General features: G+C 35.3%; 2 protein-coding genes across 4 annotated transcripts in view; both read right to left on the reverse strand.

Moving 5' to 3' along the window:
- ASPM (assembly factor for spindle microtubules) overlaps window positions 1-12052 on the reverse strand; it is a 60927-nt gene extending 48875 nt beyond the window's left edge. The window contains exons 1-3 of one of the 3 annotated variants that reach the window (XM_034666974.1): window positions 11211-12052; window positions 9703-9846; window positions 5234-6716 (exon numbers count right to left, since the gene is read on the reverse strand). In XM_034666974.1, coding sequence (XP_034522865.1) covers window positions 5234-6716; window positions 9703-9846; window positions 11211-11504 — 1921 coding nt within the window. In that variant the 5' untranslated portion in view covers window positions 11505-12052. The remainder of the gene's footprint in view (window positions 1-5233; window positions 6717-9702; window positions 9847-11210) is intronic. The other 2 variants (XM_034666975.1, XM_034666976.1) reach the window with 2 other exon arrangements.
- Window positions 12053-13980: 1928 nt separating this feature from the next.
- Window positions 13981-60439, reverse strand: ZBTB41 (zinc finger and BTB domain containing 41). The gene is made up of 11 exons (XM_002919277.4): window positions 60291-60439; window positions 58405-59651; window positions 49722-49929; window positions 48935-49004; window positions 46497-46644; window positions 43824-43953; window positions 39590-39685; window positions 38120-38226; window positions 36374-36479; window positions 30783-30871; window positions 13981-20259 (listed from the first exon to the last, which is right to left on the reverse strand). The coding sequence occupies exons 2-11, from the start codon at window positions 59525-59527 to the stop codon at window positions 19604-19606; spliced, it is 2733 nt and encodes a 910-aa protein (XP_002919323.1). The 5' UTR covers window positions 59528-59651; window positions 60291-60439; the 3' UTR covers window positions 13981-19603.
- Between the last annotated feature and the right edge of the window lie 10388 nt (window positions 60440-70827).

Below are 70827 nucleotides of genomic sequence, written 5' to 3' on the forward strand. Positions count from 1 at the left end.
CACTCCCTGTTTTCAAACTACATTACAAAGCTATAGTAAAAAAAACAGTATGGTATTGACATAAAAACAGGCACACAGATCAGTGGAATAGAATAGAGAGTCCAGAAATAAATCCACACATACATGGTCAACTGATTTACATTCAAAGGAGGGAAGAATATACATTATACAGTCTCTTCAATAAATGGTGTTGGGAAAACTGAACAGCCACATGCAAAAGAATGAAACTCTACTACTGTGTTATATTATGCACAAAAATCAACTCAAAATGGACTAAAGACTTGAATGTGAGACCAGAAACCATAAAACTCTTAGGAAAAACCACAGGTGGTAAGCTCCTTGACTTGGTGATGAGTTTTGGATCTGACACCAAAAGCAAAGGCAACAAAAGCAAAAAGAAACAAGTGAGACTACATCAAACTACAAACTTCAGCACAGCAAAGAAAATCATCAGCCAAATCAAAGGTAACATAATGAATGGGAGAAAACTCTGATAGGGGGTTAATATCCAAAAAATAGAAAAAGAATTCAAACAACTCAATAGCAAAAAAGTCCCCCAAATAATTCAAATAAAAAAAATGGGCAAAAGATCTGAATAGACATGTCCCCAAAGAAGACGTACAGATGGCCACCAGACACATGAAAAGATGTTCAACATCACTCATCATCAAGGACATGCAAATCAAAACCACAATGAGCTATCATCTCACATCTGTTAGAATGTTTATAATCAAAAAGACAAGAAATAATAGTGTTGACAAGGATGAGGAGAAAAGGGAACCCTGGTGCACTGTTGGAAGGAATGTAAATTGGTACAGCCAATGGAAAACAGTACGGAGGCTCCTCAAAAAATTAAAACTAAAGCTACCATATCAGCAATTCCACTTCAGGATATTTTTATGAAGAAAACAGAAACACTAACTCAAAAAGATACATGTGCTCCCATGTTCACTGCAGTATCACTTACAACAATGAAGATATGGAAACAACCTAAGAGTCCCTTCAATGGGTGAGTGGATAAAGAAAATGCTAAATATATATGGAATATTATTCAGCTATAAAAATGGATGAAATCTTGCCACTTGTGACAACATGGAAAGACCTTGAGGGCATTATGCTAAGTGTAAGTCAGACAGAGAAAGACAAATACCATATGATCTCACTTGCATGTGAAATCTAAAACAAAAACAAAAGCCAAGTTCATAGATACAGAGAACAGATTTGTGATTGCCTAAGGAGGGGTGAGGAGGGTCAAAAGTATAAACTTCCAGTTATAAAATAAATAAGTCATGGGGATGTAATATACAGCATGGTGATTAGTTAATAATACTATATGGCCTATTTGAAAGTTGCTAAGAAAGTAAATCTTAAAAGTCCTCATCACAAGAAAAAAAAGTTGTGTAAATATGTATGAGGTTGGGGCGCCTGGGTGGCTCAGTCGTTAAGCGTCTGCCTTCTGCTCAGGGCGTGATCCCGGCGTTATGGGATCGAGCCCCACATCAGGCTCCTCTGCTATGAGCCTGCTTCTTCCTCTCCCACTCCCCCTGCTTGTGTTCCCTCTCTCTCTGGCTGTCTCTGTCAAATAAATAAATAAAATCTTTAAAAAAAAAAATATGTATGAGGTTAACAACACCAAAAAAAAAAGAAAAAAAAAAGGAAGATAAATGGATGGAATGACAAGACTAGCATGGCAAAGAATGTTGTGGAATGTAAGCTAGCTGGCTGGCAACATAGAGGTCAAACGACCTTAAACGGCAGAATAACAAGCCTGGAAATAATCTGATAATAGCAGAGAGTCACTGAAGTTCCTGAGCAAGGGAGTGGGAAAGCCAGATATTGGATACCACTCTTTGCCTCCATCTATCTTGGCACATCAGAAATTTGAGGCCAATGGATCCCAATCACTATCATCTTTGGTCGATGCCCAAAGTAAAACCCTTACATTTACCTGTTCTTTCTCTTAAACCATAACAGTATAGCAAAATATGGTAGAAAGAACATTTATTTTGTAGTAAGAGAGACTTGAGTTTAAATTATAACTCTACTTCTCTACTTTAGTAGTTTCTGTGACCTTGGCCAAGTTATTGGCCTTTTTGAGTCTGAGATGAGGGAGCTGGAGAAGGAAGTCATTCTATATAGATGGGAAAATAAACCTGAAATACCCTGAGGACAGAGCATGTTTGAAGATTCAAGGATAACAAAGAAGCCAGGGTGGTAGGAACAGAGTGAGCAAGGGGGAGAGAGAGGGAAGGGGGGGGGAGGAGATGGGTGGTAATACAGATCTTATAGGGCCTTGTACATCATTGTAAAAACTTTGGCTTTCAGTGAAATGGGAAGCCATTTGAGGGTACAGAACTGGAGAAGGTCAGAATCCAACTAATTTTTAAAGTATTACCCTGGTTACTATGTGGAAAACAGACTATAGAGAAACCAAAGATGAAAGCAAGATCTATTAGTAGGCTCTGCAATGACACAGACTAAATCAGGTGCCAATGGAAATGATAAGTGATCAGATTCTGTAATTAGAAGAAAGAGAAGATAGGATTTGTCAATGGACTGAATTTCCAAGATTTAGAGGTTGGGGTGATAAAGAGCACTCCACAAGGAAAACTGAGAAGCAACCAGGAAAGTAGGAAAAGAACCAGGAGAAAGTGGGGATGGCAGAATCAAGTGTTCCAAGAAGACAGAGGTTCAAAGTATCAAACAGTTTGCTCCTAGTTCAAGATGAAGATTCATACGTATTTATCAGATTTAATAGTGTGGATGTATTAATAACCTTGACAAGAAAAGTTTCAGTAAAGTAGTCAAAACCTGATTTAAATGGGTTCAAAAAATAAGAGACAAAGTAGAAACAGCTAATTCAAGCGACTTTCTAAATGAGTTTTTTACATTAAAAAACTACCTTTTAATTCAAGTATCATGTTTACACATAAAAGTATACATATCCCAGTAAACAATGACAAAGTGAATACTTGGTTTCTTTTAAGGACTCTAGCTCAAAAGAAAGCAGAAAATGGAGCAGCAGCTGAAGGAGGGATAAATGGTATTAATAAGTTTTTGTTTTTTAAGAGATGGAATAACAGCATATTTGTATCAGAAATGACTCAGTAGGGAGTAAAAAATCGAAGATATGGGAGAGAGAAGGCAATCGCTAAAGCAACATCCTTGGGTAGAAGGTCACAGGATCTGTTGTACCAGTGAAGAGCTCAGCCACATTGAGTGCATAGACACTTCATGCTTTAGTAGGTGGGAAGAAAGTAGTGGATGAAACACAAGTAAGGGTGGTAAATGTCGAGTGTGTTAAGGTTTTCGTCAATACTTCTACTGACTCAATGAAGTAGGAAGCAGATCATCAGCTTAGACAAGGTTCAGAGGACTATCTCTGGAGCCTAACTGCCTGGGGTAGAACCCTAGCTTTATCATTTACTACCTCTGCAATCTTAGGCAAATTATTCAACTTCTGGATGCACTGGTTTCCTCATTTTGAAAATGTATTGATAACAATTATTTTGTGTAACTGTTACAAGTATTAAAGGAGGTAAGAGTAAAACACTTACAACTGGGTCTGACAGAAGACATGCTCAGTAAATGTACCCACTATTCTCAATCATGGGAGAGGAGGAAACAAAAGTGTTAGATGTTTCAGGAGGAAAGAAGGGAGAGATGAGACAGTCTGTAGCAAAGTGATTAAAGTCAATAAATCCAAAAATAGCCAAACAGAGTTAAGGGCTTATTTGAGATTTGTGGTCATGAATTTAAAGACCAACCAGCAAGATTCTAGATAGAGTTTGATTGGGATTGGAATTTGCTAGACAAATATAATGAGCGGAAGAGAGATGAATGGAATGATTATGATGAGTCACAGAGTCCAAGCTGTATAAGTAGGGAAGTAAGGACATGTCAGAGTGAGGACTGCTGAAATCATGATGGATTAAAGAACTGTATGTGTAGGAAGGGGAGAAGTTGGGTTTCAAGAGAAAATGCTAAAATCATAGAGATGGTGGCTAGAGACAGAGATGTTTTTAGGATGAAGTATGTTGAACTAAAAGGCCAGGGTATCGGAAAGATCCTACAAGGATTTTGAAATGATAAAAAATAATGATGGTAGTTTTGGAGAAGCCAAATGAGCCCAATGTAAAAATCTTGAGAGTAATCTTTCATTATAACGAGGAGGAATATAGGTGGAAGAGAATGAAAAATGAACTTCAAGCTATTCTATTGCTGTTTGCTTTCTTTTCATTTGTTTTCAAGGAAAAAGAAGAAAAAATAGTCTAGAAGTAGATGTAAGAAGGAAGGTGGACCATCAAGAGGCCCAAGGTCAAAGGAATAGCAAAGAAAACAGACACAACTCGGAGCGCTGCAATGAAAACAGGGTTTTCAGGGGAGAGCCAGGTTTCAGCAAGGTAACAGAATGAGGGAATGTTTATAAAAGACAATGCTAATGAAGGACCATGAGTTCAGAGAGCACAGACACTTTAAAGGGCTGGAGAGATAGAGAAGATGGTTCAAATTAGGATATTCAAAGAGAAATGAGGTAATATATGAGAGAAAGGAGATGAGTGATACTTCCTGGGAGTTCTAGGATTCTTTCAAATTACCTGCTAAATAAGTAGTGTGCCTGCCTTGACCTTGACTGTCATGAGGTAATTTGGGTTAAAAGGACATTAGTCCTGTTTTGAGGCAGCCTTGATGGTAAGGCTGTGAGTAGTGGGGAAGGAACAACGATGTTTTTCCCGGAGGAATCCAGAGCTCTGGGGCCCTATCTTAATTCCTAATTAATGGCCAAGTAAAGGCTGAAGGAGAATAATGCCAGGAGGTGCAGAGGGTATGCAAAGGCCTCTTCTGCATTTTCTCAGATGGTATGATGGGGGATAGGCACATCACTGGATCCTCTAGTCAGGGCCTGGACTAAGGTGAGGCAAGTAAAGTACTTCCCCTGGGTATAAAAATTGAGGGGGTGCCAAATAACTCTGTAATCAAGATAAGAATTTTAATGCAGTTTTTTAAAAATTGAAATTAATGCACAAAGATAATGCACAAAATATCAAAGTTTCAATAAGAACAAGATGAAAACTATTTTAGAATTCGGCCCCATCTTCTACTAAGCAAACTGGTAAATGAAAAGTGCAACTTAATTCAAGCTAATCAATAGAAAATTTACTAAAATAAAAGAAACAGCAAATATGCAACCTATAGGCATACTTTCATTAAAGATTTTATAAACGAGACTCACCAGTTTTCTTCTTCAGGTTTAATTTCTCTCTGTTCATGTGTTTTGAGATGGGTATTACCACTTTTTTTGTTTTTTTAACAGTTGATGTTTTAGATTCCACAGGAGAAAAATGGATTCTTTTGATTTCTTGTACCTCTGTATGTTCTGTAACTGTAATTCTAACATTTGCATCGTCCCTGGTTCCCTCACTCTTTCTTTTACGGGCAACTAAAGTGGTCTTTGAGGGAGGAGTTATTACATTTTTATAACTCTTAGATTTATTGAATACTGGATCTATAACTGGAAGACAAGATTGAAAACCATCTTTCTCTTTTCGATTATCTGTTACTTTTTCAAATTCGCCTGCTACACTGTTGAGACATCTTTTTGCCTTTGGTTTATTAGTCTCCTTTTGGTTTTCTCTGGTACAGGTGGGTTTCCTTTTGGTAACAGTAGCAGAAAGTATAGGGCGTCGTGTAAGTTTATCGTGGCTGTAACTAGGAATATCTTGAATTGCAGAAAATTTAGGTTGATTTGTTGTAGAACTATAACAATTTGACTTCACTTCTAAAGCTTTGGGTTCTTCAAAAATAGCTTTGGGAGATACTGAACCCCGACATTCAGGAATACAAGGTAAAACTCCATTTGTTCTCTGATCTTGAGGAGACTGTGAGAACTGAGAATTTTTATTTGATGATGGTGGTAATCTACATGTTTGCTGGGATATACATATATATGCCATATTATCTTTTACAAATTGATTTGGGGATAGAATTGGATTAATTGACTCTGATTCTAGATCCTGATTTAGTCCATAATTATCATTTATGAAAGAATCAGGACTTAAGATTGCCCGGTAATTTTCATGTACTGTTTTTGATTCCAAATGCACAGGACTTGAATTATCTTTCATAAACGTATCTGATGAAAGACATGTCACTACCTCTAGTTCATTATTAGATGCATGGCTGTTTCTTACAAAGGAATCTGGGCTTAGAAAATTTCCTTGGCTTTGTGTAATGTTCAAAGTGGAAAAACAGGTTGGGGTAAGAATAAGTTTACTATTCTCTTCAGTTTGGCCATTAATATTATTTGTGGAGTTAAAGGAAGTTTCATTTACAACTTTCTCACTAAAATTAAAATCTTCCGAAATGCTGGCACCTTCTGCTTTCAACAGTTCCCCGTTTTCACATGCATGAAGAGATGTGTATGTTGTAGATCGACGTACAGAAAGAGGCAAGGAAGTCTCACCATGGCATTCCTTGAAAATGGGACTAATAGGTGATATCGGTATTTTATTTTCTTCAAGGATTAAAGAGTTGTTTTCTGTTGGAGAACAGCCTTCATTCATAGCCAAATTTTCACAAGCTTGTAATGGGTTCCTAACTCTGTCAACTTTTTGTGAAACACAAAATGTTTTGTTAACATTTTGAATACAGGAAATCCTCTTATTACTTGTAGAGGCTGACATTTTCTTCTTATTAATCGTATCCCAAAGACTCCTCTGCAAAAAATAAGCAAAACATACAGGTTAAGTTGATAGCTACTGAATATTACCTTTAAATTAGCAATATTATGTATGTTACCTCAAGACTTATCAAAATAATCTTTCAGAGGAGATAAGATGACAGAGTAGGAAGGGGACCCTATTCTTGCCTCGTCTCTCAAGCACAGCTAGATAAGCAATCATTCTGAACACCCAAAAAATTATTCTGAGGACTGAGAAACAAACTGCATAACTGGAAGGAGAAAAGAGGTCACACAGTGGAAGGTAGGAGGTGTAGAGACATGATCTGGGGGAGAAAAGAATCACAAGTGCTGTGAAGGAGAGGGAGTGGTGGTTGAGTATTCACAGATCAATCAACGTAATACACCACATTAATAAAAGAAAGGATCGAAACCATACGATCCTCTCATAGATGCAGGTAAAGCATTTGACAAAGTACAGCATCCATTCTTGATAAAAACCCTCAACAAAGGAGGTATAGATAGAGCATATCTCAACATCATTAAGGCCATATATGAAAGACGCACAGCTAATATCATCTTCAAAGGGGAAAACAGAGCTTTTCCTCTGCAGTCCCAAGACAGGGACCCAAGACAGGGATGCCCACTCTCACCACTGTTACTTAACATAGTACTAGAAGTCCTAGCCTCAGCAGTCAGACAACAAAAGGAAATAAAAGGCATTCAAATCAGCAAGGAAGAAGTCTTTCACTATTTGCAGATGATATGATACTACATGTAGAAAACATGAAAGACTCCTCCAAAAAATTGCTAGAACTGATACACAAATTCAGTAAAGTTGCAGGATATGAAGTCAACATACGGAAATCTATTGCATTTCTATACACTGATGAAGAAAGAGCAGAAAGGGAAATCAAGGACTCGATTCCATTTACAACTGCACCCAAAACCATAAGGTATCTAGGAGTAAACCTAATCAAAGAGGCAAAAGATCTGTATTCTGAAAACTATAGAACACTTATGAAAGAAATTGAAAATGACACAAAGAAATGGAAAAATATTCCACGCTCATGGGTTGGAAGAACAAATTTTCTTAAAATGTTTATATTACCCAAAGCAATCTACATGTTTAATGCAATCCCTATCAAAATACCACTGGCATTTTTCACAGAGCTAGAACAAACAATCCTAATATGTGTATGAAACCACAAAAGACCTGAATAGCCAAAGCAATCTTGAAAAAGAAAAGCAAAGCTGGAAGCATCACAATTCCAGATCTTTTTTTTTTTTTTTAAAGATTTTATTTATTTGACAGAGAGAGAACGCAAGCACAAGCAGGCAGAGTAGCAGGCAGAGGGAGAGGGAGAAGCAGGCTCCCTGCTGAGCAAGGAGCCCAACGCAGGGCTTGATCCCAGGACCCTGGGATCATGACCTGAGCCGAAGGCAGTGGCTTAACCAACTGAGCCACCCAGGTGCCCCGACAATTCCAGATTTCAAGTTATATTACAAAGCTGTAGTCATCAAGACAGTATGGTACTGGCACAAAACCAGACACATAGATCAGTAGAACAGAACAGAAAACCCAGAAATGGACCCACAACTATATGGTCAACTAATCTTCAACAAAGAAGGGAAGACTATCCAATGGAAAAAAGTCTCTTCAACAAATGGTGTTGGGAAAATTGGACAGGCACATGCAGAAGAATGAACCTGGACCACTTTCTTATACCATACACAAAAATAAATTCAAAATGGATGAAAGATCTAAATGTGAGACAGTAAACATCAAAATCCTAAAGGAAAAAATAGGCAGAAACATCTTTGACATCAGCTGTAGCAACTTCTTACTAGACAGGTCTCTGAAGGCAAGAGAAAGAAAAGCAAAAATGAACTATTGGGATGTCATCAAGATAAAAAGCTTCTGCACAGTGAAGGAAACAATCAATGAAAGTAAAAAGGTAACCTAAGGAATGGGAGAAGATACTTGTAAATAACATATCTGATAAAGGGTTAGTATTCAAAATCTATAAAGAGCTTATCAAACTCAACACCCGAAGAAAAAAAATCAATTAGGAGATGGGCAGAAGACAACAACAGACATAACAGACATTTATTTCTCCAAAGAAGGTATCTAGATGACTAAAAGACATGAAAAGATGCTCAACATGACTCATCATCAGGGAAATATAAGTCAAAACCACGATGAAATAGCACCTCACACCTGTCAGAATGGATAAAATTAGCACAGAAAAAACACATGATGGCAAGGGTGCAGAGAAAGGGGAGCCTTCTTACACTGTTGGTGGGAATGCAAACTGGTGCAGCCACTCTGGAAAACAGTATGGAGGTTCCTCAAAAAGTTAAAAATAGAACTACCTTCAGACCAGCAATTGTACTATTGGGTATTTACCCAAAGGACACAAAAATACTGATTCAAAAAGGCACGTGCACCTCAAAATTTATAGCAGCATTATCAACAATAGTCAAATTATGGGAAGAGACCAAATGTCCATTGACTGATGAAGGGATAAAGAAGATGGATACATATACACAATGGAATATTACTCAGTCCTCAAAAAGAATATCTTGCCATTTGCAATGAGGTGGATGGAGCTACAGTGTATTATGCTAAGGGAAATATGTCAATGACAGAAAGACAAATACCTATGATTTCACTCATATGTGGAATTTAAGAAACAAACAGATGAACATGGGGGAAGGGGAAAAAAAGAGGGACAAGAGACTTAACTAGAGAGAACAAATTGAGGGTTGCTGGAGAGAATGTGGGTGAGGGATGGGCTAAATGGGTGCTAGGTATTAAAGAAAGCACTTGTGATGGGCACTGGGTATTATATGTAAATGATGAATCATTGAATTCTACTCCTGAAACCAATATTACACTATATGTTAACTAACTAGAATTTAAATAAAAATCTGAAACAAAAAAACACAAAAGACTTCTCAAAATTTTTACATGTTCTTATTTTCTTAGAGTAAATCAAAGAATGATTAAAACTTATTACCTTTTTCTTTTTCTGCTCTTCTGCATTTCCTAGTAATATAGCTTGGTGTTTCAGAACATCATTTACAAGAAATGTCACAATCTCTCTTACTCGGCCTTCTTTTAATGGTGTCCAGTTAACAGAAATAACAATTTTTTCTTTAGGCTATAATCAAAGAATACATTTTGAATGAGTATAAAAGTCGTGATGCATAATAATCAAAACATTATGTACAGTTTAGAATACAGCAGATGACTAATAATTGTTAGTCACCTATGTTCTACACCCTAATAACATTTAACAAGTCAAATATATTTTCCTACCCGATCTAATTTCATTATAAGGAAAAAAGCCGCTATTAATAAGGTTCAACAAGAAAATAAAATTATAATAAAATCTTAATTGCATCCACAGCCTGGCAGGAATTCATCAAATGCAAAACCCTGACAATGACAAAACAAACTCTGTGTCCATCGTTTTTCAGGGGAAAAAAGACAAGTTTTGTTGCAAAGTAGAAACCATAAAACATCATAAACAGCTAGTTTAAAATAAATAACACTTTTAAAAAAGTGAACTTTTACTCTATAATAAACAGCAAATTCTAAAAAAGAAAAATCAAAAAACCATAAAACAACTCTAGTCCACATAACAAAAAGAAATAAAAAGTATTACACAGATGGAAAAAAAACTATCTTCCCATAGAACGAAAAGCAGGCATTCATAACGTAGAGGGGAGGGACAGGTTCTTAAGTGTACCTGAACCACTGCTGGCACACAAGTCAATGGACCTCAGATTAGGGCCTCTTCTCACACCTTATAAAGCAGTTGTATAGACAACTAATCAGACTTCCTCAGCTAATGGTTTATTTTCACACTTTCAGAGATTCTCAATGGGAAGGCCACAGCAGTCAAAATAAGTACATAAATTCTTTAGTTTTTGGTAAGAGGGATGGAAACATTACTGTGGCCAATGCAATGCAGAAAAGCTACCCAGGTTGTTCTTGAAACAACAGTTGTAAAATTAAATTTGATTCACCATTAAAACTACACTGTAGCAAAGGGGCAAAAAAGGATCAAAATATTAAAGCATGTGCATCACATGCTTGTTTTTTTGCTGTAGACATATTCAGCCAAAATAAAGCTCACTATTTCACTGCATAAGTTGTTACCCTGACTCTATTTGGAGTCAGTTTCCCTGATACATATGGAAACTAAAACGCATATTAAGATGACTGACAGTAAAAGCTGCTCTAACCAAGTTACTCCCGGCAATCCTAAAAATAGATAGATTAAAATGCTTCTGAAGATGCACCGTGCACGCGTAGTGATACTCTGTCACCGCCCAAATTAGCGCCGACCCTACCCATCTATAGAGCATGTGGAATAAGGACTAGCCCAGAGTCAGTGAAAGGAGGTAAGGGGTCCTTCGTTTGTGGGTTTCTTTTTCAAGTAGCACCCCTGCAACCAAAACGGGCACAGGAGAGCCGGGAGCTGGAGCGCGGCCCCGGCACGCCCCGCCCACCACCTACCTGCAGCTCGAACCAGCGCAGCGAGACACTAAAGCCCTGCTCGGCGGCTGGGAAGTGGGAGATCTTCACTTCAGCGATCTCGTCGTTAGGGTTGTCCAGGACCAGAGGCAGCGTCCGCGAGTCTCCCAAGCGCACATCTCCGAAGCAGAGGAAAGGCGACCTGCAGAAGTGGCTGAGAGACAGGACCGGCGGGGAAGCTGCGGCATCCTCGGCCGCGGTGCTCCGCAGCCCCGCCGGCGGCCTCCGCTCGGTGGGGCTCACCTCCCAGCTTTGCCCCACACGCCGGGTCGCCATGGCAGCTTCGAGACGCCGCCCGGAGATTCTGGCGCAGCTCCCACAAGGCTGCTGCGGAGCGGGGACCCCGGCCGCAGCCGCTCGGAGGCGGCTGTGGAGGTCTTACAGCAAATTCGCCCCCCTTTCGTTTCCAGTCGCCGACACGCCAGAAAAAAAAAAGAAGCAAACGCCACAAATTCGCAAACTCCAAAGGGGAGCAAAACAAGTGTGGCCCTAACTTCGGTTTAAACTTCTCGCCTCCACCAATGGGCGCGCCCGGGCACCGCCCACTTCCTCACAAGGCCAATCAATGCGCAGCAGCCTCCGGCCAATGAGAAGACAGCGCCTTCTTTAAACGATTACATGGGCCGCCACTCGATCTGCGTGAAGGAGGCGAAAACCTTGGTGGAGTCTTGGCGACACCCCGAAACCCGTGGTTTAGACTCGAAATTCGCTTTTTTATTTGTAAACAGGTTGGGTTAAAGGGGAGAGAGTTAACAGCATTTCCACAGTAAACGTAGCAATCATTGCGGGTGACCGAGACGTTAGGTAAAACCGTTAAGTAGGCAAAACTTAATTCAAACCATTCCTCTCAGCTAATATACCCCACTCAGAATTATAGTCATTAGCTTTCCTTTTGCGGTTTCCTGGGGGAGAGAATGAAGAAAATTAAATTTATCGTTGTGTGAATCTGCTTATTTCTGTGCCTGTCTATACAAGTTCTCAGTAATTTCACATGCTGGTTCTTACCTCAGGATTCTGGGAGCAAAACTAGATAAAGAAAACTGAGATTCCCAAGAATTCATAAGTAATGGTTTTGACAGCCAGTGCCCTTGACAACTTCTTCGTTTTTAATTGTAGGTATCTAATAATAATGATTATGGCTTGCATGTTAGTATTACTATATACAAAGGTTTGTATAAAGTCCTTTACACATTTACTTCAACTTTCACTTCAGTTGAAATAGCTACTATTATTTGTATTTTACAGATGAACAATACAGAGCACACAAGACAGCAAGTTGCAAAGCTAGGATATGTACACAGGCAGTTTGCAGTCTTGCTCTTATCCACAATACCATACTGCCTCTAAAGATAGTAAGAAACTGAAATATAATGTATGGACGTGTGTATGGGTACACAAAGTACACAGAAAGCAAAGTCTGAGTAGAAAAATGAGAAAGGGGAGATATTAAATTATATTCACTGACACCCACCATAACCTGAAGTTGAATCCTGTTAAACAATTTTTAAACAAAATTGTTTATTATGGTTTTTTGTGGGGGCGGGGGGGGGCTTTAGGATTGATCACAATAAGAACACTACTAGTTTTTTTAAGCAAAAAAATGTTAATATGAGTAACAATGATTTTCAAGTACACTTAATTTATATTACTTCATATCGTTAATGTTATTCATCAATTAACATTGCAAATATAAGCCCTCTTACAGCTTAAGTCACTGAAATGTTTTGTTCAACTCTTTTAACATGGTGATGGCACATTTTGTGTATATGTTTTCCCTTCATAGTTTTTCATGAAGAAATGCTATTAACTCACATTTTTTTTTTTTTTTAAGAAGCACAAGAACTGTCCTGGCTATTTTTTATTTGCCCCTCCTCTTCCATCCCCCACTCTTTTCCAGACTGTTCTTTGCTGTGGGATTCTGATCTACATTCTGTAATATGCTACATTAATAGCTTTTTTACTCTGTGGCTTCTGTTTTGCTTCAAAGAGGGAGGTCACTAAGGGAGAGGAGGGAGGTGAGGGTACTTACTTCCTCCCCTCTCCCACCTTGGGCTGACTACATCTCAACATTAAAAGCGACACATAGCTGAATAGGTGCCCTCTCCACATGGGTCTTTCCCCTCATCCCTTTGGATCTAGGGGTGGAAGTACCATAGTTGTTAATAGTTCCAGGATATCGCATTATTGCTTGTTTCCCTACATCCCAGTCACATCTTTGCAAATGCAGGTGACCTTAGAACATGGGTTTGAACTGCACTGGTCTACTTACAGGACTTTTTACAGTACTGTAAATGTATTTTCTTCTTATGATTTTCTTAATATTTTATTTTATCTAGCTTACTATATTGTTTAGGAATGTAGTATAAAATACATGTAACATACAAAATATGTGTTATGTCATTGGTAAGGCTTTTGGTCAACCATAGGCTATTAGTAGTTAACTTTTTCGAGGAGTTAAAAGTTATGCACATTTTCAACTACAGGAGGGGTCAGTTTCCCCAACACCCACATTATTCAAGAGTCAACTGTATTTCGCAGCCTCTCTCTCAAACTACACCTTGGGAAAACTGGCGAATTCTTTATGACCATTTCATAAAGGAAGGAAAAGCCTGGTTTATGGATGGAACTGTATGGTAAGCCAGAGGTTCCATTTGTTTATGGTCTTTGCATTCAATTTTTAAGGAGGCATGCAGAGTATGTTCTGCATTCCCATGCTGTTAAAATGTGTTCAATAAAACCTAGATATGCTTTATTAGGACCAAAGAACTTTATATTTATTTTAAATATCAAAATAACACAAAGAACTAGTTCAATATACAATACACTTCCTAGTCTTCACAGAGAACTGAATTTTTCTATAAAGACATTTGTACTTATGAAACATGAGACAGCTAAAATATCTATGTAACTCACAAGATACTTCACACACAGTTGACAAAATAACAAATTTTGATATTTTAGATTTTTCTTTGTAATTGCTTTTAAGTATCCTTTAATGATTAAAAACAAAACTTATGATTTGAGACTGAAGGCTAAGTTCAAAAGCATTTCCACTTTAATGTACATCATAAATCCCCTTAATTAGAACACTAACTACACAACATGGAGCAGCTAAATGCCCACCTCTGTATTCATTCTTTTTGGCAGCCACACTCATCTACTGTAATACAGTTGTATCTATAAGGATAGGAAAATTCCAATTGTTGGAAGAAATAAAAATTTTGTAATTACACCACAGTACTGTCCAACTTTAACGCAAGCAGGAATACCAAGCAAAGAGGCAAAATAACAATGAGAAGTATACATGCTCTTCATTCAAGAAATGTTTTAGAATCTCCAACAATAATGCAAGCACTGAAATTACTTTTTTACTTATTAAAAAAGATATGCCCATATTTGTATGACCTCCATTCTTTGAATATAATTCTTATTTTCTCTTTGTATGAATGGCTGCAGAGGCTAAATTGTCTTGGGATTCTTCAATAGTCATAGATTTAAAATCAATACATAGCAAGTTGAATGAAACATTAGAATAAACAAAACATAGTCACTCTCTCTACCAAGACCTTTCTCTCATCTTCCACACAACCTAATCCTCTAACTTCTATCTTATTAATGCTACTTCCAAAGAGAAGAGCAAAATGCATGCTAATATTCTAGGATAAAAGTATCTTTAGGTTGAAATAACATTAGAGGAAACAAAGGGGTGATCCCCCAAAAGAACAGAGACTTTACCAAGAGGGGGATGTGCAAAAGAAAGGGGAGGATCTACGGAAGAATTGCCTATAGTTCCTAGAAATTATTTAGAAAATCATTCTCACATTATCCATTATTCACCCTAATCACAAGTAACATTTATCATAATACTATTTAAAGTTTTAAGAAGTGCTACTTGTTCCTTATTAAAGAATACATTTTTAGTCATTTCAAATTTGGCACTGAATCTTAGAATAATCCAAATATGACTTTAAAAGTCCTAATTTTTCCTGAGTTCATCAACTCAAATTGTATGTTGGTTGAGATGTTGCTGCTCCTAATGAGAAACTCATCTCAAACCATCACCTCTAGTTCCGTTTTAGGCAAACTGAAATGAGAAGCCATTCAATGGAGAGCTGTGTAGTTGTGGGAACTGATTACTTTTAAAAAGGGAGGGGAAGGTGAGTGGGAGGAGGAGACAGAGAGGCAGACACACTACTCATTTTATTTTATTTGTCAGATTCCTCTAATAAGCATCTAGAGACAGGCCCTGGAGTGGCTTCACAGTAACTATAAAGGCCACAAAAGAGATTTTAAAAAACCAAATGTTCACACTAGTACTTAGTGCCATTTTCCTAAATAATCATAAAGTAATCTAAAAAAAGTGTTGCCTGACCAGCAGGCAGCACAAACATAAAACCCATAACAACAACAACAAAATCAAAATCATTTATTAACCAGTACAATCTAGCCAGCAGAATCAATTTTAAGCAACTACAACACAGTGAAAAGGCACAAAGCATTCAATTCAGAAAAGACTGGGTATAAAAAGGACACTGTCAAAGACCTAATGCTCTAAATCTGACTTTTCATCAATGATATGTTAAAATGATCTGGTAGGAAGAGAACTCAAACTTATAAACACACCAGTTTGTGTTTCTGTTTGCAATTGAAGAGTGAAAAGCAATGAATGATATTTAATTACTTATTAGCCCTTAACAGTTTATAGTCACTCTGCAAAGATGTCTTGACACTTTTAAAGTTGACAGAATATTATTAGTGTACCTATTTCATGACCTACAATCACTTAAAAGGAAGTCATTTAATAAAGCACCAGTTTAAAACCCTATTTATGCTACTCCTTTTCTCCCAGCAATAAATGACTAAATTACTTAAAAGTATGCAAAGATCATTCATTACCTTTACAGTTGTTGGTTAAATCTTGCTGGCATGAAGAACAAACCCTAATCTTAAATGGTATCTTAGGCTGCAAAAAATAGGTGGGGTTTCTTATAAAAATAACTTCAACTTGTCTTAAAAAAAAATTCTAAGGCAAAATTATTTTAATAGTGTAGTGTAAAAAATAAGCTTATTATTTAGCATTTAATAGTGTCCACTTAAAGGTAACATTCAATTAATTAAACTGAGGAAAACTGAGTATTCTTACTTGTAATTGGTGTGTCAGTATGACTATTCCCAGAGTATTTTCTTCTGCTTTTATTTTTATACATATAAACACAAACATTTAATCTTAGTATTCAAACTAATGATTTTTTTAAAAATCCATAATCCTAGGACTTCAACTGTGCTTCTTTGGACAAATATTTATTCAAACAACAAAGAATTTTAATTCTTTTAAACTATTTTAATACCTACTAAAAATCTTTGGTGCATTTAAGTAAAAACTGATTAGGTTAACAAATTTCTACACTTGATAAATTATTCAATTTACATATTAAGTGCTAACTGCTATCAGCTAAAAAATTAATTTAAAACAATAAATTATGTTCATAAAATAAAAAATTCTGAATGAGGCTAAACTTAGTTGCAAGATTCAAAATTTTAAGTATAGTTACAAAATTAATGGATTTTAGAGTTAATGGAACATTTTTCCAAATACTCCAAATTAAATATTACAAAAGGTTAACTGAAAAGAGTAGGCCTCATTACATATTTTTTGTGCCAACTTCAACGACTTATATACATTCAGTTTGCCCAAATCCATGAGGTTTTCACAATTTTAAAATTTCCTATATTCTAATTTTGGAAATTAGAGGCAGCAGATTTGTGTGTGTTTGTCCACCCGCTGAGATAATTTCTTCATAAGAATTAGACTAATTCCCAGACTGTTTAAGATTACATGAGAAAATGTCGTGCCTGGCACATAGTAAGCATTTATTAATGCTAGCTTTCTTTCCCTATTAGTAGCTCTGACATTTATTAATGATGTGAGCTTAACTGAGTCCTTTATCTTAACCTCAGATTCTTCATCTCTAAAATGGGATATAGCATGTCCTTTCTCTTTCAGAGCTGGTTATGAGGTTAAATGAGATAATTGAGAGCATTTTATGAAAGAGTAAACCAGTATTCAAGTTTATCTACAATAACAACTAAATATAATTCTATTTCACTTTATATAAGAGATGTATTCCAGAAAAGTTTTATACTGTAAACCAATTCCTACAATCAAATTATATATGTAAAGCACTAGGAAATTATTATTAATAGAATCTTAAAGTAAATACCTTCAAAAAGCAAAGCATTCTTTTCAATGTGAAAATGCAACACCCTCTTTCTTTCTTGCTACCAAGCATATAATATACCATACACAGACACATACATACCATCTGACATAAATAAGTCCAAACTTTCCTATGATGGTTTCTATGTAAGGCAGGGCATACTTTTAGGTATTATTTCATCTCATTGTAGTAAGTTTTTAGTTAAAAGTCTTGCTGGTCTTTATGATAAAAATCATAAAGGTCTATATTTTTAAAAGTCAATTTGAAAGACTAACAGACTAACAGTACCTCATATAGTCAAGTTCAATCATGTAAGTACCCCAGATATAACATTTCCACACAAAAGTAAGAACCTTTTAAAAAGAAGAATACATTAATTATATCTATTGGTCCTAGATTAATTACAACCAAACATTGATAACTGAGGCAAAACTCAGGTTGGTTTTGTTACTTATATGAGCTACTTTGGTTAACTGCCTCAATCTCAACATTTTTTTTTTCTTTTGTTTTATTTCCACTAGTATGGTGAATGTTCCTGTAAAGTACCTTCATTTCTTAAGTGCTTCAGCAAACAAGTTTCCCGTTATTAAGTGGTTAAATTTTATTCATTAAAACTTCATTTTTTTATTTGTGATTTTTTTTCACAAGGGCTGGGCCAGACTTTAGAGTTTACACAAAAAAAAGTGCTTAAAGCAATTAGGAGTGTAAACAAAACTGAACTAGAAAACTCTTAAAATTGCTATTTTCCAGTAGTTTACATAAAAATGACATGCTAATAATAAAATCAACCCTGCCTATTCTAATTCTTCAAGCAGCTCTACTAGGAAACATTATCCTAGCTTAAGTTTAAATTGACTTGAAAATATGGAAAGTGCACATCTTTAAAGGTATTTTATAATTCTGACTTTTTCCTCGATTAATTTTTATCTGTGAGGTTTTTGCTCTAACTGCTATTTCCTTTCACCAAGTCCTCAAGTCTTATCTCCTACAAAAATAAAAATCAAGGATATTACAGACATTAGGCTTATGTGAAAACCAAAAAAAGGTCTAGATTACATGTAAATCTGTATACAAGTAGTGGTTCCCTTTAATTAAAGTAAACATTAAGTTTAGTTAGACATGAATTTTTATAATTTGTTTGGCACCTTCCCTAACAATTATACATGAAATATCTAGGTTCTGTTTCCCACAATTTTGTTAGCCAAAGTAAATGAGACTAAAAGTAGCTTGTTAATTAAATTTCATTGATAGTTATAATTGCCCCTCCTTTAGTGAGATGAAAATACATGCTACGATGTATTGCTGATGTTTCTGAAATGACAAAACATAAAAGATGAACATACCTTCGAAGCTATCTAGTTAAAACTGTCATAATTTGCCTTTAATACCTTTTCGACTTATATAATTTAATGCCTACACATTAAAAATTTGCATTTCTTATTCATAATAATTGAACCATAGCCAAAAACCAATCATTTGGTTAATTATTTCAATTCTAGGTTTCATTTAACAAGCTAATCTACGTTAAGTTAGCTTTTTGGCTTTGAGTTTGTCAAAAGACCAAAGGATTAATAATAACCTGAAATTAGGGCCACATTAAAAAAAAACAACACAGAAATATCCAAGACTTCCCTATAAATTTAAATTCCTAATTTCAGTTTTTTAAAATGTGGAAGAAACAATAATGAATTTTAAGTTAGGATAAGGAAGAGTTGCAATTATTAGTGTACTCTTATATTCTTTCTTAAAGGCTACATGGTCCTTAAGCTTGTTTAGAAGATGGTGAAGGGAGGAAAAAGGATTGAAACTAAAGAAGAATAAAAACGTCCATGGATAATTAAGAACAAAACCAAAAACAAAACCATAAAGTCAACAGCTAGTAATTTTGAAAAGTCTGAGAAACCATTAAAAATTAGCACTAAGTCATCTTTAAAAATCATAAAAATGTTCATTTCAAATATTATACCTCAAAATGTGTCCAAATATTCATATGTTCAGTAAACAGAGATACATATTTTTCTTGATTTGAAATGGTTCTGAGGACTGGAGAAACTAGAGAAAATGAAAAAATAGCAGCCTTACTAATTTAAAAGCCATCAGTCTAGGCTACCATTAGCACATAACCATCAAAAAAGTCTGTGGAATGTTTAGATTTACTCATGAATGATGCTCATTATTAGAAATACTTTGTACAGCAGTAGCATTATCAAGGCCTAGTAATGTTCCAAGATAAGACTGTTCTCTAGGATCTAGCATTTGTTCAGGTCGTACTGGATGAACTATATTTGCAGGTTGAGGAGTGAGAGTATACTTTTCCAGAAAAGCTAAATCAGCTGCTCGGGGATAATCAGTTGCTTGTGGCTGTGGTGACAAGATCTCATGAGAAGATGGTGGGAGTGTGGTTGTATGACGCACCAGATCATTCTGAGTGTCAGGCATCTGAACTGGAACCAATGTTACTGGAACACATACTTCAGCAGACACATTCTGTAACATAGTCTTTGCTTCTGACTGATAAACTTTGGGCTGGTCCATATATTGTTTTGTTTCTGTCTGAAAGATTTTATCATCAGATGAATATTCTACTGGCAAAGATACAAGTTTTTCCTCAGAAGTACTGAGAGGGTCGTCAGGAGATTTTATGCCATGAACATGGTCAATGTGGTATTTCAGCTTGTCTTTCCGCTTAAATGTTGCATTACAGTGCTGACAGTTGAAAGGTCGGGCATCAGAATGAATAACCAGGTGTTTTGTTAAGGTTTTCTTAATTCTAAAAGATTGACTGCAAATTTGACACTTGTATGGTTTTTCACCTGTATGAACAAAAATGAAATTAAGTGTAAAATGCATTCGCTTGATAAGACAATGATTTAAAGTAACAAATTTTCCACACGAATACTCACAAGAACTTAATAACAGCAGTGATATTATATGTTATCACAATAAAGGGAATGGGCTCAAACATTAAAAAGATCCGGGTTTGAATTCTAGCTGTACCACTTACCAGCCAAATCTGGAGCAAGACAGTTTCTGAGCATTGTTTCTTCACCAGTAATATGGAATAACAATAGTACCTACCTCAGAGTTGGTAAATGCATTGAATGAAAAAATGAGTAGTGTTTAGATCTGTACCTGGCATAAGTATTTAATGGACCCACTATTATTATTGTTTTCTTTTATTCCTACTATAGCCCCTAAAAAAGTTGTAAAACCAAAACATCTGATTTCTTCCCACACTAGAAGGGTAAAAAGTAAAAGAGCAACTCTGATTAACCGAGTTCTTAGAATCAGACTAAATACTAGTGATACTTATGTCTAGCCTGAGGTCAACATAGGAAGCTGGACTAGTTTTCACTTCTTCCTGAGTCAGGTTTCCATATTGTAGTTTTGGGTTTTGGTTTTTTTTTTTTTTTTTTAATATGAAACATTATAAATTCCTAGGTTAGCCAGTGTTGTAGGCAGAATAATGGCCTCCCAAAGATGTATGTGTCCTAGGGAGGTATGTTATTTTCCATGGCAAAAGGGACTATGTAGATCTGATTAAAGATCCTGAAATGGGAAAATTAACTGGATTATCCAGGTGGGCCCAATTTAAACACACGAGTCTTCAAAACTGGCTGCTAACTGAAGAAGAATGGGTCAGAGAGATGCAACAAGAAGAGAATTCGACCCCTGCATTGCTGGCTTTCAAAATGGAAAAAGGCCAGGACCAAGAAATATGGTGGCCTCCAGAAGGTAGGAAAGACTCTCAGCTTACAGTAAATAATAAAACTAGAACTTACAGCTCAAAAAATCAGTTCCACGAATAAGACAGTTGAGAAGGAAACCGATTCTTTCTTAGAACTGCCAGAAAGAAACGCAGCCCTACCAACATCTAGATTTTAGCCCATGGCAGATTTCTCACCAACAGAGCTATAAGATCATACACAATTATACTGTTTAAGCCACTAAGGTTGTGGTAATATGTTACAGCAGCAATACAAAACAAATAAATCCAGACATACAACTGTACAACAGACACAAAGGCACATATTTTTAAAGCTAAATGAAAAGATTTTATATTAATTGCTATATGGGTTTGTTGATAGCACTGTTTTCTTCATCTTTCCATTTAAAACAAAGCTAATTCTCCTAGAAAATTAAGAGAATTGCATCTTCAAGTTGAGCCACTAATATCAAACAATTATTTGTTAAATATTATTGCTTAATTGTTATTTTGTAGACCACTAGAACTTTCAAATCTCAGTGACAGAAAATTTATACAGACTGGAATGCTGGTTTTTGATACGATTAGATTTCTACTCGTTTCTGGACTAATATCATTACTGATGTCACTAAAGAAGAAGTAAGACATGAAGTAATATAATATATAAAGGGTTAAAATTCCTGAAAAGATAGTATTTGCAACTGTGTACAGAACACACTGCATCCAACATTTGATTTCACCTGAAATACCTAGAATCAAGGACAATATGAAAAAGGTTATGAAAGACTATTCTGAAAAACAAAATTACACTTCCAAAATGCAAGAACTATAAAGTTCTTTCTATAATTCCTGGCATCAAAACCAGTCACACCAGCTTTAAATGATTCTTTTTAAAATAAAAACCCTAGCACAGCATTATTAACACCACCGACAAGCACAGATTTTACTTTTAAAGATAAAAGTTTTGGTTTTAAGTGTTCTCCTTTGGCACAGTACTAGCCATGATAGTTTCTTAACTACATTCATTAAAAAGCTTTTATAAAGAACTTCAAGTCATAGTCAATCAGTTCCAGTGTTCCATGAATACTTTTAAGAATATAGTGAAAAGGGTCAACAACTATGAACTTAACAAAAAGAGGAATACATATTAAAGAAACATACTTTCTTTTTTTTAAGTTCACATTGCTTTTTTTTTTTTTTTAAGATTTTATTTATTTGACAGAGAGACAGCCAGCAAGGGAGGGAACACAGGAAGGGGATTGGGAGAGGAAGAAGTAGGCTTCCAGCAAAGAAGCCTGATGTGGGGTTCGATCCCAGGACTCTGGGATCATGCCCTGAGCCAAAGGCAGATGCCCAACGACTGAGCCACCCGGGCGCCCCAAAGAAACATATTTTCTACAGCAAGTCTTTCTTTAGCAAAATTACCATTTCACAATAATTCATACAAATTGGATGCATCTCAAGATCATAAATCAGAAACCTAAGGAAACAAAGGAAAGGTCTCTTGCAAGATATACAGAAAGGAGTCTATTTTTTAAGAGTAGAAGTAGATAAAACAATTCTCAAAGAAATGTAATCTACTTCTCAGCTAAAATCATAGAAATTTATGAGTTTTTAGAATTAAAAACTGTTGGGGCACCTGGGTGCTACAGTCAGTTAAGCATCCAATTCTTGATTTCTGCTCAGGTCATCATCTCAGTCATGAGATCGTGTCCCTCATCAGGCTCCATGCTCAACGTAGAGTCTGGTTGAGATACTCTCTTCCTCTCGCCCTTTGCCCCTCCCGACTCATGCTCTCTCTAAATGAGCAAATAAAATAACATCTTTAGAATTAAAAAATGTCTTCCAGTGGATCAGTTATGTTTAGATATTAAAAATTAGTATATGAAAATATAACTTGAGAACTTTAACTCAGACTTGATAGAGTAGTTTATGTCACAATATATCTCTTGCTGGTGAAGGGGAAAAGATAATAAGATTTTTAAAAACTCAATCTACTCTTTAGAGGCACTGTAATACAAACAAGGCAGCCAGGATATAAGAGGCCAAGATTCTGGAGACACAGGAAGATATGGAGGTGTTTTCTTTTCTCAGTGTACTTTCAGATTTAATGTATGGGGAAACAGAGGCCAAGTGGCAGCTGAGGGCTTGATGATATTCCACTGGAATGGAAAGATCAAAGCTGGAGTTTGGAACTACCAAGGATTTAAGGGGTCAAGAGCCTGCCTAAGATTCACTCTCTCCATCTCCCTCTGCCCCTCCCACCAGCACTTACGTGCTTTCTTGCTCTCTAAAAAAACCCAAAAACCAAAAAACAACCCCCCCAAAAAACAGAAACAGCATTACATAATTTGGAATCCCAGAAAAAGGAGAGAGTACAGAGCAAAGGCAAAATCTGAAAGAAAAAATGGCTGAGAATCTTCTTAAACAATAGAAAGACATCTCAAGTCACAGATGCAGTAAGTTCTACAAACATCACAAAATAGAAAAAAACCCTAAAGCCAAAAAGCACATCTGGACACACTATAATACAACTACTAAAAATCAAAGATTGAAAAATCTTAAAGAGCAACCAATTAAAAAGAGACATTTCCTTTAAATGAGCAACAATAAGAATAATAACAATATACTTTTCAACAAAAACGAAAGAAGTTCAAAGAGGAAAAAAATGACATATTTACAATGTTGAATGAAAATTAATTACTAATGCAAATTCTATAGTCAAGAAAAATATTCTTCATAAAGAAAAATAAAAACATTTTCAGATAATCAAAACCTAAGAGAACTTTATCCTGCAGATATGCACCAAAGGAGTCCTTCATGCAGAAGGAAAAAATTCCAGGTGGAAGAATGCAAATACAGGAAGCAGTAAACAGTAAAGGGCAAATATATGGTTAAAAACAAATAATATGGGTTATTTAAAACAAACCAAAAACTAATGTCTTCTGTGGTTTAAAGTATATGTAGAAGTAAAATATATACCATGAATAAAGGGTAAGAAATAAGGGTATTGTAAGGTCTTTGCGGTTGTCTATAATTTGATAAAGAACTAACTTAAGATAGACTCTAATAATTTATGAATACACATAGCGATCTTTAGGGTGACTACTAAAGAACAATGCAAGAACATATAACTGACAAGCTAACTGAGGGGAAAATGTGTAATAAAAATTCTTCACGATTACAAGGAAGTGAAGACAAGAGAAAGAAATCATCAAGGAACAGATGGGACCAATAGCATGATGACGGATTTAAGCCCAAATAAATACCATGTAAAATTTTAATGACTAAACATCCCAATTAAAAGAGATTATCATAATAGATAATAAATGATGCTTCAAAGACCCACATCTTAAATACAGGTCCCCAGAAGGATTGAAAGGAAAAACAGAAAAAATATACCACTGACATCAGTAACATAAAAATACTTAGAAAACCCCCAAATATTTAGGATTTAAGCAATACAATTCAAAATAAGCCATTAATGAGAGAATAAACCAGAAAAGACATTAGAAAATATCATAACTGAACTATAATGGAAACATGAACCATAAAACAAAATGTGGAATCTAACTTGAGCAGTATTTGGAGGGCAACTTAGAACTTGAAAATACATACAAGAAAAAAATAAGAAAAAAAAGAAATGCTAAAATTTAATAAGTTAGGCATGGATATAAAAAATCTAGGGAAAAACAGAAATTAAACCCGAACAAAATTTAAAAAAAAAAGAGCAGAAATGAAATAAAAAAACATGTATAAAGAAGGGAAAAATCAACAAATTCCTAGAGTCACTGAAAAGATACATAATATGATAACTTGAATTCTGACGGTAAATTTCATATTTTAGAGTTCTTTAAAAAATAAAAAATCTGACAGCTCTGTAACTATTAAAGAATCTTTCATTGAAGTGTTTCTCCAAAGAAAATAAGTTCAAAGGGATTTATCAGTGAATTCCTCCAAATATTAATAAGGAAATAATGCCAACTTTATATAAGCCCCTCCGTTTCATTTAAAAAGATGTTATTATTTCCGAAATCATTTTTTGAGGCCAGCAGAGTCATAATAACAAAACCTGTCTGAGACATTACAAGGAGGGGGGGAAGGAATATGTCTAATCAAGATAGACCAAAAAAAAAAAAAAAGATACAAAATACAAATTAAATTCAACTATTTGGTAACTGGATAATAAATGACCAATCTGTGTTTATTTCAGGAATGCAAGATCTACATTTAAAAATGTAATTTATCTCTTTAATAAAGGAAAAAGATATGATCACCACAATAAATGCAGGGAAAAAATCTGTTAAAATTCAACACCTATTCATGACACTCTAAATAAATTAGGAATGGATGGTAATTTATCCGATAAACAGTATCTACAAAATATATAGCAAACAGACTTTTTAAAAAGATTTTATTTATTTATTTGAGAGGGGAGAGAGAGAACATGAGAGAGGGCGCTTGAGCAGGGGAGGAGGGGCAGAGGGAGAGGGACAAGCAGACTCCCCACTGAGCAGGGAGCCTGACATGGGGCTTGATCCCAGGGCCCCGGGACTATATGACCTGAGCCGAAGGCAGATGCTTAACCAATTGAGCCACCCAAGAGCCCCAGAAAACATCATACTTAATTATGAAACATTGAAAGCTTTTCTTTCGAGATTAAGAATAAGACAAGGATGTCCACTACTCAGTATTTCTATTCATGTACCACTGGTGATGTTAACCAAAGCAATAAGGCCAAGAGGGAAAGAAAAGGATTTAGAAAGGGATAAATTAAATTGTCACTATTCACAGATGGCCAGTTTGTATGTCTGGAAAATCCAAAAAGAGCTAAACTATAAAAATTAGTAAGAGAACTTAGCAAAGTCATTGGATAAAAAGTTAATATACAAACTCAACTGCATTTCTATACATCAGAGACAAATACAAATAAAAATAGTTTATAATTTTGTACAAAAACATCAAGCATCTAAGTATAAATGATCTAATGAAAATGTGTGAGATATCTGCACTAAAAAGCTATAATATCTTTTTTTCTTAAGTAGGCTCCGTGCCCAACAGCAAGCTTGAACTCATGACCCTGAGATCAAGAGTCACATGCTCTACCAAATGAGTCAGGTACTCATTACCCAAAAACTGTAACATCTTTGAAAAACATTTAAAAGAACTTAAGTTAATGTAGGCATTGTTCCATGTATGATGATTCAATATTATAATCAACTGAGGAAAAATTGACTATATATTCAATGATATTCAAATAAAATTCCCAGCATGTGTTTGTGTTTGGAAATTAATAAGATGTTTCAAAATTTGTATAAAAACATAAAGGAACAAGAATAATAAACACACCAAAAAAGAACAAAGTTGGATAATTTACAGTACCAGATATCAAAAGCCACAGTAATTTACATATATAGCAATGGTGCAAGGATATACAAATAATACAAAACTGAGCAAAGCCTAAAAACAAACCACACATACCTGATCATTTAACTTAAAACAAATAGCCAACGAAATGCAGAAGGATGGTCTCTCCAATAAATGGTGCTAGGGTAACTAGATAGCTACATGTAAAAAGCAAAAAGCAAAAAAGAACTTTGACCTTTACCTAATAATGAACAAAAAAGTAAATTACAGAAGGCTTATAATCTAAATATGTAAGTTAAAATAGCTCTTCGAGAAGGTAAGAGAAAAAAATATTAACAACCTTGGAATGGGCAAAAATTTCTTAAAAGAGGACAGAGTAAGAAATTAGAAAAAAAAAAAAAACACCAAACCACCAGTACATGACTTCTATAAAATTCAAAAATTTCAGTCATTGAAAGATACCATTACTAAAGTGAAGAGGAAAGCCATGGAGTAGAATGAATCTGCAATTTAGATACCCAACAATGGACTCATATCCAGAATACGGATGGAACTCCTATAAATCAGTTAGAAAAAGAAAGACAACCCAGTTTAAGAAAATCAGCAGAAGAATGAATCAGGTATTCCAAGAGAAAGGATATTCAAATGAATATATACGAAGGTGCTCAATATCATTACTTTCATGGAGATGCAAATCAAAGCCACTTTGAGACAGTGCTACATATCCATCAGAATGGGTTAAAAAAAAAAGACAATATTGGGGTGCCTGGGTGGCGCAGTCGTTAAGCGTCTGCCTTTGGCTCAGGGCGTGATCCCAGCATTCTGGGATCAAGCCCCACATCAGGCTTCTCCACTAGGAGCCTGCTTCTTCCTCTCCCACTCCCCCTGCTTGTGTTCCCTCTCTTGCTGGCTGTCTCTCTCTCTCAAATAAATAAATAAAATCTTAATAAAAAAAAAAAAGACAGTATCAAGTGTTGGTGAAAACATGGAGCAACCAGGATTCTCATAAACCATATACTTACTGGTAGGAATGCAAACTGGCATAATTACCCTGGAAAACTGATCAGTAGTGTCTACTAAAGTAGAACATATGCATATCTTACCAGCCAACAGTCCCGTGGCCAGGCATATACACAAGAGAAATAAATGCACATATATAATGAAACATCATGAACAAGAATTTTCAGAGCAGCTTTATTCATTAGATCCAAGTAAATACAAACCAAGTGTCCATCAAAGTACAATGGATAAATAGTGGTATATTTCTATGAAAATTAAAAGAAACAAACCCATTTCCATGGATGAATCTCATAGGCATCATACTGAGTGAAATAAACCAGACCAAAAAAGAGTACATACTGTATGATTCCATTTATATGAAGTTCAAACAGGCAAAACTAATTAGTTCTGACAGAAGTCAAAATAATGATTATTTTGCAAGGTTATTAACTGGGAGGGACCAGAGAGGATATTTCTGCAATTCTGGTACTGGTAGTATGTTAATACTTTATATTAATCTAAGTGGTGTTTACAGAGATGTATTCATTTAAAAAATTCATTGAGCTGTTGTTAAGATTTGGGTACTTCATGTATAGCTTAAAAAATTCTACAAAGTCTAAAATCAGGCCCTAAGTTTATCGGCTTTAATGCCTGTTTTAAATAAATGCACTACATTTCAACAAGACTACTATGAGAACAGATGTAATCACTACTCTAGAGAATTACAACAAGCAAAACACATAATGGGTGAGAGTAAGCCATTTATAGAAGAAAATCCTGTATCTGTATTCCAACCAACTTCCCTAATTGTGCGGTTTGAAAACATAAGATAGGTTAGAGGTTAGTCATAGGTAAACATGATAAATTCATTCACTCAACAAATACTTACTAAGCACCTACTATTTGCAAGTCCTGGGCTAGGCACTGATCATATCTATTCATTTGAACCAATTAAGTATACTGACCTGGCCAAAACTGAAACCAATCCATTAATTATAGCTTGCCTAGAGACAGAATATATGAACAGAAAAGAGAAGGTCTATATGGAATCTAGTTAAGGGGATTCCAAAAAAAACGTGAATCCGTTTCTTGAAAAAAGCAGTACAGATAATGCACTAAGGATATCCGGGCTAGGGAAAAAGAATCTGGGGAGCAAAATTATTCTGGTCACAACAGAGGTACACTATTACAAGGGTAAACATGATTCAGTATCCTTCACCATTTCCTTGATAAACTATTCCATAAAATTACTACCTAACTTTACTCTATAACCATATTTAGCAATTTTTCTGGTTAATAAATTTAGAAACTCTGCTTCCTTGATTAGAGAAAAAGGATACCTTCGATAGTACACCATTCAGTCTCTAGAAGGTGAATAATAAGCTGACATTCTCGTGAATCTATCTCCAGTGGTTACTATGAAGAACAGGTCCTAAGAGTATTTATAACTCTCAGTGTACAGATATAAAAGTGAGTTTCTGGACCTATAAATCTCAGGAATGGACTTGGGAATATGGCAACCAGTTTGTGGAAGGGTCCCACTGTGAAGTCCTGTCTGGGTAGCTTGCTGGTTACTTTAGATTAGGAGTTGGCAAACTGTAGCCCAGAAGCCGAATACAGCCTCTTGCCTGTTTTTGTAAATAAAGTTTTATTGGAATGCAGTCATGTTAATTTGATTACACATTGTCTACAGTTGCTTTCATGCTACAGAAGCAGAGCTGAGTGACAGAGACTGTCTGGTCCACAAAGCTTTAAATGCTTATTATCTTGCTCTTTACCAAAGAAGTTTACTGACCCCTGCTTTACTTGATTTCTCCCTCTCATTTCATAACTGCCATAATCTTTGTCTTATTCTGTAATACAGCTCATTTCTGCAATTTTCAATGGGCAGAGTGACCCTCCCTAATTCCAACTAACTGAGATATTCAGAGATGGAAATTTCACATTGTCATTGGTCATTGACTACTTAGTATAAGTTAATGTTCTCAAAAACTTAATGCAATTATAAAGCAAGCCCTTATTAAGTTTCTCCTCTAGAATAATTCCTGCAGTTTTACAATTCTTAAATCATCAATGGTCTTGAATTAACTTTCTTAAGTTCATCATCTCTTTCAAACCAATAAGTTTATTAAGCTTATTATTAATAAATAATATGGAAGATAGCATTAATATGGTTTCTTCATTTTATATTCCTATTTATGTACCCTCAAATTATGACTTTTTCCTTTGGAGGGGGGTGTATTTTATTTTTAACAGCAGCACTGTATAAGTAATAAATTCTTTTTTTTTTTTTAAAGATTTTATTTATTTATTTGACAGAAATAGAGACAGCCAGCGAGAGAGGCAACACAAGCAGGGGGAGTGGGAGAGGAAGAAGCAGGCTCACTGCAGAGGAGCCTGATGTGGGGCTCGATCCCACAACGCCAGGATCACGCCCTGAGCCGAAGGCAGATGCTTTACCGCTGTGCCACCCAGGCGCCCCCATAAGTAATAAATTCTTTACTGTAATTCTTTGGTACTGAAATTGCCCAAATTCAGTTATTTTCCATTCTGATAGTTATGAAATCAATTATTTTTCTCTTCTAGAACAGCAGCTTGACAAATCCAAATAAATAAAAAATGAAACAGCCATAAATGCATAAATAAGTTTCTTTTTTAAAAAGAAAGAGAGGAAAGGTTTAAGAATTGTTAATTTCTATGGGAAGTCAAACAAGGACTATGACAACATATAAGAAAGAATCCAACACAGTCTATATGGTAGCATTACCAAAGGGGAAAAAAGAAAGGTTTGGAAAATGGTATCTTCTGGAAAGCAGCTGAAGCAAATCATTCTACTGTAACTACCTACAAATCACAACTCACTATGTGAAAAGGAAAGTATATAAGAGTAACTTGGTAAGCAAGACAATCAAATCCTATCTGATTTATTCTTTTAAAAGAGAAAAAAAAGGAATGTCTTCAGAGAGTTACACGGATATAGAGCAAACATAAACATCCAGAAAAGGGCAAAATTAGAGCTAAAAGTTGAGTAAATTTCCTATGGAGAAAAATTTGCCCAAATTTTACAAAATAATATTCAAAAATATTGAAGCTTATACAGAATTAAAGGGCAGAATATTACTCATTCATGACGTCAATATTAATAAAATAGGTAAAAATCATATGGAGAAAAGACAAGAAAATTTAACAAACAACAAAGTTTAAATGTCCATATTTTACTCCTGAATAACTGCACAAAGATATAAAGTACCCATTAACTTTTACCTGAATGTGTCCGAAAATGCATTTCCAGACTTGATTTGCCTTTAAAAATTTTCTTACAAACATCACATTGATGAAAGGTTGCTTTGTATCTAAGAGACATAAAAAGGATTGAGTTTTCAATATAACTTTAATAACAATGAAAATAGGTTACAACATTTACAAAAATTACATAATAATTCTCACATTAATAAAGCACAGAACTCCAAAAGAATGTGGAAATACTTTTTAAAAGTACCAACCTTACCTCTGGCTTTTCCTCCTCCAGTTACATTCAACAAACAAATCTACAAAAAGAGGTCTTTAGACTTTAAACTTTAAACCACTTAATTTTAAGATTTAAATCACTGGACTTCCGTATTATTATTATTTGCTATTAAAAATATCAAAGGAAAAATTATAGGGACAGAAACAGATCAATGATGGGTTGAAGAAAGAAAAAAGGAGTTGAACAAAGAGATCTGGTGGAAATTTAGGGGTGATGGAACTATTCTGTATCTTGACTGTGGTAATGTTTACATGACTACATGCATCTGTCAAAACTTGCAGAACTATACACTACAAACAATGAATTTCTCTGTACGTAGAGTATACCTTAATTAAATTTAAAAAATAGATTCTAGGGCTGAATGAAGAGAAACTGCAGCAATCTCAAAACGTGCCTTCATCAAAAAGGTGACATTGCTCTAATTGGTTCACTTAATAACACAAATAATAAATATTACAAACTTGAACTTAAATTTTAAACCTAAATTTTAAAAGAATGAGATACCAGTCCTTTATTTTTATTACAAATTAAAAGACATAAAGAGCTATAAAGTACTCAAAGTTACCTTATCAGGAAGTAGAGTACAGTACCTAAGAACATGTGTTTGTGATTTAAACAATCCTAGTCTCCAATTTCATTATGAGGATTAAGATATTTGTAAAATGATTAGCATTTAAGTGGTGGTTAGTAGGAAAGCCTAACCTCTCACCTTGGAAGTAATTTGTATCTGATGAGTACATGCCAAACAATTAACTCAAACATAGGCTACTAAACTGTTCTGTAAGACAGTTTGCTTTTAAGATACCTACTCAGTCTTACTGGAATGTTTGGCACATCGTTACCAATATTCAATAGCAATAGTATGCCTAAGGTTTCAAATGCCACTCACACTTTTCAAGTCATTCAACTCAACATTTACAAAGTGGCTACAAAAACCCTATGCAAGGCCCTGTCTTCCAGAAATTTACTTCTACCTGATGAAACAGACAGACGTTTAAAAAGATAATCTAGATTTAGTGACTTGGGAATGTCACTGATAAACTTAGCAAAAGACTTGTAACCAGGATACTTGGTTTGTCTTATTCTGTTCAGATCCATAGTAAATACAAATAGAGATACAAACAGGGTCACCATGGGCATCCAGAAAGACACAGGGGTGCTCAACTAGGGGCAATTTTTGCCCTGCATGTGGCATTTAGAAATGCCTGAAGACATTTCTGGTTTTCCCATCGGGGTGGGGGCAGGGGTAGGTAGGTGCTACTGCCATCTAGTGGATAGAAGCCAAGAGTACCAATAAATAAACATACCACAGAGCACAGGACTCTCCAACAAAGAATTATCTGGCCCAAAATGTCTATAGTGCTGTAAATCTTGGTCTATACTATGAACAGAGTGAAGTTTTAAACATACATATGCTCAAAACACTTTAAGTGCCTCACAGTGAACATAAGACAAAGATAAATTCTACAAAGACCTCAATGGGTCAGACCCTATGTATGTACCTCTCCCTTCTCACATGGATACTAGAGTGTAGATTTTCAGGATAGGAGTGATAAACAGCTCCAAATAAAGCTGAGATGCCCAATGTGAAAAGGATTTAAAAATGTCTATTGGAGTTGACAATAAGGAACTTATACTGGCAGCAATTCAGGTATAGTCAAGTCAGAGGTCGTATACCAACAGCTCGTTACAGTGAATGGAAAGTGGAGAAGGGGATATGGATACTGAAATAGAGTCAGCATTTTAAAATGTTTTAAAGTGATCTGAAACATTAGAAAATAATGGGTAGGAGGAGGGGTGCTAACCTTCATCACTCCACATTCCTTCCCTGGATAATCTGCTTTTATGTATTCACATATAAATCTTTATCCACAGGTCAGACTTCACTCCTGAGATTTAGACTTAGATTTGCCTATTACATTTTATGTTTGAGTTTCTATTAAGCATTTCAAAGTCAATACACACCAAACAATTCATCATCTCCCTCTATAAACTTAGTCCATCTTCTATATTCTCTCTCAGTGGCTGCTTTATCAACCACCCACTTGAAAAGAGGAATTCCTTAAAAACAGGAATTATCCATGACTAGTCCCATTCTCTCAAAAAACTAAGTACTTTTCAAATAAGTACCTTCTACTATTTATTACTAATGCTACTCCCTAGTTAGGCCCTCACCATCTTTTTCCTAAATTCTAACAGCTTTAAATTGGTTGATTTACTTGCCTCGATTTATCCACCACAAATCCAACCTCCCTACACCAGTAAGAGTGATCGACCCCAAAAGAAATCCAACTGTGTCACCCTCTTGTTTAAAATCGTCAATGGCTTTTTATCACATAGGAATAAGTACTGGTTCCATAAAATGATATGCAAGGCTTCATATTCTAGTTCCACCACTAGCCAGCCCTTGTAGAAAGTGGAACCTAAGGTTCTGGTTCCATAATTACCTAGGCCAGCAGATAGGCTCACAGGCTCTTGTGGCAGTGAGGGAATCCCAAAATTCTTTCATAAGGTTTACAAGGTCAAAGTTATTTTCAAAATAATACTGTAACATTATTTGCCTTTCTCATTGTGTTGACATTTACACTAATGTCATACACCAAAGACATGGCAGTTAAAGTGCTGGTACCTCAGCTCTAAACAAGGTAACCAAAATCTACTAATGGTCATTGTGCTCCTCACTGCCATGCACTCACAAAAGAAAAGAAAAATGTGGTAAAGAAGTTAAATTACTAATTTTACTAAATTTCAACCTTTCAGACTGTGGCCTTTGTAATGTTCTCTGTGATGAAGTGGCAACTACACAGGCACTTCTAGTGCATATACCAAAGTACATGAGTCTGAGCTGTGAGCTGAAGTAGCCACTTTCTTCACGAAATACCATTTTACTTGAAAGAATAAGACAAGCCACAGTTACAGACTTGAGTATTTGGCAGATATTTTCTCAAAAATTAAAGGAATATTTGTCATCAATGATAAAGTTTGAACTTTCGAGCTAGAATAAAAATTTTGGAGAACATGCATCTGCCCTTGTGATGCTGACAGCTTCCCAATACTCCTTTCTGAGAGATTGGAGGCAATATTAACAAATGTGATTTGTTGATCCTCTACTGTGAAATGCGCTAACATTTAGAAAATGGGCATAACTTAGTGAACTCATATTTTCCAAATGACAAATGCATCACATTACAATTTATGCATAGGTAAAAAAATTCATTCAAGTACAAGACCAATAGACTGAACAGTATGAAAACTTCATCAACCTTGTTTCAGATTGCACCTTACAACTAACTTAAAGAAACTAGCACTTCAACAGTTTCGGTGTAGTAGCAAAGACTAATAACCACAGTTACCTAAGACTGCTATCATAATACTCCTTTTACCAACTATGTACAGAGAGAGGCTAGATTTTCTTCCTTTACTTCAAATAAAATAATGCATGGCAGCAGATACAATAATCCAACTGTCTTCTATTAAGTCACTGGAGAGATTTACAAAAATGTAAAACATGCCACTCTTTTAATATTTTTTAATTTGTTTTGTAAAGTAGCTATTCTTTACAAATTGCTTTTTATGTGAGCATGTGATGGGTATATTACTATTTTTAAATGAATTAATAAATAAATACTTAATTTTTTCTCAATTGAACTTCTAATATGATTTATATAATTTAAACAATAATATAATTTTTATATTGTAATTTATATAACAAGAACTCCTGAGATACTGAATAATTTTTAAAGGCAGAAAGGGGTTGAGAAAAAGTTATAGAATCTCAGGAGCCAGTGAGTCTGCAGTTCAGTCTATCTTCCACCCATTCATACAATGTGTTGAAATTCTTATTTCCTTTAAAAAAAAAGATTTTATGAATTTGTTTATTTGAGAGAGAGTGAACAGACATGATTGACACGAGAAACACAGGAAGAGGGACAAGCAGACTTTGCACTGAGCAGACAGCCTGATGCTGGGCTTGAACCCACAACCCTGAGATCATGACCTGAGCCAAAATCAAGAGTTGGATCCTTAAGTGACTGAGCCACCCAGGTGCCCCCTTATTTCCTTTTCTATACAGCATCATGTGTATCTTTCTATCCTAGCACTTAGCAGGATTTCTATCACCTCATGAATATAAGAATTCAATGACTACAATGAATACACTGGTTCAATGAGTGAATCACTGAACAAAATCAGTGAAAGAAAATAGAAACCAGTATATGAAAATATAAAAAATGGATACAAATCAGCACTTCCTACTCTTCTTCAAAGTGGTCTATCACTTACTACATTTAAAGACACTATGTATATCTTGCTGGTCATGCTCAGTATATCAACCTAAGTTTCTTGGCACCTTGGACCGTGTCTATCACTTAGCATTTGTTCCGAACACCTAGTCCAAGAACATGGATTCTCTGAACATTTTACACTCAAACACTCAACTCAGTTAAACCTGATTATCTAAATTTCATTAAAAAGTTGGTGTTCAAATGAAAAAAAAAAGAGACTCTTAGAGAAAAAACTGATAGTTATCAGAAAGAGGTGGGCAGGGGGAATATGTGAAATAGGTTCAGGATTCAAGACTACATTTATCACAATGACCCCTTCACTATATTGTACATCTGAAACTAATATAATATTCTAAGTATATTGGAATTAAAAAAAATTGGTGTTTAGGACAACACATGCCTCCTTCAAATAAAACACCATTTTAAATGCGCAGTGTGGATAAAAAGAAATCTAAATTTGTGGGCACCTGGGTGGCTCAGTCGTTTATGCGTCTGCCTTTGGCCCAGGGTGTGATCCCAGGGTCCTGGGATCAAGCCCCACATTGGGGTCCCTGCTCTGCTGGGAGCCTGCTTCTTCCTCTCTCCCACTCCCCCTACTTGTGTTCCCTCTCTCGCTGGCTGTCTCTCTCTCTGTCAAATAAATAAATAAAATCTTTAAAAAAAAAAAAAAGAAATCTAAATTCTGTCTAGAAACACGTCTCAATAATTGCTCTTACTAAGTATGATATATAGGCAGCACATTTATATTTTTAGGTTAAGAGCCACAGCAACCAAAAATAAATGAAGTGCCCAAAGAATTTCAAGATTTTATGAGTCATTAACTTCAACGTCTACCACCTCTAGCCTTAAGTCAACTGAAAAAAAGTAAAACAAAAATGTTTCGTTCAATTCCATTAGATCAGCAGAGAAGCTATAGAAGCCAGAGAAAGAGAGCTAATTAACCTACCCCCAATTAAACAAAATAAACTATAAGAAAGTTATAACTTTCCTCTAACCTACACTTATCCAGTGTAGTAATTATGGGAAACTGCTTTTTCACTTACTTTTGCCACACTTTCTCTCCCAGGTGTACACTTTTGTAATGAACAGTGAGATGATCCCTACGACCAAAACATTTTCCACATTCTTCACACTGATGAGCCTTCTCACCTTAAAGACCCAAATATTTGGATTATAATATGCACTTCAGTTTTTCCCCCCAGAAATATATTACCAAACAGTAAGATAACATGGTGGGAAGTATACCAGAAAAGTAAAGCCACCCTTTAATCTGGGCTATCTGCTTTATATTCCTTACTCAAATACCTTTCTTCAGTGAATCTGTGCTTATTTTGATGGATGTGAGCCCTTTTCCCTCACTTGGAAAAGGAACGAATACGCTTTTTGCTGTATACTTCAAATCTTACCTTTCAGTGTAACAGAGCAAGATCAATGAAATTACTTCAAAACTCAGTACCTTTTTAGAAATATACTAAGTCTAGACGTCAAACACTTCAAATGAAAATAAACTGAATCAAGAAGAGGCTGTTGTACTATTGATAAAAGGACCTGAACATTTCAGATCTTTGCACTTTTTTTTTTTTAAAGATTTCATTTATTTATTTGAGACAGTGAGCGAAAGAGCACAAGCGAGGTGGAGGCGCAGGGGGGAGAAATAAGCAGACTTCCCGCTGAGCAGGGAGCCCAACAAGGGGCTCGATCCCAGGACCCTGGGATCATGATCTGAGCTGAAGGCAGACACTTAACCAACTGAGCCACCCTCAGTGGCGCCCCTCTTTGTACTTTATTTTTAAAATATTTTTCATCTGTGGGGATTTCATACATTTATTTGTAATGAGCCAAAATACAAATACGAAGTAAAATTCTAGATGAGTCCCATTTCTCATCTCTATTCTTATATTCAGTTACGAAGGCTTGGCCTTTAAAAACCACTGTCTCAACTTAATCCAGTATACAATTAAAGCATGTGATCTCTAGAATTAGGAATTTAGAATTCTCCTCCTAAAAATGGAAATGCATAATATCAGTGAAAAAGTCATCAGACCATTAGCATCTCTTAAAAGTGTTGATAACAACTGTAACCTACAACCTCACTGGGATCATTTAAGAAAATAATTGTATCTGTTGCATACTTTATATTTAGATTATGTTTATAATAATAATCACCTGTTCTATCGTGCTCATAGAGATGGCTCTTTCCCATTATTGTGCTCATATAGTTGGCTCTCTTAGCACTTCCTGAACATCAATCTGAGAGGAAAATATGAAAGAAAGCCCCAGAATATAAAAATTATAAATATGGTATAAAGATCTGAAATTGATCAGGATTATTGAGATACTCTTTTCCAAAGACAGGGTTTCAAAAATTCACTATTACATAAACTTTAACACCCAATTAAATCATTTCTCTCCAATATGTTTTGCTAATTTCTTTAAAATCCAATCAAAATGAGAAATGTTATCTTGGCATCTCCCTTTACAGAAATGTCAATACCAATTATTGAACACATCCATACAATATGCAAAATGCAAATTTTGAGAATTTGCTTAAAACAAACATCAAAATATAGCCTGTAGTCATAAAAGGCAACCAAATGATTAAAATTACAGTGAATAAAAACATGTCATAAAATTATGTCCCTTTCAGATATTTAAAAAAAATTTTTCAGAATCAGCATTATCAATGCCAAATTATTAAAATTATAGCCAACATAAACATGATGTAGTATGTCCTCTAGCACGTGTTTTTTTAGAGGATTCTGTAAACACCATTACAAAGTACACCTTACCTGAATGTATTTTTTTGTGCTTTGTAAGATGGTCATGACGAATAAATGTTTTCCCACATTCATCACATTCGTATCTTTTATCATCGTGATGTACTCTTAAGTGAAGTCTATAAAGAAAAAAAATTAAAGACCATAAAAACTGGTAACACCAAAGGAAAAATCTTGATTAACTCTAAATAAGGGAAACTGGGCTCTTTACTCACTCACCCTCACACATTATTTGCTCCACTTCTATGACTTTCATCTCTCCCCACTCTTTCACTACCTAACTCCAGGGTTCCTACTCACCTCTTTCAAAAAAAACACCTCAACATTTGCACATACCCTATGTCTACATGACCTTCCTTCTGACTTAGATCCTAAATCTTCTTCACTTAACATACTAAATGTCTAGGGTTGTTATCTGACTGGTGGAGTTTCAGAGATAACAAAAGTAGGAATGAGTCGGAAGGAATTAGACAAATGGAGTAAGTGAATTAAACTGGCAATACAGAAAATAATTAAGAATTAACCCTTTTCTGGATGACTGATACCGCTTACAAATCAATAGATGAGAATTTAGCAAATTTTATAAGTAATCAACTTTCTGACAATTACATTTTCTTCACACTAACCAAAGTGTAGTTCATTTTATATTCACCCAAAGAGACAGATTATAAAAGGTTTAAATTATTAAAATTCATTTAACTTGAATTATTTTTAGCACCATAATCCTCCATCTATATATATCCCAGTGAAATAAATAGCTTTCCCATTCAAGTTGCCAAAACAGATATTGATTCTGTAACTAAAACCAGTAAATTGACTGAACTACATCTAAAAAGGACATATTCTGCTTAAAATTTTTAAAAAAGAGGTAAAAGAGGTAAATAACAAATGAAAGTTTAAAAAGTAAAGCCTTAAGATTAAAAACCCTAAGAGCATTAATAAACGTAAAATGTACACGTCTCACAGTAGGTAGTCACTTATTATTTATTCAGGAAAAGGCCAACTTTTCATAAACTACAAATGCGGTCAGGGATTCAGCTATAAAAAGTTACACAGGTTACAACTAATACACAGAAGACTTTCCAAACATGAGAGTTCTAGAGTTTTCAATTTTGCCATATTTCATACTAAAATATTTTTTGATAATCAAGAGTAATGAAATACACTAAGGGTCAAATATCGAAGTTTTAATAAGTTTTGATTCAAAGAAAAGTAATGAAATAAACATTTAAATGACAGTGACTTGGACAGTAAAGCATTTAGCAAACTTGGTGATGAAATAGTTAATATTTTGTACTGTAGAATAAGGACTATTAAAAGTTGTAATGTGGGAGAAAATTCTATAAGTGAAGTTTTTTTGCATAACTGTGCTTACTGTAAGTGCTAAGAAATGTTTTAATTCAACAAACAACTAATGCAATGATAAAAGAGAATTAAAATAATTTATCTCACCTAATATAGGGGAAAAATGGCTTGACTTACCTGTATGAACTTCCATGACGGAAACTTTGCCCACAAATACTACAAAGATGAGGTTTTTCTCCACTGTGGATTCTCAAATGTTCTTTCAATGTAGTCCTATGTTAAAAAATATACATTTATCTAAAGACTTTTTAATGTCAATTTTTATATTAAACATAGGTTTCCAAGGGTGCCTGGGTGGCTCCGTCAGTTAAGCGTCTGATTCTTGGTTTCAGCTCAGGTTATGATCTCAGGGTTGTGAGATCAAGCCAAACTGTGCTGGGTGTGGAACCTCTTTAAATTCTCTCTCCCCCTCTTCCTCTGCGCCTCCCCCTTCTTGCATTCTCTCTCTCTCAAACACAATATTCAGAGGTATTCAAGCTAACAGATATTATGACAATTTTCCCTTTCTCCTACAGTATTTTTGTTTTTTATTGGATTAGTCTCACCAGCATATAATCATTCCTGTTTTGTCTCTCCTCTTTAAACACACACACACACACACACAATTAACTCTGGCTTCCTTTGTCATCAGTTTGCTCAAAGATTTAAATATACAGCTTAAGCAGCTATCAAGAACTACAATGAAAAATGCTCAACTGTTACTACTGCATTAAGCAAAAACATGTGAATTTTAGCAGAGAGAATTTAATAATATATAAGCAATCCAGTTTATCAGTATTATTCCTTTCAAATATGTGCTCAGTATCTGTGAAAAGAATGTTTTAAGGCAAAGAAAGCTTTACACGTACTTAAAACTTCCAGATGCCAATGTGAAAAAGGGAAACCGTATAAAGAACACAATTACTGTCATTCTTAAATCCTCCAGCCCTACCGACTGGGATGGATTTGTTAAAATAAAAAACAAACAGAGACCAGCCTTGAAAATTCCCTGAGCAGACAAAACCAGTTTAGTCCCCAAAACAAAGCCTGATGTAGCTTATTTTGCAAGGATAATTTGCCCTGGGTCATTTGTTTATGCCTCTGAAAATCATAAGCAAAACTTAACACTGTTTCCCAAGGTTGATGTGAGGTAACCATTAACCAATTCCCTATCACTTAAGAAAATCCTAAATTCACAACCAACCACTGTGAAGAATAAACAGTCACGGCTTTCTCATTGTATAAGCTGCATGTAACAGTATACCCGAGTCTCATTCTGTGTTTTCGTTTGAGTGCTCCTGGTTCACAAACTGTCTTTTTACATATATACAATAAGCTTTTACTAATTATTACTTTGGTGATTCATTGGTTTTACTTCTGAACTTCTGGCAGGCTATTGTATAACCACCGCTGCTCCAAATACATAGAAGGCATTCCTATAGTTTGATTTCCTATCTAAAGTGCTGAGTAAGGATAGACAAAGTTATTTTGGGAGAAAAGAAAGTAGGTCAGGCAATGTGTCTGACCTCTGCAGGCTTTTGACTGTTTCTACTACTTCGTTTTTATTTTAATCCCAAATCTAGTGAGTCAGTTAAGGCTGAACCTAAAATGAGGGCAGATCTATGCCAGTAGATGGTGCTCTTCTATAAGGCCCAGCAACACTTGACAGGTGCGTCTGCAGGTATATTCTGCTTTGTGGAAATTATCCCTAAAGCTATTCCTAGACCCCTACCTATTAAGTAATTAAAAGTAAAAAGATGGAGCTTTTTGTTTTATAGAAAGACCTTTAAGAAGAAAAGAATGTATAATGCATAAACTAAACTATCCATCTGTAAGTTTTCATGTAAATATAGCATACTGATTTTCCTATTTTAACATTGTATCAATCTGGTATTTTAAGAACATGGCATTTCTAATGTTTTAAAATTATGGAACTTTTATATACTGAAGTATATAAAATGTATACATATTGTTTAAAGAATGCTATTTTTACACTTAAATGCAGGATAAGACCTAGAACATTGCTATACCTTAGAATGCCTCTACATGTTCCTCCTTCATCTCTCAGAGATAACCATTTCTGTTAACCATTCCCTTTCTTCTTTGTTTTACCAGCTAGTAGTATATATCACTAAACAATATACTGTTTTATTTTTGAAAAACTGAGTAGCAAGCACAAATCTAATAATACTGCCACTACTAGCTAAAGAACCCACAAGATAGTATGAACGGGGTCTCTGTATCAAAGTCTGGCTGTAGCTTGCCTGAGCACTGGAAAGAGCCCTTTCCAACATGTTAGCGGGTAAAGTCATAAACAAATACTGGAAAAGAGGGTTCATCACAATCAGAGCATCTGACAACCTAGAGTGGATCAGGTACTAGAAGTCTGAGAGAAATACAACCAAAGTAAATAGGCTGCTATATACATTTTGCTTCTAAACTTATGATGAACTACCTCTAATTCTCACGTTAAAAAAGAACATTTCTGTGAAATGGACAAGTATCCTCAGTTAAATCAAGTAGCAAGGCATAAATGTAGGAACCTCACTAGCATACAGGTACTATACAGTGGCAGAGTGCAGATAAGAATTTGAATCAGGGAAAAAGAAACGGAGCTGCTATTCGATGGGTATGAAGTTTCAGTTATGCAAAATGGGTAAATTCTAGAGGTCTGCTGTACAACACTGTGCCTTATCACAGTATGAATAACTTAATACTGCAACTTCATAACAATACTGTATTGTGCATTTCAACATTTGTTAAGAGGGTAGATCTCATGTTAAATGTTCTTACCACAGAAAATGAAAAATAAATTTTGGGGTCAGACCTACTCTCGCATTCTGTCCCCTAGCTAGAAGAGGAAACATGCCAGCAGGGATCTTAGCAGTGACAACCCTCAATCTGTCACGAGAAATTACTACTACTAGTGCGGACTGACTACCCATTGTTATACATATGTTGCACATCTGACAACTTGGAAACTTCATGTACCATCCTCCTATGAATTCCCTTTGTCTCTTTCCAGTATTAGAATTTCTATTTCCTGTAGCCCTTATATTCCTCTTCATCAGTTTACTTTCTCATTCTGGTGAAGCATACCCTTTCTTTAGTTACTTCACGAGAAAGAGTACATCAAAGTCCAACTTTTTGATATCATGAAAAATGTCTTAATGATCCTCAGACTTGATTGTTGGTTTGACTAAAAACAGAATTCTAGGCTGGAAATAATTTTCTTTAACAATCTTCAAATTACAACTGTATCATCTTATTTCTAGTGTTGCTGTTTAGAGAGATGTCCAAGTAATTCTAATTCATAATTCAGCATATGTATCTCTTTTCCCTGAACAATTAGAAGCATATAGAAGCTTCTCTTTGTCCCCAGTGTTCTGAAATATAGTGATGTATCTTGGAGTAGGTTTATTTTCATCTCATGTTCTAAGCATTTGATGGGTAATTTTATTCTGGCAACTCATGTCCTTCAGTTCTGGGAAATTATCTTTGAATTATTCAGTGACGATTTTTTTCCCTTGCTATTTTCGTTGTTCGCTCTTTCTTTCTGGACCTCTTGACTGGTTCTCTAATAGTCTATCCTTATTTTACACTTCTGTATCTTTTTGCTCTACCTTTTGGGAGATTCCTTCAACTTTGTTCTTCAATCCTTCCATGAAGGTCTTTGTCTATCATGCCTTGAATTTCTGGAAGCTCTGATTCGTTATAGCACCCTGTTCTTGTCTAGTGGATTCTAGATCTTCAACTGGGGATATTCATAATATGAATATTTCTCATGAAGCAACCAGTTGTTTACTTCTTTTTTTGTAAGTTTTCTTCTTTCTGAATAATCTGTTTCCTTCAAGGTCTTTTTTTCTTCCTGACAGTGTTAGAATCTAGCTTCCATGTTAAATGTTTTCCTTCTTTGTTTGTTTTAATTCTTCTATCTGTCCATGATTATATGTGATAGACTAAAAAGTAGATGGCACAATCAAAGAGCATACATAAGTGGGCCTTGATGACTAGGCTTCACAGTAGGTAATCTGAGTGTACTATTTGTACATTTCTGTTCTTCCTGTTCTTTGTAGCTTACTGTCTTTGAAATCAGTCGATCAATCAATAACCTTTAATGTAGTTTTAGTGGGGTTTCAGAAAGAGACAAAGTGGTATCCAAGCGAAATTTACCATCTAAACCTGCAAGTCCTGACTTCATATCATCTTCTAAGCATTTTATGTTATTTCTTCTTCTGTCCTGAAATTTCAAATTAAAGTATAATTTAAGTATGTTATATCTGGCATTACCTAATTCTTATAAACTACATTCATTAATTATTTCTATATATCAGTTACCAGGATTTTTCTGGGTGTGTAGACAATTCCTCACCTTTCTCGTACTGATTTTCCACAGATGAAGCAAGTCCATTTTCTCTTTCCACCATGGGTACATTCTATATGGCGTTTCAAATTTCCAGTGTCATTAAACTGGCGACCACATATATCACACGGAAAAGGACCTAAAAAGGAAAGAGTGTATATTTAAAGTTTAAAGAATGGATACTAAGTTAAATTTAATAGGTATGTTATGAATGTATATCTACCACTGTAAGTACATATATTATAACACAATGCAGTTATTCATTTATAGTATTCTCTTCTCTTCTAGATTGTTTATTCCTATTAGGCAAGTTACAATCATCCCTAGGTGTCTAGAGCTGAGTTTAAGGTGTGGCATCTAATATAATAAATGCTATATAATCTAATGGCCAGTTCTAATGGAACTGAAATGGCCAGTTCCTAGTTTGAAATCAGAATGGAACAAAGCAAAAAATGTTATATACCAGATTTTTGGGAAAAGAAGGTACTGAGAAACTTTGGAAGAATAAACAAAGGACTTCAGAAAGTTTATAAACTGGAAATGAACTGTTGTTCCTCAAACTACAAATTTTTAATGATGTTGCCTAGATTGAAAATACTGTAGACTCTACTGTGAACTCTAATGAGAAATTAATCATAATAGAATAATGGAAAGAAAATGACATTTGGACACTGAAATTCAGAAGCACATCTATAAGCAGAATTTTTCAGTAGCCACAGTAGTTTTGAGAGAGTTTCAACATGTTTTTGAAAGATGACCTCAAAACGTATTAAGTATCTTTAACATATTCTCATTTAAAATCTCTAATATTTCATCTTCCCTGAGATCTGAGACTTTTATTCATTTATTAATCAATGCAACAAGTATTTATTGATTCTTAATTCATATCTAGCACTGGGTTAAGTAAAGTAATGCTACGGAAAACCCCTCCACCTCCTCTTACATTCCTCTCCCCCCAAAAAACTCCAAGAAGTTGGAAAAAAAGAGATTCAGCATTTACACAGTTAAACAGATGAAGCAAATACAAGTGAAAAGCTCCAAGATGAGTATATTATGGCAAATGTACGTTAGGCAAAGAGTGAAATAACTGTATCTATTCCTGAAGGCTCCAGCTGGGTGAAGAAAGAAAGGAGCACTCTCTTTCATGTTCAGTTACTTACCAGTTCTTCAAAGGAAATGCCTACGTTTCCCCCCCTATATTAGATACCCGGTTTTGTATGCAGCTAAACCTCCTTGAACTTGTATTTATGAAGCTATGCTGGGAAGTTACAAAAGCAGTTCTCATGCCAACTCTCTAAATAGGATAAAATTAGAAGATCTGACTTTAAAGCCAACTATGATTTTTATACTTATACATAGAGATTAATTATCTCCCTGATTTTGAACAACAAATTTTTATTAATATAGTTTAAAACTACAGTGGTTTTCGTCAGTCATATGATATTATTGGTTCAGATTGTGCCTAAAAAGCTTCTGCTTTTAAGCCCATCTATAAATAGAGGAGTTCCGCACCATTTTACAGTTCTGCAATCCCCAACGACTAAAAGTCAGATAATTCCCATGTTTACGACTTTGTATTTACTCTTAACTAATTTTAACTTAATTTGTTTTAACCTTTTCTATAGCACAAAGTTTTTTTTTTTTACATTTTTATTTCCTGCCATATCAATTACCCCTGCCAGCGTCATGTCATCTACAAATTTCATAAGAATGAAGTATATAGTTTTATCTAAGTTGTCAATAAAAACATTGGCTAGGACAGGAAAAAGGCTGAGAAGGCAGCTATGCTCACCACCATCCCACCAATGCTGCAGAGCAAAGAGCCTCTACTTTGGATGACAGTAATTCCCTATCAGTATTAATTGTCATAAAGGTACCTAATTGTACTACCATCTAGCACACAAGTTTCCACCGTGGCCATAAGCGTTAGACAGAGGATTCGTCAAATACAATACTGAACTCTCCTATACACTAGGTTTATTTCATTCCCTGGAAAATGAGTTTTTTTCCAAAATACCTTCTTCAAGCATAGACCTATCCAACGATCAACTGTGAATAAATACAGTTTATGACCACAGACACATCTGCCACCAAAACAGAAAATAAATATATTTACTCATCTGCAGGAACAGCAGCAAATCCAGTGTTCCTCCCAATTTCTCTGACTTCCTTCTCCTAAGTGGTTCAACAGCAGCAGACTCCTCCAGCATGATGTGATAATCAAAATTGCTATGACTGGAGTGCCAGGGTGGCTCAGTTGGTTGAGTGGCCAACTCTCGTTTTTGCCTCAGGCTGCGATCTCAGGGTTGTGAGATCAAGCCCCACATCGGGCTCTGTGCTCAGCACAGAGTCTGCTTAGTATTCTCTCCTTCACCTTCTGCCCCTCCCCACCAAATAAAAAAATAAAATCTTAAAAAAAAATTTTTTTTTAAAGATTTTATTTATTTATTCGACAGAGATAGAGACAGCCAGCGAGAGAGGGAACACAAGCAGGGGGAGTGGGAGAGAAAGAAGCAGGCTCATAGCGGAAGAGCCTAATGTGGGGCTCGATCCCACAACGCTGGGATCACGCCCTGAGCCGAAGGCAGACGCTTAACCGCTGTGCCACCCAGGCGCCCCCTTAAAAAAATTTTTTTTTAAAATTATTGCTATGACTGCTCTTAGAAAAAGTAATTTGCTTACCCAGATGGAACTTTTCTTGATGCTTTAACCGTGCAAATCGTGACTTGAAATGTTCTTCGCAATAGGTACACTTAAAAGGCTTATCTTGAGAATGTAAAATCATATGTTCCTCCAAGTGTGGTCTTCGAGTAAAAGATTTCTTACAAATCTAAAAGAAAATGTACACAAAACGTAAGAGAACCTGAATTAAAAATTAAAATACCAAGCTCATGATATGAAATAAACATAAATCAAGAGAAATTTCTCCCAACAGAAAAGTTACCAAAAGTATAACCAAATTCTCGTTGTGCAGAAAAAAATGCCTTAGAGAAATTATAGTATGAAATTATTTTAAATTTGTACTAAAGGTAGCTGAATTTCAACTCCTTACATTTCTAATAGGCTAATTTCTAGGATTACACAGTAATCTTAGTATCCTAATTCTAGTCAACATTTCTAAAATCCATTAAATTTATATTTTAAATCACTTATATGTCATGAATAAAATGTTTTATTATTGTTGCCATATATTTAATTAGAAACAGGAATAAGAAACCACAGAAAAATAATTTTAGAATTTATCTCTTGAAGTGGTCAAAAGAAAGAGATACAGGTTTTTAAAGAAATCTGGAAGACATGAGATTTAAAAAGGTGGAGGCCAATGTAGGTTCTTCATTGTAACAGACATACAACTTTGGGGGGATGATGATAATGGGGGCAACTATGCATTTGTGGAGGCAGGGGGTATATGGGAAATCACTATACTTTCCTCAAAAATTATGCTATAAAACTTAAACTGCTTAAAAAAATAAAGTCTTAATTTTTTTTTTATTATAAAAGGGGAGGGAGAAGGGGCTGCTATGATGACGATGACGACAACAACAACAAAACAATAATACAGCATGTACTATACACCAGGCACAACGCTAAATAATTCATGGTTTATTTTACTTAATTCTCACAATAATCCTACGAGGTAGTTATATTTATTATCATTTTACAGCTGAGGATGATGAAGCTTAGTAAGGAGAAGAAAGCAACTTAGGTAGATCCAAATAGTTAATAATTAACCTCAATCCCTAGAAGCTGAAATCACAGAAATGGTGATAATTTTGCTGTATACATAAACTGAAGCCCTGAAAATAAGGAAGACAAATGATAGCCTGTGACTCCTTCAAACAATAGTTACCTATATAATGAAAAAGTACTTTAGGGGATGTGGCAGGATATCTAAAAATTCTTTGCTGATGGGGCGCCTGGGTGGCACAGCGGTTAAGCATCTGCCTTCGGCTCAGGGAGTGATTCTGGCGTTATGGGATCGAGCCCCACATCAGGCTCCTCTGCTATGAGCCTGCTTCTTCCTCTCCCACTCCCCCTGCTTGTGTTCTCTCTCTCGCTGGCTGTCTCTGTCTCTGTCAAATAAATAAATAAATTTTTAAAAAAAAAAAATTCTTTGCTGTTACTGGAAAAACAGAAACTAGTCCCCATCCCCTTAAATCTGACCTGGCTGTAGTGACTCGCTTGAAAAACAGAATGTGTTGAAATTGATGCTGATTTCTGAAGCTAGGCCATAAAAAGTCTGATAGTTTTGGGATGCTTGGGTGGCTCAGTTGGTTAAGGATCTGACTCTTGATTTCAGCTCAGGCTGTGATCATGGGTCGTGGGATTGAGCCCCATGTTGGGCTCAATGCTTGGTGGGGAGTCTGCTTGAGATTCTCTTCCTCTCCCTCCGTTCCTCCCCCCTTCTTGCGTGTGATCTTGTTCTAAAAATAAATAAATTTTTAAAAAATAAAAGTCTGATAGTTTTTACTTAGGCTTCTTGGAGCTTAGCTACCATGATAGAAAGAAGATTAAGTAGCCTCATGAAGAGACTCTTGTGGAGAAGTATCAAGGTCCCTAGCCAACTGTCCTCGCTGAGCTCCTTGTTGTCAGCCAACACGAAATTCCAGCTGTGTGAGTGAGCCACTTGGAAGTGGCTCCAAACCAAACCAGACCACCTATATCAGCTGAAAACAACTGAGTGGCTTCAGGTGACACCATGTGGAACACAATCACCTAGCAAAGCTGTGCTCCAAATTTAGATTACTGACCCACAAAATGGTGGGATATAATAAAATGGTTGTTAAAGACCACTAAGTTTTAAGACAGATAACCAGAAGTGGAGGGAAAATTCTGACACTTTAACTCCTACTTATACAGTAATGTCAGTTTACATACACAACCATAAGCACATGGTATGGTAGTTACATTAAAAATAAAAACTAAGATTTCCATCAGGTCCACCATCTAAAAACTAACCTCTATGGGGCTAAATTTACATATATTAGGATAACTTTGTATAAAAGAAAGATTCTAAAACTGAGATAAGCTAGGTTTATATTACTCTAAAATCTAACTACTTTCCCCAAAGGTAATATTACATTTATTTTGGTTTTCTACTACAAATTAAAAGCTCTTACATCACATTTCCAACTTTCACTCTTGGTCTTCTTAATGGAAATAAATTCTTGTGCATTTTCAGGATGAAATCTGCTAGAAAAAAGAGAGTATTAGGAAACAATTGTATTAGTTAAGTCTATATTCCATATGATCTGTCGACAGTGACTATAAGAATCAGACAGTGATTCCTTTCATAGAGACACAGGCACATGTAAATACCTTAAGAATATAGGTATTGTTAACATTTAAAAATGTATATGTCTAAATTTATGCAGAAATAATCAAAGAGAAGTCTAATATTTCAAATACATTCAGGAACCTAGCTATTCACAGATAATCTTCAAGGTAATTCACTTGATTTTTTTTTATCCAAATTTCAGTAAATTTCCTTTCTTAAAATTAAATATTCAATATTGTACTAAACATGCTTTCTCTCACAAATTTTTATATACTAAAGACAAAACTGAGAATGAGAAATAAGTTTCCTAAAGTTCTAAAACCATGTATTTGGAAAATAAACTTGTCAAAACCCAAAATAAAAAACAGGATAACCAAAATGCTGTCTTAAACTTCTATACTTCCATTTCAACATCAAAAAACTTCATCTCAATAGCATTAATAAAAAAAGAACTAACATTTGCTGCTCTTAATAAATTTGTAATCAAATATATTTGCACTCAAAATGGTTTGCAAAATATTAAGCAAAAAAAGAATCAGAGACAAGCACTCCATAGATGTTTTTAGCTTACTCCATATTTAAATTAGAAGACACAATAAAGTATATTATGGAAGCAAGATAATACTTGCCTCTTAACATGCTTGGCTAAAGTCTTCTTGCTTGCATGAAGTTTATTACAGTAAGGGCATTTGTGCTCCTTCTTATGAAATTCTGTTTCATTACTGTGCTTCTTTCTGTGAACAGTTAGGTTAGACTTTGTTGAATAGCGCTGGTGACAAATATCACACTCAAAGGGCTTCTCACCTGTGTGAACACGTGTGTGGCTCTCATATTTCCCTACAAAAAGAGATAAATTAAAATTAAATTCAGTACACTTAGTACGCAGTGACTGAAATTTGACAGTGGAATAAAATCTCATGATTAATAACATTTAATACACACACCCACACACAAAAGTAGAATAAAGTTTACCTAAATATTTATCTCTGATAAACTTCAAGACTTACTACTTTTTTTTTTTTTTTAAAAGATTTTATTTATTTATTTGACAGAGATAGAGACAGCCAGCGAGAGAGGGAACACAAGTAGGGGGAATGGGAGAGGAAGAAGCAGGCTCATATCGGAGGAGCCTGATGTGGGGCTCGATCCCATAACGCCGGGATCATGCCTTGAGCCGAAGGCAGACGCTTAACCGCTGTGCCACCCAGGCGCCCCAAGATTTACTACTTTGATCTCACTGTTTTCCTTGAAAAGTTGGGTCATTAAAAAAAAAAATTATTCATGTTTACACATTTTAAAAATCAAGACTTTGGGTAAATTTGCTTAAAATTCCGTTAGCAAATTCTCTGAACTTAAATAAAACTTTAAAATATATATATTTTTTAATTTAACATTGATCTTCATCGAAAGTTCTACTCATCACTTAAGATTTACTTGAGTTGAAAGAAATTTTCTGATTTGACAGTCCTTTTAAAAATACCCTAAAAAGGCAAAATAATACACTTATGTATTTTCTGATATAGGAAGTTTTATCTATCTTCGCACAGAAAGTAATCTGGAAATGGTACCACATATCTAGAATACTCACAAAACCTATACTTCACTACAGCATATTCATGTAAGATCTATCCAACTTATAAGACATCGGAAAACAAGTAAACCACCTGCACATGATGCATGCTTAATGCTAAACTGCTAAGCCAACGTATACGGGCAGTATCAAAGAAAACACGAAAAGGAAAATATGAACTGGTATAATGCTCTGGCACCCAGAGTCATACTAAGTGAAATTTGTATTATAATCTGAATACATATCTGAATTCTGTACAAATGTTACAGGTTTCTCCAGCAGGGGAAAAAAAAAAATCAAGAAATTTTAACATGAACTTTCCAGGGGAAAAAGTTGTAATAAAAAATGAAATAAAAATATATATTTGGCTTAATTTGTATTTATTTTTCTATTTAGACTAAAATTTTTTCACATCATTATTTAGAATGGAAATTTCTAAAGTCCAGAGACAGAACAGCATCACAGGTAAGGGCACAGACCCTGGGTCCATGCACCTAGATATAAAGGCCGGCTCTTAAAGTAACAGGCTATGGGACCTTGGACAAATAACCCTTCTATGCCTAAAATCTTTCTCAAGTGAAAATATGAAATGAAAACATTTACCTCATAGGATTGTCATAGGAATAAATGAATCAATACACATTAAAGCACTCCTAACAAGTGTCTGACACATTATAAACTATCAATTAATGTTTGCTATTATTACTCTGGAATCAAAGCTGTGAATGTGCACATCTAGCAGCTTAAAGCAGAAATTTCAATGAAGGATACTTTTGAGCAAAAAGCAGTAAAATAAAAAAAAATACTATTAGTAACAGCAGTTTTCCATCAAAAACTTAGCTTTGCTCTGCAAAATAAATGTATAAATTTTTCTGCAGGCCAAAGCTAATGTAGAAGTGTAGCAGCATTTCAGTCATATATTTAGAAAAAATTATATATATATCATGGAAATTAGAAAAAACCCAAAATATTCCACACCACTCAAGAAAAAGATAATCATAATTTTTCCTACTTAGTAAAATAAATGAGTTCACCAATCTATTACATATATCTATACATGATTAAATAAACATGGTATGTTACCTAAAAATTAATCCCACTGCACTTACATAAAGAATAACCCAGGAAAGGGAACCAAAGTATTTACCTTAAGGGAGGGGGAGGGCTGACAATTACAGGCAAAGAAATACAGAAATATGATGAAAAATCCACTAGATATTTATGTATAGACCACATAGATGATGGTTGATGCATTATTTACATACATATAGTAAGAAAACTCAATGGTCACCTGTTAAATTAGCTGTGTGATCTTAATTAAGCTAATAATTTAACCTCTTTGAGTTTATTAATACTGCATGGGGTTGTGAGACGTACACAAGTTAATATGCACACAACGCTTAACACATTCTAGCACTTAGGAAGCACTAATAAATATTACTCATTTATTACTTTTATTATGTGGTTATTAGTCACAGTGCAGACATATAGGTATACTTCAAATATAAATATGGACATAGCTGATTTATGAATATACATTATAATAGATCAAAGTGGGGTTTCAGCTCTTTGAGAAACTGTAAGAACTTCACTTTTTCCCTTTGCCAATGTTAAAATGGCCTAGTATCTCTGTCCTCTCTTTGCCACTGCTGGGGCATACTCTCCATTTACACATGCATACACATGCCCTGCCACCACCACTTCCTTTGCTGTGTTCAAGGGATGAGATTTAATACTGGAATTTATTGAGAGGAAGGTGTTCTTGTGTGACCCAAAGTGAAATCTGAAACATCACAAATAGGTAGGTTCTATAGAACAAGACCTGAGCCATGTTATGGTTTAAATCAGTGTTTTACAAACTAAAGGTCATTAGCGTTCGTGAAATAAATTCCTTAGGTTGTAACTAGAATTGGGGGGAAGAAAAGAATAGAGTAGAAAATACCAGAGTATATTTACATTAGCTTTGTGCAATTTTTTGCTTCAATTTATGTATGAGCACAAGTGTAAATATGTATATTATATAATAAAATATGCATCTCTGACCTTGAACTATCCAAAACACTGATTTATATTACTTTTTGCAGGTATAACCAGACCATTACTGTTATACCTTTGGAAAAATATTTTCTGAGTTGATCTTATTTTTTTCTATTTTTTTTTGCAGGCTCATAGCAGAAGAGCCCGATGTGGGGCTCGATCCCATAATGCCGGGATCACGCCCTGAGCCGAAGGCAGATGCTTAACAAGCAGGCTCATAGCAGAAGAGCCCGATGTGGGGCTCGATCCCATAATGCCGGGATCACGCCCTGAGCCGAAGGCAGATGCTTAACTGCTGTGCCGCCCAGGTGCCCCTTATTTTTTCTATTATCACAATATGGCATGCATGCATTAGATTCCCTAACCTTTATTACCATCAATTAGATATAAAGCACAGAATCCAAACATCAATATGTACTAAAACCCCACAATTTTAATTTAGAAAAGACTGAGGTCATTGCATGGAATTAAGTTTTCCTTGATTGTGTAGGTTTTCACATTTCATTTTTATTAAACTTACTTTTCAAATTATGTAAGTGACACATACTAGTGGTAAAAAAAAAAAAAGAGTAAACGAATCAAGAGTATGTAGTGTGATTTTTAAATGATTAACTTATAAGCATTTTTTTTTTTTTTTTTTTTAGAATAGGCCCACTCTTAACTGGGCATTAACAGTTCATGTTTAGTTAAAAGAAAACCAACCATCTAATGCTTAAATCCCACTTTTATACACACAAACAAAAACAGCAACTTTTTCACCAAATTTTGCACTTCTTATGAAAATGCCTTTGCTGAAAAGATGTTAATCATTAGTAGCATTTTCCCTTTAATTAAATTCTTTTTTGCCTGCAAATACAAATTAAGTTATATGTAGCTGAATAGTAAAACCATCAAAACAACAGTTAAATTAAAAATCAAAAGCACTTTTAAACATTAAACTTCCATTCTCCTACAGACAAGTAGACTTAAGATTTAACCAAGAAAAAAAATTTTAACACGAGTCAAAATTAAAACAAAATTAATTTAAATAAATTCAGCAGAGTCCAAAGAGACCAGTGAAAATACATAAATTTGAATGACTCATTATGACATTAAGAATCTCCAAAGCGAAAAAACTTTAAGTTATTAATTCAATTTTATGCACACAAGCATTGCAAGGCCAGTTATCTCTACAGATTTGATTTTCTGAACAATAGAAGAGACACAACTTTTGTGGAAACACTGAACTCTTAAGAGTCAGGTAGATCTCCAGGGGCCAGTGGGGAAAACTTTTAATCTCTAAAGAAATTCCATGTTTAAAAAAACTAGTAGCAGTGTGGGAGGTACTCAGCATAAATATACAGTTAACATCTACATCTGCTGCTTCTTTTTTTATGGGATGAGAGAGGATTCAACAAAAAATCAAAATGTGCATTCAAATAAATTTTCAAAAAAAATAGTATTCCTTCAGAGATAATGTACTATGTCCAACTATTCTTGATTACCAAAAGAAAATGCACCATATTAACAAATTTCATCCACAGAATTTTTCTGAAATAAATCCCAATATGAATTGTGTCCCAAACTAAAGAAATTTTCACATGAAAAAACTTGACCTTGTGCTTAAGAATTTATTATTCCCCGGGGCGCCTGGGTGGCACAGCGGTTAAGCGTCTGCCTTCGGCTCAGGGCGTGATCCCGGCGTTATGGGATCGAGCCCCACGTCAGGCTCCTGGGCTATGAGCCTGCTTCTTCCTCTCTCACTCCCCCTGCTTGTGTTCCCTCTCTCTCTGGCTGTCTCTTTCTCTGTCGAATAAATAAATAAAATCTTTAAAAAAAAAAAAAAAAAAAGAATTTATTATTCCCCATAAGGGTTATGCAAAATTACCATTGTCAGATTCCAGGAGCAGCTTTTACAAAGAGAAACATTGCCAAATTAGCTCATTATATATCTGATATTGCTAAATCTTCTATTATTCCTTGAATTCATTCATATGGCATACTCTAAAGAATACTTAACTAAAATACTTAACCTTAAGAATTGTGTCACTGTTATAACTCTTCTCTATTAGGAACAAAGTGGAATCTCTGTCAGGTTGGTCTAGAGAGTCACATTTTTTAAAAAGCTATAAAGCATTTTCTACCTCTAGAAGAGATTATAAATTTAATCCAAGGAAAGATTTTTGTTCCCAATAGGAACAATAAAAAAGATAAACTACCCAAATTTTCTCTCTCATCCCATCTGTCATCTTTTCCCTATTTTTGCCTTTTCACCCACTAGGTTTTTTCATCCACTTTAAGGGGGAAAGGTCAAAGGACTCTTTTTGCATGAGAATACACTGAGAGGAAGACAGCTGGTAGCCTAAGGAAAAATATAACTGGATCAGGAATCCCACTCCAAGCAACTATTAAACACATCAGAAAGGATAAAAGAGTCAAAGTAAGGGAATCAAATTAGTCAACTACATATTGTGGAGCTAATGGTTCCAGCAGGTCTCACAGCTTATTCATTAATTCCCATAACCTACTCCAAGACAACAAAGTTAGAAGCTTATGAAGAAGTCCAACTGGCTTCTTACAAGTCCAAAGTTAAGTCAGACACCAACCTTTCAATTTAGTTCACCCAAATAGGAGCTTACTGAAAACTTGCTATTAGAAATGACCTAGGGTATCAACAAAGGACAGTAACCAAAAGATACAAAATTTTCAGGCTTAAGCTCTAATGAGAAATCATGATAGGAATATGAATCATATGATAGGAATATGAATATGATAGGAATATGAATCATATGATAGGAATATGAATGCTATAAGGCCTATTGGAAAATGATCCTTGAACTGTTTTTTTTTTTTTTAAGAATAAACAGGACTTCTGATGGAGATGAGAAAGGAGGACCTTTAAGAAACAGAGGTCTTCTCCTTCCACACATTCACATTCTATCCATCACCCAGTCCACTAGTCTATATGCAATGCAACTCTCTGATCTACCCTCTTCCCAAAGCCCATTCTCAACGCTACTCATCTAACTAGTCCAAGCCTACAATATCCTTCTCGTCCTTTCCAATTTCATTCTCTATGCTGAAGCCAGCATGACCTTCATAAAACTTCAATAGGCTGTCATTTCCTCTGTCAAAGTTTTTTCAAGTTTCTATCACTCACTGGATAAAATCTAAACTTTCTATATAGCATAAAAACCATGCAAAATTTGACCTCTGCTTCTGTGCCAATCTTCATCTATCACTTTCATTATATCTCCTTGCCCATCTTGAAATCACCACCCCTCAGCAATTTCCAGAACACAACATACCTCGATGTCTTTGCACATGTTGGTCTTTTGCCATGTCAATTCTTCCTTATTCTTTAGTTCTCAGTTCTAATGCTACCTGCTCTATGAAATCTTTACTGATTCCTTTAGTCCTTTGTACTTTTCCCGGTAAGATTATCTTCACTGCAGTATGATTGTGTTTTTGCATGGACTCATTAAACTTTAACATTCTTGAGAACACAGATGATATAACTTTCTACCTGTTTATTAGTATTGGAGGTACTCAATAACTATATTAGATTAATTAACAATAAGAGCAGCTAGTATTCCTTGAACACCTAAATTTCATACAGTATTTTGAGTGATTCACAAGACTATCCCATTTAATTCTCCTAATAACCTCCACGAGAAGGTACTATTAGCATTACTTTAGCATCATCCCACTCTACCTATGAGGAAACAAAGATACAGACAGGTTAAGTCACCTGCCCAAGACCTGGATTAAAAAATGCAGGTGGTCTGACATCACTCTAGCTCATGCTCTTTTAATCAATATGATATAATCTCAATCTTCCTCTGTCTCTCTCTCTCTCAGTCCTGAGGGAAAGCAAGCAGCCCCGTGTGAGACTTAAGCAAAAGAAAGGGGTGGATAGAAGGAGTAAAACGTCCAATGCATTCAGAAAGGTAGGCTGCGGGTAAGTCTACAATGTGGCCTATTGATTCTCACAAGTATTTGGGCTGCCCTCGGTTAAAAAAGCTGCAAACACCTTCTGCTTAGTGTATCAGGAACTTAATCTTGAGCAGTGTTTTCCTAAATTGTGTACAAAGAACTGTAGTGGTTTTTTTAGACATTAAAAGAAGTACCACAAAAGTGTCTTACGATAAAATTATTTGAGGAAACGCCAGACTAAATGAAATTACCGAGTTTCTTTACTAGAGAATTTGACAGAGTAATTACAGACTATGAATTATAGTATACAGGGTTTCCAATCTTACTTGAACATAGAACTCTTCTCTCTTAAAGTATCTCACAGCCCTAAGGTTCAATAGGACAGTTCAGAAATCTAAGTGCTGGGCCTACAATGCCATCTCTGACCTGACCCCTGTTCATTCATCTCAAGGCAAATTGGTCAAATTAAAGGAGAACAGAGGAGGCATGTACGGAGAATATAAAGTCGAAGAAGTAGAATCTATTGAAAAGATAACATGCTCTCAGGTATCTGAATTCAAAAGTATAAACAGCACTTGTTTATAGCTCTACGAGAGAGAGAGCATTTATCCAGCCTAAGTTTAGCAAGTGCCTATGCTCTTCCAATTGAGTTATTCATGAAAAGTTATTTTATTCATGTTTGTACAGAGTCTCAAACAGTAAAAATAGTGACTAGTAATTATTAAATTGGATTGTCAAAAATATTTTGATTTGGACATTCAAAGGCATAATAAAAAGCATAAAGAGGATACCACTTATGCTATAGTGTGTACTGTCCCATATTTTGAGAGCAAATGATTACTAATACCTTATAAAATCAATTTCCACCTAAACCAATAATATAAGTAACTCAACACTGCAAAATACATGGGGATATATTAAACTGCATAAATAATATTACAAGGTCAAACTGCACTTAAATGTTCCTTTTAACATTATATGTGATGGAATATATTTCACAATTTCATAACTTTGATTTATATAGAAATAGCTTAATTGCTGCAATTTAAAAGTTCACAGAACAGTTCATGTAAAACACCTCCAAAAATTATTTCACTGGCAAATATTAGACCTCCTGAAATTACATGTTCACTGACATATTTTTAACTTAAGGTTATAGACCACATTTCCTGCATATACTTTTCTAAAATAGGAAAAGTTGATTAGTTATTATAATAATCAAAGACTACTACTAATCAAGACATTTCCTAAAGTCTCTACCTACAGAATAAATTATATCCAGTTCAGTTTTATTCTTAAATACAAGCCTAAACTGAAACATTCCAATTCTAAACAGTACTAGATACTACAGAAATGACTGTTTCTAACACAGATATAGCCATGTTCAAGGGGAAATAGTATACAAATTATTAAACTGAATATTATAATGTAATTCAATTTTCTATGACTCAAAAATAGCACTTTTCTATGAAATTAAATCAATATATATACCAAAGCACTACATTCATAATTATTAAGTCTGGAGTTTTTTCATAGCAAACATCTGAACTAATGATCTCTCATCTTTTAATGGGACACAAGGTAGGGAAAATAAAAGCTAATAAAAATAAATTCCTAAATCGAAACAAATTTAAAATAACAGGATAAAATATGTATTGACTATCAAATACCCACCCTAAATAAGTATTCCTTTCAAAAGTTACCTTCAAAGTTTAGTTTTTCATTATCACCTTTAAAATATCAGGGAAAGTTAAGTTATTAAAGACAGAAAACAAGCTTTCTTTTCTTACCTATGCGGTCAAATGTTTTATCACATTTAGGACATTGCAATATTTTTTTGTTACTGTTCTGAATGACTACAGGAGTCAACCCCTCATGAATATTTCCTACAGAATCACCAGCCTCAGGCTCCTCTTCCGCATCATTATGATCTTTCTCACTTTGTTCTTCAATGTCAGAGTATTCATCTGACATCTCCTCCTCTAGTTCATCTTCTTCAGCATTATATTCACTTCCAGGGTCCTCAGAATCATTTCTGTCTGACTTTTCCTTATCAAAATTTTCTTGATTCAAATTGTCTGACCCATCACCACTTTCTTGTTCATCATCACTGGTGTCGTCAAACTTAACAGGACACTTCCGATTCCTTTTCGATCTTCTTGTAGAAAAACTTCTCTCCAGCATTTTTAACCCATGTTTTTTCCCTAATAAAAGGGACCTATGGGTTTTGGCCAAATGATTCTCTAAAGACTTTTTGTAACAAAAATGTCTACTACAGAATTTACACTGATGATTATTTGATAGTCTTCCAGCTAATTCACTTAGTGTTTCTTCTGGTGATGACTTTTCAGCCAGCTCAGACTGAAAAGTGGCAACATTTTCGTTATTTAGCAACTTAACTGCATCTATAATGTCCAGAAATTTTGCTGCCTCTAAAACAAGAGGTATTTCATATTTGTACACAAAAAATTCTGATGTGTAAAGAAATTCAAGCAAATGCTGAAAAACTGAGTGTGTTACGTGATCCAGGGTGACAACATCAGTGCTTGGATTTTTGCTCAAACACGCATGAAAATAACTACTGCCGACAGCAACAACAACTTTATGTGCACTAAATTCTTTTCCTTCTACTATGATAAGTAAGTCACAGAAAGATGGTTGCTTCTGCCTATCATCATTTAAATACTTCAGCAAATTCTTGTTATACTGCAAAGAACTCAAAAGTTTTCTCTGATCTGGAGAGGGAGGAAGTTCCTGGTAACAATGTAGAGCTTCAGGAGTTGGTCTTTCTGTGGAATGAGTATAGGTTACTTCGTCACACTCCACTGCAACATTGCCTTCTGAAGAATCTTTATGATAGCCTAGATGGATCTTCTCGTCAAGATTTGAAGTAACCTTTCTCCTTTTCTTCATTGCAGTACAACAGTTTCAGAACAAGAAACTTCATAAGTGTCTTAAAGGATTTATTTTAAAAAACAAAAAACTAGATTGTCTTGGTTAACAGCTTCTGGAGGGGCGTGCCCGAGGGTTTCATGGTCTGCAAAAGAGTAAGAACCACGTAAAAAAAACTCCATGGCAAAGCAATCCTAAATTATTCACGGCATTCATCTACTAATCCTTTCTAAATCAGAACTAAATTATGATAAACTCACACCTACTCATTCGTGGCTAAGATTTTAGGGTGGAGAACAAGGAGGGCCGGGTTATAAAAGACAGCCAACAAAAGAATAAATTTAAAGGAAGACGGAGCACACCTTTCAGGCCTGAGTCACGAACGGGGTGGGAAAAAGGAGGGCAAAAAAGGGGAGGGATCCCTCCAAGATCACCGAGGGTGCAGGTTGAGGCGCGCCGCATTCATGGTTTAGGGGCGCTGGGTTGGTGACAATAAGGCCGTCGCGACCGCGAAATCCATGTCTCCCCATTAACATGCCTTTTCCCAGGGCGGGCAAGGCACACCTCCTCGGGCACAGACAGCGTCCCACGGCCAAAACCACCCCGCAGGAGACGGCCCCAGGAGGGGCGCAGAGCAGGAGGAGTAGGGTCAATAGCAGAGACGACTAAAGGAAGCAGAAGAGCCTTCCCAGGCCCTGCCCAGGCGGAGACTGCGCTCGCCGACACGAACCCGCTACCCTTCCCACCCCAGCTTCCCTGGGCAAACGCCCCACAGATCCATTACCGGGAACCCAGGGCTCCCCCGCTGGCTCCCAGCCGCTGAGCTCCACTCTCGGCGCGCTCGCTCCAGCGCCTACCCACTTCCGGGTTCAGCCCCCCACCTCACCCTCCCTCCCTCTGCTCCTTCCCCTCCCAGAGCCTCGCCGCCTCCACAGCCACGGAACACGTCAACCGCGCGCAACCTCCCAGCCTCCCGGAGAGACCGCCGCGCGGCCCTATGACGACCATTGCGCATGTGCGCGCACCCGTCTTTGCGCATGCTCTCTAAATTCTCCTGGCTCCCTAGGGGACCCTAGCTACGCCCCAAATCCGTTACTCCGGGTTTTCGCGGTGATTTGGTGGCCTACTGTGATTGAACCAGACGAAGCTTTGCAGGAAGCCTTGCTGGGGAATGGCGGGGGGTGGGGTTGGGAGACTGATGAGGAGTTTAGTAGAAACAGGCAGAGGCACGATAGCACGAACGGATTTCATCCTCGCTGATAGATTTAATAGTTTGTGATCGACCACGCAGCAACGGACAGAAGCCAGTCTTAGCAAACACACGGCATCTAAAGAAGAGACATTGATGTCCTTTCGGGTTTTTTTTCTGCTTTAAATGGCTAACGTGGTTGCTGCTAAAATTGTTTTTTAACTTCTTAATGTACACAGAAAACATTGGAATATGTACATGTAAGTATACAGCTGTTGATACAGGAAAGGCAGCCAAAACAAAAAGAAAGAGAAATCCACAAGAACAACTTTTGAAGCCCGGTACCTAAGATTTTGCATTTCTAACAGAGTCCCAAGGGATGCTGATATTGCTGGTCTGAGGACCACATTTGTAGTAGCAATGTCCTAGATCAGGTGATTTTACAGAAGCCAGGAAAAAAAGATATGAGGCCAAATAGAATGGGTAAACAGACTGGTAACCCCACTCCTTACTCCACTCCACCCAACCCCCCCCCACACACAAGGTATAGCTGGGAACTTAGAAGGGCCACTGCTCTCAGTGGAAGAACTTGTGGGGGTGGAAAGTTTCTCCTACGAAAAGACGGAAACTTGAGGAAACTTGACTTACTCAAATTTTCTTTGATTTGAAAACAGTTAAAACTTTTAATGAAAATTCCTAGCAAAAGCACTCACACGAATTCCAGACGATTCCTGTCACCTGGGTGATTCATTCCCACAAAAACCAGCCTCTAAAATGAGAGTAAGTCAAAAACAAGAGAGTAAAAGAACTATAAAAACAATGTCAACAGGCTTCGGATGCCCAAAGCCTGAAGATTCAGCTGGATTTTTCAAAAACAGAAAATAAGTATATTTAAGATATTTTTTAAAATAAAAGAAGGAATTGAAAGGAAAATAAGAAATTATTAAAAATAACCAAGCAGATTAAGAAAATAATTTAGATATGAAAGCTATCATATTAGTACTTAGAACATAGATGGAAATGTATTATTATGAATTCTTATATTAAAACAAAAGAAAGGCTAAAACAAAGTAGAAAATGAATATATCCAAAGAAATGGAAAAAGAAAACTTTACTGAAATGTAAGCAAGAGAAATAAGAGCAAGGGGCGCCTGGGTGGCACAGTGGTTAAGCATCTGCCTTCGGCTCAGGGCGTGATCCCGGCGTTACGGGATCGAGCCCCACATCAGGCTCCTCTGCTATGAGCCTGCTTCTTCCTCTCCCACTCCCCCTGCNTCTCCCCCTCCCCCTGCTTGTGTTCCCTCTCTCGCTGGCTGTCTCTAGCTCTGTCAAATAAATAAATAAATAAATCTTAAAAAAAAAAAAGAAATAAGAGCAAAAATCTGAATATTAGAATGCTTGAAAAGTTGAGATATTTCTGGCAAGATTTGGTAATTAAGAAAAGAGAAAATACAAATATAAACCTAAAGGTTTATTTTCTTTTTTTTTTTTTAAGAGATTTTATTTATTTATTCAACAGAGATAGAGACAGCCAGCGAGAGAGGGAACACAAGCAGGGGGAGTGGGAGAGGAAGAAGCAGGCTCACAGCAGAAGAGCCTGATGTGGGGCTCGATCCCACAACGCAGGGATCACGCCCTGAGCCGAAGGCAGACGCCCAACCGCGGTGCCACCCAGGCGCCCCTAAAGGTTTATTTTCTTAATAGTTTTGTAAATACTGTGGAATGCACATACTGTCACTGTTAACAAAGTGACATTCAGATGAGTTCTTTAGAATTTACCCTAAAAATTCCAAAAATATTCCATTATTAATAATGTCTAAATATGCAAAAGAGTTTAGCTGTTCTGGTAGAATTTGCTAGTCTTTAACCTGTTATTCCCTGCATGCTTAAGTGAAATGAGCTGTAAATCTATTTGATGGATCGCCAAATCTTAGAAATGTAAAGAGAATATAACTGAATGCAATAGTGATTAAAATGATGGATATAATCCTCTAACAAAATACCAATCTGTACTTTAAAAATTGACAGAACTGAAATGAGAAAGACAAACATAGATTCATCTAGTAACTTATAGTAACTGATTTTATCAGAAGATAAAAATTACTAAGAAGTATACCATTTTTTAAAAAATTAATAACAAAATTGACCTAAATGACCCACATGAAATAGTGCATCTAACAGTGACAGTATACATATGGAGCACTTATATAAATCGATCAGGTAAAAAAAAATGATCAGGTATTAAGCCATAAAGGAATTATTAACATATTTCAAAGAAATGTAATGAGATTATCAATGAATAGCAACAATAATGATGATAATTTAAAATTTTCCATATAACGGAAACTAATTTAACTTACAAGTAACCTGTGATTCAAAGAAGGTATCATAATGGAAATTACCAAATAATTTGAACTGAATGATAATGAAAATGCAACATATAAAGTTTATATCTTTAAATTCACATATTACCCCAAAAAAGCTGAAAATTAATGAGCATCTAATTTCCCAAGAAGTTAGAAGTTAGAAAAGTAAATTAAACATAAGAAAAAGAAAAGCAAGAGAAAGGATAAGATAGGAATTAATGAAATAGAAAGGAAGCATACCTACAGATCAGCAAAACCAAATGTTGGTTCTTTCAGTAAAAAAAAAAAAAAAAAGTGATAAGCCCGTAGCAAAAATAACTATATATATATATATACATATACCTGTATCAGAAAGGAAGAGGACAGGGGCTCCTGGGTGACTCAGTCACTTGGGTGTTGGACTCTTGATTTTGGCTCAGATCATGATCTCCAGGTCCTGGGATCAAGCCCTGCATCAGCCTCCCCCCACAGCTAGGAGTCTGTTTGTCTCCCTCTCCCTCTCCCTTTACCCCTTCCCCAGAAAAAGAAAGGAGGAGGACATTACACACCCTACAATTATTAAAAGTTAATAAGGATGTTAATCCAATAAATTCAATAATATAAAATGGACAAATTATTCAGAAACCAAAACTTTTTATTTTAAGAGACTTATATAATTGATATGTTACCAGAAAGAATAGTCAACAACAAAAGAAGGAACAAATAACATGATGTATAAAAAAAGGTATTATTACAGATTCTAGTCACATTAAAAATATAACGAAAAGGTACCATTCATGATAAAAGAGTTACCATTCATGATAAAAACTCTCAACAAACTAGGTTTAGAGGGCACATATTGCAACATAATCAAGGCCATATATGAAAAACCGACAGCTAACATTATCCTCAATGGTGAAAAACTGAGAGCTTTTCCCTAAAGACCAGAAAACAAGACAAAGATGTCCAGTCTTAACTACTTTTCTTCAACATAGTACTGGAAGTCCTGGTCACAGCAATCGGACAAGAAAAAGAAATAAAATTCATCCAAATTGGTCGGGAAGAAGTAAACCTTTCACTATTTGCAGATGACATGATACTACATATAGAAAACCCTAAAATTTCTACCAGAGAACTACTAGAACTGATAAATGAATTCAGTAAGGTCACAGGATACAAAATCAATATACAGAAATCTGTTACATTTCTAACACAAATACTGAAGTAGCAGAAAGAGAAATTAAGAAAATAATCTCAATTACAATTAAAACAAAAATAATGAAATATCTAGGGATAAAGTTAACCAAAGAGGTGAAAGATTTGTACTTTGAAAACTATAAAACATTGATGAAAGAAACTGAAGAAGACACAAAGAAAAGGAAAGACATTCCATGCTCATGGATTGGAAGAACAAATATTGTTAATATGTCCACACTAACCAAAGCAATCTACAGACTTAATGCAATCCGTATCAAAATACCAACAGCAATTTTCACAGAATCAAAACAAATAATCCTAAAATTTGTGTGGGACCAAAAAGACCTAAAATAGCCAAAGTAATCTTGAGAAAGAACAAAACTGGAGGTATCATGATCCCAGATATCAAGACATACTACAAAGTTGTGGTAATCAAAAAAGTATGATACTGGCACAAAAAGAGACAAATATATCAATAAAACAGAATAGAGCTCCCAGAAATAAATGCTCATTTTTATGGTCAATAAATCTTTGACAAGGAGGCAAGAATATATAATGGGAAAAAGACAATCTCTTCAACAAATGGTACCGGAAAAACTGGATTGCTACATGCAAAAGAATGAAACTGGACCACTTTATTACATCATACACAAAATTAAATTCAAAATGGATTAAAGACCTAAAACTGAGACCTGAAACCATAAAACTCCTACTAGAGAGCACAGGCGGTAAGGTTTCTGACATCGGCCATAGAAACATTTTTCTAGATGCATCTGCTGAGCAAGGGAAACAGAAGCAAAAATAAACTATTGAGATTACATTAAAATAAAAAGCTTCTGCACAAAAAAGGAAACAACAAAACTAAAAGACAACCTACTGAATGGGAGAAGATATTTGCAAATGACATATCTGATAAGAGGTCAGTATGCAAAATATATAAAGAAGTTATATAACTTGGGGCGCCTGGGTGGCTCAGTCCTTAAGCGTCTGCCTTCGGCTCAGGTCAGGGCGTGATCCCAGGGTCCTGGGATCAAGCCCTGCATCAGGCTCCCTACTCCGCTGGGAGGCTGCTTCTTCCTCTCCCCTGCTTGTGTTCCCTCTCTCACTGGCTGTCTCTTTCTCTGTCAAATAAGTAAAATCTTAAAAAAAAAAAGTTATATAACTCAACATGAAAAAAACCCAAATAATCCAAAAAAGAGTGGGGTGAAGTCATGACTAGACATTTCTCCAAAGGAGACATCCAGATGGCCAATAGACACATGGAAAAACGTTCATCATCACTCATCATCAGGGAAATGGAAATCAAAATCACAATGAGATATCACCTCACACCTGCCTTTCAGAATGGCAAATTTCAAAAATACAAGAAAAAACAGGTGTTGGTGAGCATGTGGAGAAAAAGGAACCCTCATGCACTGCTCGTAGGACGCAAACTGCTGCAGCCACTGTGGAACACAGTATGGAGGTTCCTCAAAAAATTAAAAATAGAACTACCATATGATCCAGTAAATTCTACTAAAGGGTATTTACCCCAAGAAAATGAAAACATTAAATCAAAAAAGTATATGCGCCCCTATGTTTATTGCAGCTTTATTTATAATTGCCAAATTATGGAAGCAAGCTAAGTGTCCACTGATAGATGAATGGATAAAGAAGTGCCATGTATATACAATGGACTATTACTCAGCCATAAGAAAAAGAATGAGATCTTGTTATTTGCAACAACAAGGATGAATCTAGAAAGTATAATGCTAAGTGAAGTAAGCCAGTCAGAGAAAGACAAATACAATATGATTTCACTTATATATGGAATTTAAGAAACAAAACAAATGTACAAAGAAAAAAAGAGACAAACAGACTCTTAACTACAAAGAATAAACTGATGGTTACCAGAGGGGAGGTGAGTAGGAGGATGGGTGAAATACATGAAGGGGATTAAGAGTACACTTATCATGATGAGCACTGAGAAATATATATAATTATTGGATCACTGTATTGTACACCTGAAACTAATATAACACTGTATGTTAACTGTAGTGGAATTAAAATTTAACAAAAACTGGAATTAACCCAAATGTACAACAGGTAATTTCATAAAGCAGTTATAAATTCAAAATATAGACTACTATTACTTTACAATGAAAAAGAACAAATTAATGATAAAGGTAACATAGATGAGTCTGAAAACAACTACATTGAATAAAAGACAAGATGAATAGTCTATAGAACTCCATTTTTCAAAATTCTAGGAACTGCAAATTATAAAGACACAAAGCCAATAACTTTGTTGCTTGGTTACAGCAAATGGGGTCAGTTTGTGATAGATTAAAATAGACACAAAAGAAAATTTTTGTTTATTATTTTGATTGCAGTGATGGTTTCACTGGTGTATACGTATGTAATAACTGATCAAATTATACACTTTAAATGCATGCAGAGCATTGCATGATAATTAATCCTAAATAAAGTCGTTAAAAAACAAAGAATGTCACACAGACACATGAATAGAGATGTACAAATAAGCAATAGAAAAACAGAAAGCCCAGAGATTCGAATTGACAGATGAATTTAGTATATAAAAAGGTAAAATTTCAAGTCTATGAAAAAAGATGGACTGTCAAGTAAATGAGAATAAAGAGGTGGGCATGGAAAATAAAAGTAAGTGTATATAAACGTCTAAGCAGATCAAAATAAATTAATTTTCAATATAAAGACTGAAACCATGAAAGTACTACAACAAAACATAAACCTCTAATAAATGCAAAATGGGAAGGGTCACTCTAACCATGAATCAGAAGTCAGAAGCAATTAAGGGATAAAATTATTAAATTAGCCATATAAACTTAAAAAAATTTTGCGTGGAGCTCAAACCAATTCTCCCGCTGTGAACAGCAAGGTCAAAATGCTGTTTTAATGAAAGCTTCTGTTTTGAATGCATGGGATAGCTACTGAAGTTGTGTGTAAGGAACTGTGAGGTCACGATCTTCAAGAAAAAGAATCTCAAAGAGATGATCCTGTTATATCGGGGAGTGTCTCCCTCAGAGCAGTTACTGATTGAAAAACAACAACTGAAAAGCTGATAAGATGAGCAGAGCTTGACAAACTCATGAAGCAAGAAGATAAAAATTGAAATTTAAGGATCACAAAAAAATGAAGTGCCCTAATAAACATGCCATGTTTTTATCTGGGACTCTAAAAAGCCTAACCTATGATAAAAAATGTACCTTAAATAGACAAAATCACAAGACTAAAGTCCTTCATATTTTTATTCCTTACTTGAGAAAGGCAATCGGGAATTGTTTCTTTTCTCAGCCTAGCTATTGGCCAGAAGCAAAACTAAATCTTATTTCAATTAAGATGACATCATCCAGACTCTTAACTTGTTAATTTTTAATATACAATATCCAGCATCAAATCAAGCACATATACACAAATGGATGTTTCCAAGAAAGGAAGGAATAAAACAGACAAGTAAAACAGTTCCACAGGAGATCAAGAAAATAATGGGTGAGAATTTCCCACTAATGAAAAAGATCAAGCCAGAGATTCAAGAAACACTAGGAACTCATGCAGGATAAGTAAAAAAATAAAAAATAAAATTGGATGCGTCATATTAAAAGTCCTGAAAATCAGATAAGGAAAAAAAGAAGTCTTAAAAGCATCTAGAACAACAACTACAAAAAAGGTATTGGCATTATAAGAGCAAAAGTCTAATTTTGCTTGGTCTAACAAGAGCTGACTTCTCAATGGAAACCTTAGAATCCAAAAGACATCTTCATATCTTAATGATGCTAAAATAAAATAACTGCCAAGGTAGAATTATATAGCCAGTGAACAAATCCTTCAGATAAAAAGGGAAATAAAAACTGGTTGGAGTAAACCAATCTTGAGAGAATTCATTAGCTGCAGACTCATAGTTATGGAAATATCAAATGGAGACTTTTAGTCAAAGAAAAAAATTATCATTTAGGAAACAAAGTAATGAAGGAAAGAATAAAGAACAACCTGAGTAAAAGTGAATAAATACTGACTCTGAAAACAATGATAATGATTTGGGATTAACAAAATAATAAAAAAGGCAAGATACATTGAACGGAATTAAGAGATTCTCAAGTCCTGTGTTGTCCAGCATATGTTAAAAAGTTCTAATTTATATATAACTTTAATAACTCAAGGATGTTTGTTATGATCTCTGAGGTAACTACTAAAATCAATATTAAAAGAACATTTGATAAGCAAGCTAATAGAGGAGGGAAGTTGAACGTTGAAAAAAGAATCCGGAAGAAGAAAAGAAAGGAGAGAAAAAGAAACAGAGCAGGTGCAAAAATAGAGAACTATAGTAAGATGGTAGATTTAAAACTAAATGTAATAATTAATTATTCAACTGTAAATTAACCAAATTATCCATTTAAAGACAATGACTGACAGATTGGATTAAAAAAAAAAAAAGACCAAACCTTGCTACATGATTACTAGAGACAAACTTAAATATAAATTTAAAGAAAAGTTAAAAGTAAATATTTGGAAAGTGATGCAAATAAATAAAGAATAAAGAAGGAAAGAAGGAAGGGAGAAAGAAAGAGAAAGAGAGAAAGAAAGAGAAAGGATTTTGTAAAACTTATGAATCAAAAATAAAGCACAATAATACAACTTTAGAAATGAGCATTGGATTTGAATAGACATTTCTGTAATGAAGGTAAAGGCCAAGAAACACATGAAAAGATGATCAACATCATAGTCTTTATGGAAATGAAATTTCAAAAGTAAATTAGGTACTTATCACTTCACACACAATAAGATGGCCTTAATTAAAAAGACTGAACAACATGCATTGGAAAGGATATGAAGTTGGAACACTCATACATTGCTGGTGGAAACATACAATGGGGCACCCACTTTGGAAAACATTCTCAAATGTCAGTTCCTCAAAGAGTTAAACATTAAGTTGCCGTATGACTCATCAGTTCCACTCATAGGAGAACTGAAAACTCATTTTCACAAAAAACTTGTACATGAATATTCATAGCAGCATTATTCATAGTAGCCAGAAAGTGGTAAAAACCCAATGTCTATTAGCTGATAAATGGATAAACACAATGTGGTATAGTCATACATTAAATATTATTCTGTCATAAATAGGAATAAAGTACTGATACATGCTACAACACGGATGAACCTTGAAAAATTACACTAAGTGAAAGAAGTGGAACACAGATGAGCACATATTCCATGATTGTTTATATGAAATATATGATGGAGTTCACAAAGACAAAGATTAGTAGTTGTTAGGGAGTAAGGAGAGGGGCAAATGGGGAATGACTGCTAATGGGTACAGGTTTCTTTTCGGGGTGAAGAAACTATCCTAAAACTAGATTATGGTAATAGTTGTACAACTTTGCAAATGTCCTGAGACTCATTGAATTGTCCACTTTAAAAGGGTAAACCTTATGGTATATAAATTATATCTCAATAAAAATGGTACGTTCATTTTTTTTTTTTTTTAATTTTACNTTTTTTTTTAAAGATTTTAATTTATTTATTTGACAGAGATAGAGGTAGCCAGCGAGAGAGGGAACACAAGCAGGGGGAGTGGGAGAGGAAGAAGCAGGCTCATAGCGGAGGAGCCTGATGTGGGGCTCGATCCCAGAATGCCGGGATCACGCCCTGAGCCGAAGGCAGACGCTTAACCGCTGTGCCACCCAGGCGCCCCGGTACGTTCATTTTTGTAATTGCAATAGCATGTAATAATTTTTATGTGTAAAAAAGAGTGCTTTTTGTTTAGGTGGTACGGTCAAGTGTTTAGAAAAGAATTATACTGAGTGAAGACTGGAAGACATTGCACCAAAATATTCGTAGTAATCTTCTCTGGGTGGTGGGGTGATGTAAGATTTTCTTTCTTTCTTTCTTTCTTTCTTTCTTTCTTTCTTTCTTTCTTTCTTTCTTTCTTTCTTTCTTTCTTTCGTTTTTGATTATTTATTTGGGGGGGTGGAGGGCAGAGGGAGAGGGAGAGAGAGAATGTCAAGCAGACTCCCCACTGATCTCGGAGCCTGACCTGCGGCTTGATTCCATGACCCTGAGATCATGACCTGAGCCAAAATCAAAAGTGCACTGGGTGTTATACACAACTAATGAATCATCGAACTTTACATCAAAAACCAGGGATGTACTGTATGGTGACTAACATAATATAATAAAAAATATGATTATAAAAAAAATATTGGATGCTTAACCGACTGAGCCACGCAGGTGTCTCAGATTTCCTTTTCTTTAATTAAAAAACAAAATACAAAAAACCAAAAAAACCATTTCACCTCTTCTTTGTAAACATGTGTTTTTATAATAAAAAAAACAAATTAAAAAAACACCATAAAGAAAAAGTGTCACATAATATCATATACTCGTGGACTCATATAGACTTTAGACTCCAAAGTCAGAGCTTTGTCACATATGTTGGGCAAGGAATAAGAAAGGTTTGTCACCTTATCATGAAAACATCATGATTCTAAAAACTTCATGTAATCTTAGGGAGTTCTCTGCTAAGTAGAGGGAAAAAATTGTTTCCAACTTTACTGAGTTATAACTGATAAATT

This window comes from Ailuropoda melanoleuca, chromosome 8 (assembly GCF_002007445.2).
Source record: "Ailuropoda melanoleuca isolate Jingjing chromosome 8, ASM200744v2, whole genome shotgun sequence".
NCBI lineage: Eukaryota > Metazoa > Chordata > Mammalia > Carnivora > Ursidae > Ailuropoda > Ailuropoda melanoleuca.

Coding starts and splice junctions, on each gene's coding strand:
- ZBTB41 (XM_002919277.4), bottom strand. CDS start 59,527: ATGAAGAAAAGGAGAAAGGTTACTTCAAATCTTGACGAGAAGATCCAT. Junction 49,005..49,721: donor TTAGCCAAGCATGTTAAGAG/GCAAGTATTATC, acceptor TTTTTCTAGCAG/ATTTCATCCTGAAAATGCAC. Junction 20,260..30,782: donor GCATTTTCGGACACATTCAG/GTAAAAGTTAAT, acceptor TTGTTCATACAG/GTGAAAAACCATACAAGTGT.